Source organism: Pipistrellus kuhlii, unplaced genomic scaffold, assembly GCF_014108245.1.
Source record: "Pipistrellus kuhlii isolate mPipKuh1 unplaced genomic scaffold, mPipKuh1.p scaffold_m20_p_14, whole genome shotgun sequence".
Classification (NCBI taxonomy): domain Eukaryota; kingdom Metazoa; phylum Chordata; class Mammalia; order Chiroptera; family Vespertilionidae; genus Pipistrellus; species Pipistrellus kuhlii.
In genome coordinates, this window is record NW_023425449.1 from 34,299,886 (window position 1) to 34,371,974 (window position 72,089).

A 72,089-nucleotide genomic window follows, 5' to 3' on the forward strand; every position below is an offset into this window, starting at 1 on the left:
TGAGGTCCTCAAAGTAAGTGGAAACAATGCACATCCTGCATTAAGTTGCCATTATGGCATGGAGCAGACATTCAATAGGAAAATAAAATGCCCTAAAGAAGAAAAATATTTACTTCTGTTTACAGATGCCCTGAAGGTTGCCCAGGCCCCATCCATTTTTGCTTCCTGTCCTGTAAACCATTGACTTTCCTAGGTATTATGTTCTTGCTTCTTACATTTCCTTTAAGTTCTCCATCCTGTAGCCCATGGTGATGAGACACATCACTATCCAGTGCTCTTTCTAGACTCCATGGGAAAGGAACAGCCACAAAGCTCCCACATCACCACCACTACCACCACCACCACCACCATCATCATCATCATCATCGTTATCATCCCCTTGGTGTAACGAGGTAATTTTAAATAGTTTTCAGATAAGACATTAAATAATGTCAAACTATCCACTGATAAAGATCTTTCCTTTTCATTTGATGGCCTCCCAGATATTCCTGGGTGGTACTGGTCATACCTATTGACATTTCATCTTTAAGCAGATCTCAAGCTCAGAGCTGGCATTCAATAGCATTGTTTTGCTTTCATTGTGTTCATTTTTATGACCGCTTTCTATTTATTACAAACAATAGTGCCTTTATTAATGGTAGTGTTTAAAGTATCCTTTAAGTAATAATATTTACAGAGATAAAGGGAGTCAATTTAAAGAACATGTGAAGTTATGGACAGGACAGGTGGTATATGCAGATCAGGCACAATCCTGATGATGGAGACTTTTGTCTGAAGTTTGGGAGGGTGCTCTGGGGCATTTATTTGTTCCAAACCTCAATAATCTAAATGTTTCTGCTCAAGAAGAATGCTATGCCACCTGTAGGACTCCCCACCACTGGCTGGCAACCTGATTTGCACAGGTAGCCAGGCAAGTAATCCTTCCTGCAAAGGATGGAGAGGAGGAAGTGACACCCACTGGTGCCTACACTGCCCTGGTATCAAATGCCCTGGCTCTCTCCCTGGTCCCACAGCCCAGCTGGTCCTTGGATATACCCATTGCATCCTGTTCAACAGCCAGGAGGGGTGCCTCCCTGGGACATGCTGGTCTCCAGTGTTGAGCTGGTTAACAGCACTGGCTCTGCAGCAAGAGCTGTTTTCAATGGTCTAATACTCCCACTATGGCTGATTTTGAAATGGCTGTGTTTAAAAAGGGGCTGACACATTCCTGAGGATGGGGCAGTTGCCCCAGGATCCAGCACCACCACCACCACCACCCCCCGCCCCCTGAAGTCATCCCCACTGTAAGGATTTGATCCTGTCATTAGCCCCTCCCTCATCTGGTTTCTTCTAAACTTTAAGCTCTAGGAGAGAAGAAACCACAACTGTTTTATTCAACCCTAGGGGCCCAGTGCATGAATTTGTGCACCATGAAAGGAACTGTGGGCCGTGAGGCTGCAGTGGGCACCGGGGTGGGTCTCAGCCCATCCTCTGAGCCCCCACCTGGCCCCTCCTGCCACAGCCTGTCTGTTGGCAGCCCAGCTCCTACTGCTTACACTCCCACATCCAATGAAGATGTGGAGCAATTGGGGCTGACGCCAGCAGCAGATGTGAGCAGGGCCAGCTCTATCAGCAGGTGTAAGCAGTGGCTGCTGCCCCAATTGCCCCTAAGAAGCAGGGGGAACTGGAGAAGCCCTAAGGGGCAATTGCGGCAGCAGCCGCTTCTCACACCCACTAGTGATGCTGAGCAATCGGGCCCAGCACTGGGTGCTGGCATCAAGTCCCAGTGGTAGCTCTGGTGCTGGCAGCAAGTGTGAGCGGGGCTGGTGCCGGCAGCAGGTATGAGGGCCAGGCAGGACCTCTGTGCACAGGAGCAAAGAATTTTCAGTAACCACCAGAGGCTCACCCTAATGACAGCAGCAGGTGCACTGCCTTAGACTGGTGTCCTCACTCACTTGCTCCACCATCCCGCTGTGGCTGATGCCTGCCATGTTCTGCACTCTTGCCACCTGCTGCTAATGCCAGCCATGTTCCAAAAGCACCCCCTGGAAAGAGAGATAGAAACATGAATGACGAGAGAGAATCATTAATTGGCTGCCTCCTGCACGCCCAACACTGGGGGGTCGAGTCCGCAGCCAGGGCATATGCCCTGACTGGAAACAAACTATGACCTCCTGATTCATAGGTATATTCTCGATCACTGAGCCATGCTGGCCAGGCAGGCCAGAGGTTTTTGAATTATGTATCCAGTGGTAATAGTGTGAAGTCTTCAGGAGAGCAGTGCTGCTCAGCCTGTGATATGCATGGAAACCACCAAGCAATCTGGGTCACATGCAGGTTCTGCTTTTCTGAGATTCTGCATTCTATCAAGCCCTGGGGATGCTTGTGCTACTGGCCCACATAAAATAGCGAGGCACTAGGACATACTAGGTGGAGAGGAAATATTTGCCATCCCAATAAGAGGGCAAATGACTCCACTGAAGCACATCCTGCTCCCCGTAAGGGCCACGGGTTAAACAAGGATGCTGTCCAGAGGGGACAAGATAATGTGGGGCAAACCCACACGAAGAGCAAGTTCTGGAGGGAGCAGAGGGCAAGACAAAATATGAAGGATGAACGTATGCAGGGCAGGTCTCATTCAGCTGATGTTCAGGTGGTGAGTTTGTTGGGGAAAGGACATGGGGTGGTCAGATAACCCCTCAATTGGCATATGCACTAAGGTAGCTTCATTTTTTGTCATCAAAACCTAGGTGAGAGGGAAAGAAAGCCAAACCCAGTATTGGTTCAGGCCTAGTTACTATTATCTCTTTTTACCCACAAACTCAAGTTGCATGGGTTATGAATTGTTTTAACTATTTAATTTATTATTCAGAACGGGATATTAATGTCAGACATTCGAAGGAGGAAAGTAGGCAGGCATAAAAATAGGTCAAGCTGGGTCAGGTGAGGAAATCACAGGACAAAACAATCAGAGAGTTAAGTGTTCATAAGCCATCTCTCTCCTGCAGACAGAGCCATCTTTCTGACCAGGCCTGTTCTCGCCTGGGAACCTCGGCTTGTCCCCCAAGTTACTGCAGCTGCTGCTGCTCTCTGCTGGCTGCCTTGCCTAGGAGGCTCTTCTCTCCGGTTCCTTGGCAACTGTGTTTTAAGAAACTGTGGGTCACACAGTTCATAAACGTGGAGCTAGGATTAGCCTAATGGAGGTGTGTTAAGGTTCTCCCACAGCATCTACCAATGATTCATTTCTACCAGTTATAGCCTGACACATTTTGATAACTTATTTGAAACAAAAACTTTGGTAACTCACAACTTCCTAATAGATCAAGACCTAAATCAGGGGTAAAGCACTATTTTTGCCTAGGTTTCGTTTCCCTTAAGTTGTTTGTGTTAAGTTCATTTTGTCACTCTTGTTGTTTACATTTTAGATTTTTCTTTGCTCATCTTTCTATAATGCTAGTTTAGATTATTCTCTAGGAATTATAACTTTAAACCCAAATGGAGAGTATTTTGCCTTCAGAGATTTTTATGTTTGTGGCCAGGATTTATAGGTTTTATTTGTATAGTCTTGTTTATGCTTTTTGGATTTTTGTGGGTCTTTATGCTTTTCCTTTTTAAAGCTTTTTTTTAAAAAAAAAAATATCACTTGTTTATTTCTTTTTTTAGTGTACTGATAGATGTTTATTCTATTTAAATTGTGTTTGTGGTTACAATTTTTAAAAGGAATTATCTAACCTATGCTTCAAATGTCAGGTATGAACCAGTGTCTTTAACTTTGATTTGAATGGACTCCTTGCTCAGAAGAATGGGTGATTGAGAATATTTACCATCCCCTGCTCACCGCTGCCCCCCACCCCCAGGCTATGAAATGCAAACACTTGGTTTTTGTAGTTGTAAGAGCCTTTGTTGCTCAATGCTGAAGGCATATTCCGCACTTACACAGCTCTTGGTCTTTGCAATGTACGGGTTAGTCATCGCCCCATCAACGTGTGTGTTGTGTCATGCATGTCACGCTAGTGTTCCATCTCTGGGAACTTTTGTTAATTAGTGATAATTCATTGGGGTCTCTTCTTCCAGAGGTTAGGCTCAGGCATGATTAGTTAAAAATAAGTTTTAAAATATCACAAAACCATCCAATGCCCAGCCTTGGATGGAAACACTCACATTTCTGCCCTGCGTTTTATTGTTCTTGTCTTATCTGGTGGAATTGTCACATGTCAAATGGTGCTCCTCATTATGGTGAAAAATGAAATGAAAGGTGCTCCCCGCCTCCCCCGTTCTGCCCCCATTACCTTCTGTCCTGAAACAGCCAAAATATACACACAGGGCAGCAGCAGGACAGTTTGCCTGTCTCTGGCTTGTTTGAAAAGCACAGCACAGGCAGGCTGAGTCCAGCTGGGAATTCCCTGGGTCCCCGGTGTTATTAGTAGGGCAGGGCTGAGGCCACCCCGAGCTGACTTTTTGGAATATTTACATGGTAAGGTTAAGTTGGAGGTGTATTTTTGTTTATGTTGCCTTAAATTTTCTCCTTTTAAGGTTATGCTAGCTGCTTAGAGACTAAGTGGTTGTTTTTCTTTATCAGTGATGCATTTTTTTCTTTCATTCAAAAGCATCTGATACTTCTTGCCTTAATCAAAAATTGTAATTACACATAGAAAACTAGGTATGCTAGCATAACTGTAACGGGGGAATTGTGTGGATTTCCCTTCTTCTTTGCTAGTGGGAGTGGGGTTTTGGGATGCTGCTAGAATAAGAATTTCCAGAGGCCCTTAAGGGAAAATGAGATGTAGTAGAAAGCTTTATTTACATGGAATTACATCCCTGGGTTTCAGAAGCCCCGTTTCCCCCAAACCAGTCCTGGAAAATGTGCAGCTGGGGATCCAGCAGAGCCTAAAAGCAATTCCAGGGTCCACAGTGTCCGTTCCATGGGGGAGCTGAGCATCAGGCTAGTAGTCCATCAGTCCAGTGTGTGGGGGTCCACATGACTGTGGGCCATGTGGGCAAGTGTGAGCACAACATAGGCTAAGAGTCAGGCAAAAGCAGCAAGCGAGCAAGAAAGAGAGAGAGAGCAAGAGAGAGAGAGCGAGAGTGAGAGAGAGAGAGAGAGCACCAAGAGAAGGGAAGGCGCTCCTTTGTTCAGGAGCTTATGTGGGGTGCACACAATGACAGTGAGCAGTTGTTGGAAGCCCTGTAGTAGATGGACAGAAGGTGACATGGTCATATCTTGTAGACATAATGTCCATTGTAAAGAGGTAAGATAGAGAACAAGAACCATAGCATGATAGCACCTCTATAAATAAAAACACACCTAAACAACACTGTGCAGCATAACATAGGGATGTATACATGGCCAACGAGATTCACGAAAGTGGGTGTCCCCTGGCAAAAAAACAAAACAAAACATGAGAATTGGTGAAAAGAGGAAATAAATTAGGAGCAGCACCTTGAGTGGGATGAATGTAGGATACACCACTTCCCCATCGCCTTATTCATGGATAGAGTTCTATCAGCCTTTTGTCTAAAATCAAGTTCATACATTTTGTCCAGTTTGATGGGGAGTTAAGTTAGTCCAAAGTCCATTATTTATCATAGCCAGAGAAAGAAATGTCTTTTACCCTTTTAAAATTACTTTAATAACTGTGCATTTTTATTTTCTTCTATTTTTATTGCAATGTTTTAGTTTTATCATTTTTACACATGGCTTATAAATGGCAGGCAAGGGTCATGATCACAGAGAATGGTAAATACCTTTTTCAAACAATTTATATCTTGTCATTTACTGCAGCCAGGATGTTTGTGTTCCCCCCAAATTCATATTAAAATCCTAGCCCCCAAAGGTGATTGTATTAAGAGGTGGGGTGTTTGGGAGGTAATTAGGTCAGGAAGGCAGGGCCCTCCTGGGTGAGATTAATGCTCTTAGCCAAGAGGTTCCAGAGAGATCCTTCCTTCTTTTCACCATTTGAGAATAAAACAACAAGTCTGTGGCCCTGATAAGGGCCCTCACCCAGCCATGTTGACACCCTCATCCAGGACTCCTCACCTCCAGAACCGTTGTTTATATTTTTTTAAAAAGAGAGAAGCACCTTGAAAAGATGACTGAAGAGACCTGTGCCTGACACTGGACATCAAAAGAGAAAAGGGCGTATGTGATGGAGGCATTTTTACAAATCTCAAAAAAACTAAATGCACTGGACATCTCACAATAATCACTGAAGTGACTGTATAGGTTTTACATTTATTATGATAAGAAACAAAAATACAGAAATAACACATGGTATCTGTAGTAAAAGTCATGCATATCACAAGGCCTGTGGATCTGAGCCTCAACTCAGAGTGGCATTAGGTGTGCTGGAAGCAGAAGGGTGGGGCCGTTTAATACGATCAGAGCAGAGCACACAGGGTTCCACCCACAGGATCTCCCAACACAAAAGAGTATACTAAATGGAAGTAGCCAAGGCGACTCTTCACTGTCTAATGCATTACATATTATATAATTATCATAATTATCGAGCAAGACTCTCGTATTGACATTTGCATTCTAGCTCAGCAGTTACATTTATTACTCCTTATCATCAAAAATGCATGTTCTAGCAAATCATTTTCCACCCATTCAAATAGTGAGAGGTAAAGTCCAACTTGAACATATCAGCAAGGATATTCCCAATGCAGAGGGACTGGCAGAAAATGTGATTAGAAGGAGATAGTTTACTTCTACACAGGATGTGGTTTCAGAGGGAGGGGAACAGAATCAGCTTTCTGCTTTTTCCTCTCTCTCCACACTGGAGATCAGCGTGTATATCTGCGCGTGTGTGTTACTGTGCAGGGGACGCAGAGGCAGGAAGCCCACTGCGAAGGGTGACTCCTGCTAAGGGTTCTGCGTGCGGGCCCTCACTGCTTTCAGCACAGAATTCCACTTGCTGTTCCTTTGCTCCATCTGCTCTCTCTTATACCGGTCTTGGAAAGAACTGTGGTTATCTTCGTCCTCTGTCTCCGAGATGATTTCCATCTTCTGAATGATGAGTTTAATAAGCTCGTGCTGTTTTTCCAGAAGAGAAGTCACGTCCTTCAGCCTAAAGGGACACACAGGTTTCATGAGTTTATTTCAGCCCTCCACATGCACAAGGCCTGGGGACCAGAGTGCTAACAGGTGTTGGGTTACCTGTGCTCAGATTACAGACTCTGGACGTTCAGAATCCTGGTCAGGAACACATATTGTCAAAGTATAAGCGATTTTACTACAGTTATACTCTTGGTTCACGGATGGTTTGTTTCGGTTTCCATTTTAAAGATTAACATACTGTTGCACAGAAAGGTTAAGTGCCTTGAACTCGGGTAAATGAACCCCACAGTCCTTGCACTTAACCACTGAACACTATGCATCTGCTCCTGGGAGCCTCCCAGTCTTTCAGAGCTTTGATGTGTGATGGGAGATGGCTCATGAGGAATGCATGCACTCAGAATACTGCTGGGTGAGTAGCAGCAAATAAGTTATTGGTGCGCTCAGAAACTCATGATTCCCAATCCCCTGGCAGCATCAGTGAGCTAAAGCATGCTTTAACACAGAAAAATAAGCACAAATATACAGTGGAACCCTTTACCATGCATCATTAGTTAAGAATTCTGAGTTTCTCAAATACAGATAAAAGAAGAAATATGTACCGGTATTTCTGCTTCATTATTTCTACTTCTAATGCTGTATCCGCATTTGGTATTTCTTGTCTCACTTCTTGGGTGCAAAATATTTGATGAAATATGCACTGTGGGATAAAAGATGAATAGTTATTCACATTAAACTCAACTCGGGAACTATTTCTTGAACACGTGCCATAATTCAGCTTCTGAACCAGGGCACACTAGCACAGATATCTAACAATAGCTCACAGTCTGTTGAGAAAGATAGACATGCAAAGAGCTGTATAACAAAATTATACACATAACAAAGCAAAGTACAGGATATATAAATAATCCAAAAGAAGGGGTAAACTGGAGTGGAGGATTGATTAGGAAAAGGTTTTAAGTGAATCATTGTCAGGGGGAAATTCTCATGAAAAATGTCCACCATAAGTGGCGGTATTTCATCCTGGCCTGTGTTGCTCAGTGATTGGAGTGCTGTGTGCACTGAAGGGTCTTGGGTTCAATTCCAGGTCGAGGGTACAGCCTGGGTTGCTGGTTACATCAGAGCTACCGGGGCATGTGCAGGAGGTTACGGGGCTATGTGTCTCTCTCAAATTGGTGGTTCTCCCTACTCCTCTCTCTCTGCCTCCCACTTCCTCTGAAAAGCAATAGAGAAAATATCCTCAGGTGAGGATTAACAACAACAAAATAAGTGGTGGTATTTCACACAATATAAGCTATTTCTCTCAAACTGCTCAGCATCTTATGGGACACAACTGAATTTCACATGGGGACATTTCTGAAATGCTATTTTAGTATTTTAAAAATTTAGGATCTTTAAATGATTTGTGAACTGGAGAGGATCAAGGGCAGATGTGAAATGACCAGGAGTGAGGTAATTCTAGGAGTCCAGGCAAGAGGAGACCACCCAGGAAGTCTGATGGCCTAAACCTGTGATGGACTGAAGCTAGAGGATAGGAAGAGGGAGGAGTGATGTCAAGGCTGCCATCTGCACAGGCAAATGGTGTGGATGTCAACTGACATAAGGAACTTTGGAGAAGGATGGGCTTTTCCACCCTTTCCCTGTAGGAGATGTTGGGAGGGAGTAATTCGTGGGAAGAATGAAAGGCATGAACTTGTTTTGTAAGAGTTTGTTTTGAACATGCTGAATTTCAGGAACTTCAGACACACCAGGAAAGATGTCAAGTCAACAGCTGGATACAGGGGCCCAGAATGCACAGAAGAGCTATAGGCCAGAGAAATCAATCACTGAGCTCCTGTGTTAGGTGGTAATTGCAACCCATGGATGTGAGTGAAATCAGATAGGGCGATAGTGTAGTCAGAATAAAGCATAGGCTGACACTTAGCATAGGTTTCCTGTGTCATGTTATGACTACACAATGGCAACTTAATCTACAAAGAACTCAGAAAGAATATTCATAGAGAGGGAGCCCAGGGATGGTTAAGATTAGTATCCAGTACTTCTGACTCTTAGTATAGTCCCTTTCCCATTATAATACAACTAGAGGCCCAGTGCACGAAATTTGGACATGGGTATAGGGGGTGGTTTCTCAGGCCTGCCTGCACCCTCTCCAATCAGGGACCACCTGGGGGATGTCTAACTGCCGGTTTAGGCCGGAACCCGCAGTCGGACATCCCTTTCACAATATGGGATCACTAGCTCCTAACTGCTCATCTGCATGCCAGCCTGATTGCCTGCCAGCCTGATCACCCCCTAACAGATCCCCTGCTGGTCTGATCGCTCCTAACCGCTTCTGCCTTGACCTCCGCTACCACAGCTTTGTCTGGGAAGATATCTGGAAGGTTGTTTGGTCTAATTGGCATATTACCCTTTTATTAGTATAGATGGACTGGATTAATCTCTGTGTATTTTCTATATGTATACTCCATGGGTATGTATCTGTGAATATGTACACATGTGTTCTATATAGGCACATAGACACACACATACATAAATCTGCACATATATTTAAGTGATGTGTGGTTAGGAAAACAGCACACCTGCAATGCAAAAAGGATACTTAAAGGGTACACCCACCAAGTGTTCTCAGGGGGACTTGGCACATGTTTAACACTGAAGCTGTAGCTGAGCCACTTGGAGACAGGCCACCGCACTGCCCATCACTTTCTCATCCTGGCCTGATCGTGGCTTTTAAACAAGCTTATTTGTTTCCCACAGGCAGAGTGACTCAAGGTGTGTAAAAAGGGCCTGGTTGATGTGGCTCAGTGGTTGAGTGTAGACCTATGAATCAGGAAGTCACAGTTTGATTGCCAGCCAGGACACATGCCCAGATTGTGAGCTAGATCTCCAGTAGGGGGTGTGCAGGAGGCAGCTGATGGGTGATTCTCTCTCATCACTGACATTTCTCTCTCTCTCTTCCTCTCTGAAATAATAATAATATATATATATATATATATATATATATATATATATATATATATGTAAATAAATAAAAATGAAAAGGCACCCTTTGGGATACACAATGAAGCAGTGTCGCACAATCTATGCCATGTTTGTTCCAGGTACTTACTAGTAACCCACGGCCGTATCTGGCTCTGTTGGGATAGACGACGATGGACTTCTGATCCACTTGGCGTAGGAACCAGAGAGGCAGCTTCTTCTCTAAGTTGGTATGGAGTTCCACCTAAAGCGCATATTGGATTTATCGATAGGGATCATTCAGTAGTAGCTGGAATTTTCACACTGCACAGACCAAAGTGTTAGCATATCTACTGAACACTGACTGCTGTGTCAGTGACTGCTGGGGGGAGCGGGGGGCAGGGTCTGTTTCCTTGGCCCCTGGCAGCTGGTCACCTGCCCCTACCTTTCACCACACCCACCAGCGCGATAACGGCTAGCTACCTGGTTGACCTCAAGAGAGGCTTAGGCAATTTCTCAATTCCTCTGCTGAGATTATTGTAGGATATATATATTTTTCATTTTCATTCTCTGGGGACCACAAGAGCACCAGAGAACATGCACAGCAAGCACGGCACTCAGAAAACGCCCAGGCTCAGCAGCTTGTTCTCAGGACTCAGCTAGCCTGCATGTGAACGGTTTGCGTGGTGCTGAGGACACTCACCTGCATGGCAATCCTCTTCAGCAGGGCGTGCTTCTGGACCTCGGCAATGTCCCCGACTGCCAAACCAATCTGAAGCACAACACGGCATTGAATCACAACCAGCGTCATGGCTCATGTCAGAATGCACTTACCATCTCCCTGGATGCTGCCAGAGTGGCATGGAATTCACCAGCTGGGCCCTTGAACACTTTGCTCCCACAAACCATGGAGAGCCGTGAAGCCTGTATAACTCTTAACAGCAGTGGCCACTGTGGTGGGTCCAGTAATTGTGTTATTGTGAAAAGTTAAGACATAAAAATTAATCTGAAATTCATTTTAATTTCAAGTAAAAATATGTTCTTTTGGAGGGAGCCAGGAGTGATGTGATATCAAATGCCTGGAAACTGCAAGGAGTCTAGCATCTAGGTGGACAACATAGGAAAGTTAAAACATTAAGATGAGGGGATGAAGAGATTTACATATTATATATGTTTGGCAGGAACAGGGACACTTTAAGGGTGGTTGAGGCCTGGTAAAAACAAATCCATGGCTGGGTAGAATTAGGTGAGGGAAGTTGTCAGCTCAGTTCTACTGAGTCCAAGTTAACTCACTCTTCCACTGTGAGACACTCAGGACCTGTCTCTGCTGACGCCACCCCCTGCTTGCTGAGGCCAGAGCGGCTCACAGTCAAGTAAACTCCAGCAGAGAAGGGCTCTGTCTGTCCTTCCAGGTTACCACTCTATGCCCAGTGCTTAGAATGGCACAGGACACATAGTAGGCACACAAAAAGAGCTGCTGAATGAATGAGCAGTGAAAGCATATTCCAGGTGTACAAATACAGTCTGCCAGTAGCTTTTATCTGGCAGGATAATGTTTTCTGTTAATTTGCAAATACTGTAATGCGCAGTCTCTCTGGCTTAGATCTTACATCAGAGGTGCTTGCCTGGCTCTGAAGATATCTAAGCCTGAGTCTGCTGAGCTGTGTGTCCCATAATTTATTAATACAAGTTATAAGCTTGTAAGCCTCACAATTTACTAATTAAAATAAGCAATATATTAATATTAAATGTTAATCAAATAGTATTAAGATTTAATAGTAGCTAACATTAATTGAATGCATATATGTTTTAAATTCTTCATACTAGCTCATTTCAGTCTCACAATAACTTAGGAAGTAGGTTTTATTATTTATTGTCTTCCTCCGATTTGTCTCCTCAAAACTATGGTAACAGACTCCGGTGATTGGGTGGGGTAGCTGACTAAGAAAGTCTTCCCTACAGAGATGATGCTTGGCCTGAATGCTGAAAGCTTAGAAAGAGTTAACCAATTAGGGGGTTTTCCAGGAAAAGGAAGAGCAGAGCCCAGGAGGCAGGAGGAAAGCCTGGCACACCCAGTGACCGTGTGTGCTGCAGCGTGTCTGGGTAACACCCGCGGACAGCGGGGAGTTGGATGAAATCTGGGTCGGATCCAGATCATGAGGATCCTGTGTTCTGAGCTAAAGGACTGAAGCTTTAGAAGTCATAGAAATACAATTGAAAGAGACTGACGGGCCCACTTTTTCATGATCAGGGCATGACTGTGGTGATAATTTGCAGAAGGATTAGACAGAGAAATGAGATGAGATGGAGGAACTCTTCAGCCTTCGGCAGCAGTGAGGATGAGGCACCATGAGGGTGCGAGCTAAGAGGAAGTAGGGGGAAGGGGCAAACATGTATTTTATGGCAGGAGTGAGGAAAAGGGGGCTGGGCGGGTGGAGAATCGGAGTCAGTCTGAGGAAGGAGAACAGTGTCAGTCTTGGCCCTGTGGGTCTGATTTTGCCCTGGGACAAGCAGGCAGTGAAGCTCACTGTGCTGGCCATGCAGATCTGAGGGTGGCACCGACCTGAACTACTGCTAACCCAGGTTCTCCTCTGGAGAATGGGTTTCCAAACGGAAGTGAGTCTGAGAGACGAATGTGGGCTTCTTCATTATTCTTAGTTGCCCTCTTTTATTTTTCTATGTCACCAAAATAAAACTGGAGTTGTACCAAGTAAGTGAATCAAAACATTAAGTAGTCTATATTATTATTTTTTCTTTTTGGGAATACCGCCCAGCACAGTCCCTGGTGCATAATCAGGCTCCAAAAATGTGTGTGGACAATGTGCACATTCGAGTAAACTATAAGGGAAAAACGTGCCCTGTAATGCCTGCTAGGACTCTCCATGGACCTGGGATGCATTCCTGCCTGCACCAGCCAGGATGCTCAGGGCTGGACAGGTCCTCTGTGGAAAGGCAAGGACATATCCATATCTGCTGGGGCGGCCAGCCTCTGGCTTTAGAGCAGGGGCACCTGATTGTCGCAAATACCTTTCACCCCTCACTCCCACACTTAAATCTCTGGTCCATGAGAGATTAAAGAGATGCGTTCTTCCTCCTTCACTCCATGAAGGTCTCTGCCTAACCTTTGCCTTCCCCTGCTCCCGGAAACCCCAAAGCAGCACCCACCATTCATCTTTTATCCATATTCCGCCTTGTACTTCTTCATAGCATTTATCACCCCCAAGACATCATGCTGCATACTTATCTGTTTACTGCTTAACTTCACGACTAGTTTATAATCATGTAGGACTGGGTATTCATCTGTCTTGTTACCTCTGTGTCCCAGCACCTGGGTGAGTGTCTGGATCACTTAGAAATTTCTTGATAAGCATTTGCCAAGTGAATGCATCTTTGCATCCCCTGGGCCCCACATTGTGCCCGGCACACCCAGGCCTAAGTGAAAGGATGGATTTCACAGGTGTCCCTTTTTCCCTTCTTGGAGGGAGATGGAGGAGGATCCGAACAATTACTGCAAAATGCCTCAAATGATCAAAAAACAGGAAATTCAGGTATACATTACTTACAAGTAAATTCATGAGGACAATTGGGACAAACATTGTGAAGGTAATGAGCTGTATAAAGGACAGAAGTGGATACGCCAGTTCATTTCTCAGAAACGGCTCTAGGAAGGCATCGCGATAATTAATGTCTCCTAGCATCATGCTGAAGGTCTGGATTATGGAAAGCACTGGAGTGCTGAAAGCATCCTGAGGAGAGACGGGAAGGAAACCATGAAATGCAAAATGCATATAATGAAAAATGGTTCCTGGAGAGCAAAATGATAAAAATCCTATTTAAAATATTTTTAAAGTCATAGGACTACAGCTGCTAAAATTCAAGGATAAAAACTACCAATAAACTGGTGGCAAAGTCATCAAAATGATCTTTTCTGCACACAAATCATTGTGCATTACACATAAACATTTTGACAATGGAAAAAAAAAGTCATGTAATAAAGCAGTGAAAGTCATTTGAATGCCACTATATCAGATAAAATGAAAATATTCAAATATTGTGCTACCATTGATTTTATATACCACTGAGACTTCAGTATAAATATATACCCCCAATATTTACAGCAACAAAATGAACCACAGGCACAGCTCCTCACCTGTATACTGAGGAGAACATAAAAGCTGAGTCCAAAGGCCAAAAGGAGGAAGATAAACACGACTGTGGATCTCAACAAAGTCTTCATAATTACCTCCAACATAACGATGAAAATCCCACAGTTCTCAAATCTAGGAAGATTTGAAAAAATAAAATATTTATTCACTCCCCCCCCCCCCCCAAATGGAACTCCCATTTGACCCAGTAATCCCACTTGTAAGAATATATCCCAAGAAATCAGAAACACCGATCAGAAAGAATATATGCACCCCTATGTTCATAGCAGCACAATTCACCATAGCTAAGATCTGGAAGTAGATGAGTGGATTAAAAAACTGGTACATCTACACAATGGAATACTACACTGCTATAAAAAGAAGGAACTCCTACCATTTGCAATAACATGGATGGCCTAGAGAGCATTATGCTAAGTGAAATAAGCCAGCCAGAGAAATATAAATATCACATTATCTCACTCATTTGTGGAATATAATGAACAACATAAAATGATGAACAAAAATAGTCCAGAGACAGAGAAGCATCTAACAGACCGTCAAACCTCAGAGGGAAGGCAGGGGAGGGTTGGGGGAGGGATAGAGATCAACAAAAGGACTCGCATGCATGCATATATGCATAACCAATAGACACAGACAGTAGGGGAGTGAGGATATGTGCTGGGAGAGGGACAATGGATTATTACACAGACATAAATAATACCTTAATTGATAAAGAAAAAATTTTAGAAAATTTTTTTAAAACCTTGCAAGAAAAAAAATACATTTATCACTCTTCTGGCCCAGTGTATTTCATTCAGGGTCAATATTTATCGTGCATTAGGCAATAGTTTCCACAAATGAGATAACTGAGGCCAGTTACTTTCCAAAATGAGACAATTCATGAAGAGTCAAGTCTTACTTTCAATCCACTCACACTATCTGCCTTTTTTCTTTTCCCTTGTTAATGTTTTATCTTTTGTTGTTTTACCACTTGCCAAATTAGAAGAGAGAAATCATCGCTTCCCAGTAGCCAAGATGCTGCTATCAGCTGATGAGGGGATGAGAGAGACGAGTTGTGTGGTGCCTTGGTGGGGAGTGATAAAATGAGCTCACCCTCCTGGAGGCACCATTGCGGGCACAGACATACCCTTGCTTCACTCTCCCATCCTTGCAGCTCCCTACACTCTCCTGTGTCTCCCCAGCAACTTACATTGTGAAATGTCTGGTTAGATAATGGGTGTCTTCTGATCACTAACTAGTACTTTCCCTTTGACAAGACACCCTGTTAAAAGGGGAGTCACAAGATTTTAAAGCTGAAAGGGACAATAGAGGACGTAGAAGCTCAGTTTCCAGAGACATCCAGGAGCTTGCTCAGGTCACTAATAGTGACAAAGCCAAAGAGTGGCGCTGCCTGGACCTGTCTGGATGCCTCTTGCCTTCCAGGTCAGCGCTCTTTCCACCAGATACTGTCCTTTCCGGGGGTGGTGCGGGGCTCAGTCCTACTGCACTGTGCTCAGAACAGCAATGCAGACCTATAGTAGACCCGGGGTTGGACCGACTTTGGTAAAATGCCGACATCTGACTTACCAGCTGAGATCTTGGGCAAGTTACTGACTCAGTGCCTCAACTGCTTCTTTTGTAAACTATGAGCAATAACATTTACCTCTTGTTATTGTAAAGATGGTGTGAAATGACATTTTAAAAAATCCTCACCTGAGGATATGTTTAGAGAGAGACAGAGAGAAAGAGAGATAAACACTGATGGGAGAGAGAAACATATATAGGAGAACCAGAAACCTAGGCACGTGCCCTGACTGGGAATCAAACCAGCAACCTTTTGGTGTATAGGACGATGCTGCAAAGAACTGAGCCACCTGGCCAGGCTGAAATCACACATTTAACTCAACATTAGCAAGTGTGGGAGGTTGGGGAGCCTGGTCATTCTTTCCCTCTAGAATTAAGAGTTTCGGGGGTTGACGGTTTTCCCTCCTATCACTTTTACTCCCCATACCTAACACTTCCTTTTAATTGTTCTAATCTAAAGTAAATAATTATCAAATGATAAATAAGACAAAATAAGAATAGGCAATACTTTTATACCCATTTACTCCCACGTTTAATCTAGATTTGACTAGACTGGTAGTTCTTGATTCGAGGTGATTTCCACCCAGAGAATAACGGCAATTATCTAGAGAAATTTTTTATTGTCACACGGGTAGGGGACAGTTTACTGGTTTCTAGGAGAGAGAGGCCAGAGGTGGTACTAAACATCCTACAGTGCATAAGACAGAGCCCCACAACAAAAATTATCTGGTCCCAAATTTCAGTAGTGCCAAGGTTGAGAGATACCTGGTCTATACTCTGAACTCCAAACCTCCCTCCCCTTTTCCTTAATAATATAAAATAAATCTTCACAGTTTACAACATTGGAAAAGGAATAAGGCAACTATATAGTTATGTGACTTATAATAGCTCTCTTTTCATATTAAACATGCCTAAAGGACATTTAAAGGAAATAGAAGTCATTGAATTCAGTTTTACCTCTGAAGATACAGTAAGAAGTTCATCCAATAGCAGTAAATGGCAATTGCTCCGCATTGCCACTGCACGTGAGCTGGTATACTGATGAACAAGGGCAACACGAAAATGATGCTCGTTGTGTAGATAACCCATTCAGTTCCATTGTTATGATCCAATAAATAATTCCTTTTCTGGGGTTGGAAAGAATGAAGAATTACCCCATGTAGAGATCAAGACATGACATCTTATGGATGGGTATATATTTGTAATGAGTTATAAGAGTTTTCTGTTGCAGCTGGGAATTTAGGATCAAGGAGCCAGCTCCTGCCATCCTGGACTGAACTGTGCTCTGGGGTCCTAATCATTGTTGGAGGTGGCCCAGCCTCTTCTATTGACCAGTCCACTCCACCTTAAGGAAAACTTTGGAAGTGGAGGTATGCAGGTTGGCTTCATAATTCCTTTCTGCCTGTATATAGACATGCATATGGAATTCCTAGGATACAAAGCAACTAATTCTGATTCTAAGGTGTTTTGAGACCTGTGCTAAGACTAAATTACCATGCCGATTTGGTGTATTTTCTATTCTCAAAGATGTCATGTAGAATAGGCCATTATCAATAAGAAAATGTGGAGACCAAATCTGTACTTTTCATGTCTGAAAATGGCAAGAGATATTACATACTGTGCCCTAAATAATTTAACATACAATAGAGCAATACAGTCTAACTCTCAGAATTGTGACAATTTCCTGAAACTATGTACATACATCGTAAGGATATTCTTTACCATCAGTCCTTTTAAACATTGTACTTTAAAGGTACAATAAGACAGAAAATAATATGTATTTAGAGTGGGATGAGAAAATTGAATTGTCTTTGTAGATGACATGATCGTCTATGTAGAAAATACAAGATAATTGACAAAAACTTCTAGATCTAATAAATAATTATAGCAAAGTTGCAGGATTCAGATTACTATGCAAATGTCAATTGCTTTCCTAAATACCAGCAATGAACAAGTGGAACTGGAAATAAAAAACACAATATTATTTACATTAGCACTCCCCAAAATGAAATACTTAGGTATAAATCTAATAAAACATATATAATATCTATATGAAGAAAACTTCAAAACTCTGATAAATGAAATTTAAGAACTAAATAAATGGAGAGGCATTCCATAGTAATGAATAGGAAGACTCAATATTGTAAGACTAGAGGGGTCCCTCTGCCTGGCCTCTCCCATCTCTTAATCTGAGACCCCTTGGGGGATGTCAGACTGCTGGTTTCGGACCAATCCCCGCAAGCCAAGGTGAGAGATCCATTAGTGCACGAATCCATGCACATAAGATTTTTGGTTAATCTCTAGTATGCATATAAGATCTTTGGTTAATCTCTTCCTGCCTTACCCCTTCTCCTTTCCCTCTGAGATTCATCAGTCTGTTCCATGTTTCCATGCCTGTGCATTGATCTCTCAGTAGTCAATGTGCATCATAGCTACTAGTTACTTAGGCTTTTATATACACTGAGTGGCCAGATTATTATGATATCTGAATGCATAATAATCTGGCCACTCAGTATATATCCTATATAATAAAAGGCTAATATGCAAATTGTCCCCTCAACCAGGAATTCAATCAGCAGGCAAGCCGGCCAACCACCCATGTCCCCTCCCCTTGGCCAGGATGGCCAGACCTCACCCATGCACAAATTCATGCACCAGGCCTCCACCCCCAGAGTTTTCCTTAATAAGGAGTGGACTCTATGAGGAAAGCCCAGAAACTTATAGAGGCATTCAGAGCTCATAATAATATGGCCACTCAGTGTATATAGATAAAAGTACTCAGCAATGTATATAGAAAACAAATCCAAAGCACTATTATCATCATGCAAATACCCATGTGCTCATATTACATTTCCATAGAAAATGAGGTATTGTGTAAAAGATATAAAACACAGAAAGTAACATGCTCAAAAATTATACCCCAAAAATGAATACTAAAAGATTGATGCTGCCGAAACCGGTTTGGCTCAATGGATAGAGCGTCGGCTTGGGGACTGAAAGGTCCCGGGTTCGATTCCGGTCAAGAGCATGTACCTTGGTTGCAGGCACATCCTTAGTACGGGGTATGCAAGAGGCAGCTGATAGATGACTCTCTCTCATCGATGTTTCTAAACTCTCTATCTCTCTCCCTTCCTCTCTGTACAAAATCAATAAAATATATTTTTAAAAAAAAAGACTGATGCCATTTATCAACCCAAGTATGGGCCTACAGGGAACTTACATAATCCTTGTATCTGATTTGAACTTGGTTCATCCATTTTAAAAAGTAGACTAGAAAGTAAAAGTATGCTAGAAAGTTCCCCAATTTTATTATAATTTGAAATTTTATGCAATAAATAAAGTATTCCTTTTTTAAAAAGGAATAAAAAACACATTTGCAATAGAGTCTTGGCCCAAGAAAGCTCTTTATAAAGTTACCTTCAAAATTATTAAATTCAAATCTCACTTTTATGTCAGCAAAATATTAAGTTGCTATCAGAGAAAACACAGAAAAGTCATGTGTAGCTAGACAGACCCACATGGACTTGTCAGTTTGGACCAACTCAGCTTCAGGTATGTCAACAGCACTGTCCAGGGCCGGGAGTATATCTAACACTTCACAATTTCTACATCTGGAGAAGTTTATCTTTGATGTTTCCAATCTATACATTTGTCCAAGTATATGATTTTGTTCTGACATTGAAATATTTACTCTGCATATTAAAATATATACTAAATTTGCATTCTGCATATTAAAATATTTCCAATTTTAGAGATACAAAATGTATTGTTTACCTGTTGGAAAATTTGGACGAGTTCTTTGCAATATCCAAATAAGCTTGATAAAAAAACTAAAATCATACAAACTTTTATAGAATATGAGTCCTGAAATTAAAAAAAAGAATAATATAAGCACTTACAAGGGCATACATTAAAATAACACAGATTTCTTGTTTTAAAAATATATTTTATTGATTTTTTTACAGAGAGGCAAGGAGAGAGATAGAGTTAGAAACATTGATGAGAGAGAAACATTGATCAACTGCCTCTCGCACACACCCTACTGGGGATGTGCCTGCAACCAAGGTACATGCCCTTGAGTGGAATCGAACCTGGGACCTTTCAGTCCGCAGGCTGACGCTCTATCCACTGAGCCAAACGGGTCAGGGCGCAAATTTCTTAATAATTTCCACTATTAAATATTTACTTTGTTATCCTTTTGCTTCATTTCTATATACTGTCCATATTTGCTTTAAACAGAAAATTACTGTAATGCCAATATAAAGAAGACACGTAGTCATTTTGTAAGTCCTAAGACAGGTTCAGAAATTGCCAATGGAATTCCAAAGAAATATGAACCTATGCAAAAAATTGTTTTACTCTGATAAAATATACATAATATAAAATTAATCATTTTGAAAGTTTTACATTTCATCTGTACATTTAAATTTTAAAATGTACACTTCTGTGGTATTAAGTACAATCAGAGTGTTATACACCATCATCATCATTTAGTTCCATAACTTCATCACCCCAAATGAAAACCCTGTACCCATTAAGCATTACTCCCCTCTCCTCACAATCCCTGGTAGCCACAAATCTGCTTTCTTGGACACCAATTTTAAAGTTTTCTATTTCAGCATTCAAGCTAGCATCTAATACATGTCAATTCCTTTAAATTAAATTTGTAAACTTATTGACCCATTTATTTTTTTTTCCTAAAGTCCTTTTCACTTCACAAAGGACTTTAGGAGAAACTGTTAGCATATATTAATTCCATAGGCTATTCATATATGCTATCAGTTTCTCCTAAAGTTTCTATAATAATAAAAGTGTAATATGTTAATTAGACTGGACGACCTTCCAGATGAAGCCAAGGCTGCGAGGGAAGTCCAGGTCCCAAGTGCCAGAGGGAAGCCAGTGCAGGCAGCCAGGGGAAGGAAGTCCTACTCTTGCACAAATTTCATGCATCAGGCCTTTAGTCTTAGCTAATAATAGACAAACATGTAAATTGACCATACCCCTCTATGCCACCAGCCAATCAACAGTGGTATGCAAATTAACCCAACAAAGATGGTGGTTAATTTGATTACACAGGTGCCAAATGATGGGGTTGGGATACTTGTGTCATCACCACAGGTGTTCTGTCCCATCCCAGTGTCTTGGCATCTGGGCAGCGTGGGGAGGCAGGGCCAGAGCAGAAAGAGGTGGCTCCCAGAGGGGGAAGAGGCAGCTCCAGGGCCTGAATGGAAAGGGGCTGGGCTGGAGTGGAAAGGAGGTGCTGGCAGCCAAAGAAAGGAAAGCTCATTCTAGCCTGAATTTTCATGCATCGGGCTTCTAGTTTTAATCATAAAAGTCCTGGCATTTCAAACTTCTAATGGGGATAATATTCTTAAGAAAAAAAACACACTTTTTAATAAGTTTTTCTTTTAAAAGGTTGAAATATGAAAATAAATGAAAAAATACCTTGGTGTCTAATATTTCTAAACGATCACTAGTTTCATTGATGATTCCAGTTGAGTTGAAAGCCATACCTGGCTTTATATTGACAACAAGAAAGGTCATAGGCAGAAGACCAAGGCAATAAGATCCTAGGTTCATAAGATGGGCTCTAAACCCATAAGCCAACCTACAAAAAAAAAAATAGTAAACCGTAATTGAGGAATTTTAACAAAAGTATTTCCTTAAGATTCCATGGAAAAAGTAGTTATGATCTCTCTCAGAGATGTATTTGGTAAATCCACTGAACTTTAGAACCAAGAAGACCTTCGAATTCATTTTTTAATTTTCAAAAAAAGGAATCACAACTTCCCAGTAAGCCATGAGTTACTTAAAAATCTCTCACCAAGTAATGAAAGAGCAGCGACATTACCACATATCTAATGATTCCATGTTGACTCTTCCCAGGAAGACACCTTTCACCTCATTTAATTCTACTAAACTGCATGGCCCAGAAATGCCTCTCATTGTCTTATATAGTGACTTCTCCTCTACCCCAAAATATGTCATTTAATTAAAAAATAAATAGCATCATCATTTTATATCAAAATATGCCTTCAAAACATTTTTTTCAAACATGAAAATGCTACTTAAACATAACTATTTAGAAGACTTTTAATAAAATTAATGGAGATATTATTAAAAAGAAATACTACCTAATACCTACCATTTCATAAGTAAATATTCTTTGCACACAGGATGATTGAGAAGCTCTATGCGGTTATGGTGTACCATTGTCTGAGAAATAAGAAAAAATCCATAAAAATACAACCATATGAAGCAATCAAGTGTAAACTAAGCTTCTTGTTTGAGGTTTTATAAATTTATCTGATATTACAAAAGTAATAACTATTTGTTTTAGAAAATTTCAGAAACCAAAGTTCTGTCAAGAATTTATTTAAAACACACACACACACACACACACACACACAAAAGCTAGAGAGAAACATTTTATACAGGTACAAGTATTTGATTCAGTTTGTCTATTTCCCTTTCTCACTAGTCAAAGAAATCAGCTTTTCTTTTTTTTTCTTTTTTTTATTATTTTTTTGGAAGAACTATATTTATTAAATTATTATCTGTGTACATATTTTAACATTGCCCCTCCTCCCATAATCAGCTTTTCAATCTTATACAAGTTACAACTGCAAAGGACATTTAAAATAAATAAGCAAAAGCTACACTCTTGGTCTTACCTTGAAGAAACCCAGGCTTATCTTTCTGGAAGCATTTTAAATAGTAAAGTACACGTAACAGTGGTTAAATCAGCCTGTATTTTTCATGAGTTATTGGGACTACTAATATCTATCTCAAAATTAATTTTTAATTGTTCAGTGAATTCATAGAGGAAGTGATGTTAGCAAGAGGATGGAAGAGGAACCCCCAGAGCCTCCTTCATCCACTGAGACAGGAGCTGGCAATTTAACAACAACACACGGACCAACAGTGAGTAGCCATGTCCTTTCACACCAGGAGCTCATCACATACCTCTCACCTGCTTCCTGAGACCCTGGTTTAGACTGATGTAGATCAGCCTCATAGCTTTTATTGTGCCTCACCAGCTAGAAATGTGCAAGAACTCTCTGGACTAAGAACTGGTTTAGAACAAGTCTCTCGGGAAATTTGGGTCCACACTGAGCATTTAGGGCTTGCTCTCTGATTGCATTTACTCTTCCAGAAGGGTCTAGGAGCTTCTGAAAGCTGGAGTTTCCGGTGGGGCCATTGGTCAGCTGAACTTGGAAGCTATGGCTGTTAAATGTCATTACCCACAATTTCCTCTGATTTACACTGGAGCAAACTCTTAAATATGTGTCTGCATGTAGGTGGACAGCCCATGTTGTCCTTGGTGTATTGGATTCTGGGTTGGGACAGGTTTAACATGACCATAAGGATGAAAGTGATCAAGAGTGTGGAACTTGAAGGAGACCAAATTATAGCAATTGTGAAAAGTTATTGCTTCTTTTTTTTTTTTTTTTTTTTTTTTTTTTTTTTTTTTTTACTAAAAAATAAAGGTTGGGGCCACGTGACAGACATACATAAAACTATACATCTGGAATTCTCTCCAGGTCCCTTCCTGAACTATAGCACCAAAACATTGCAGAGCCCATGTAGAAATTACCTGGATAATGAAAAGCTGGACTTACATTGATGATTGGGAGCGGCTCATAGGTAACATCCTGTGCATTTTTCCCCACGAATTCTAATGGACATTGAAGATACCTGAAATTATACTCAATCTATAGGAGATAAAATTTTTAAAAGTTTTAGTCTAGTATAGACCCACAACTGTTCTTGACAAATCACAAGCCTACAATTCTGCTGAAAATTGATTCAAATAAAAGTTGAGTCATGTCATCTGAACAAAAGTAAATTAACTTACTGCATATTTCTTTCAAAAAATAAATATCCTAAGAAGCTGTTATTCGATTGATTTTTAACTCATAGTCATTGATTTTTAACTCATAGTCATAGTCACTTACACCCTTTAGAATTGAATTCTTCAGGCAATACTATACAAGAAAATAGAAGACTAAAAGTAACTCTAAATAATGCTATTTAAAAAATTAAAATGTAAAATATTTATATTCCTTAGACCCCCGATGAGGGTCTAAGAGGTAAATTATCTCATAAGTAGGTAATAGAGTAATCTGACAAATGAACATAATAATTACCACCTTTTGAGATTGGGGAACTCTACTAATACTTTTAATATTCTTTAAAGAATTATAATGAAATAAACTTCAAACAGTTACGGTAAAATAAGCTTACGTGGTAGTCTCGGCAGGATTTGTCTTCCGTGGAGGGCGTCATGCAGCAATCTAAAAGCACCTGTGGGAGGAAAAGTGGCTAAGATACTGGACAGAAGAGTACATAGGAGACAGGATTTGATCCCATTTCTAAAACAATACCTGATACATCCCTTCTTTTGCTTCTTGCGCCTCCAAGATAAACTATAACCCATGCCATTCAGGAGCCAATTTTAAAAAATAAAATATTAACCACTGCACAAACTCAGAAATAAAAGTGATTCAGTAAAATACCATTCACTTTGAGAAGCAAAGTACATTTACTAAAATGTAAGAAATTTCCCCCTGGTTTTGCCTAAGATTTGGCATCTTTCTGAGCTTCTAGAGAAGATGTAGATACGTAAGGATTCCTTTGCCCAGCACCTTGTAGTGATCATTTCTTCTCCTTAATCAGCTTCTAGTGGAGCCCTGGGGTCTTTCTCTGGCAAGGTCCCATCTGCATTGCTGGAGCCTGATACTGATACTGTGTTTGCTTCTGTACCTCGCTCGCTAAGCACTGGGATTGATTAGATTCTTCTAGCAATCTGGCCAGGGCAAGGGCGATAATGATACATGGAGAAATACTGCAGGCCCTCCAGATGCTTCTTTTTTACTCTTCATAGTTTGGATAGAGGTATATGCTAGTATAGAGAAATATCACTCTACCACCAGGGAAGCAATTGCACAAGGACAATACGTGGCAACTAACACAAGGCATTAGAACTGAATATACAAAAGGAGGAAGCTGGAGTGAGAGGTGGGAAGGTGCTTGCCCAAAAGAGCAGCTGCTGCACTGGCCCAGGGATTCCTGCCTTGCTTTCAGAGAGGCCCAGTCACCAGATATGATTTTTATAGGAAGCCAGATATCTAAATATTTAAGGGGGGCCTCCTAGTTTTAAATGTTATCCACTAATGCAAATTTGAAACAATAACATGCATTCCATTAAAAACATCTAGAGGATTTGTTCAGCCAGCGATTACCGTTAGTAATCTCTGCTCTAGACTTGGATTATTTGAATAAAAAATTCTGTTGCCCATATTTTCTGTGTTCCACGTAACTAATAGGATTCTTTAATTCAAATAGGTCGTAAATATTTGTTGGCCAACTTCCCTTATGCACTCTGGGAAACTAGAAACTTTTTTAAAAGATGGAAATTGCTACTATTTAGGTTGTGATTATAACAGCAAATCCTCACATTATATTTTATGCCAAGCATATACCCAGAAGGAGTTTTGTTTGGAGAGCTTACTTTCATGCATTCGGGAAGGTATTCTACCATTTCCATGACTGGACATCTGTTGCTTGGAGAATTATGACTGAAAACCCTAAGACATTCATCCCATCTGTAAAACAAAATAATAAAAAACACAAGTCTTAATTCTTTTGTTCGTCACAACCACAAAGCTAGCAATTGATACTCAAATCTGTATCTTTATGAGAAACCTGAATTGATTCCAATGGAACCAATATTTGAACCAAGATGAATCTATGAATAGGATCCTTGTCCATTAATGGAAATTAGAAATGTGGGCAAATTCCAAGATGATTGTTAACATTGCTTTTCTCTTTCTCTAAATGCCTTCTAGAGAAGGTAGGCTTTTGCCTTCTTTTCCTCCTGAGGTCATAAACTGGTCATGTTGGGTAGAGACATTCATACATTCACATACATGGGAGAGCAACAAGAGTACTGGGCTCAGGATATTTAACATCTAATCCATTTATTCATCATGTATTGAGTTAAACTACAAAGTAACATGGGTCAAGGATATTAACAAGTAGGGTCCTGCCAGAACTCTGCAGAGACTGACCCTTTCTTCCTTTCCATCCAGTTAGATGGGATAAGATATTTATGATACCAAAAAGGAAATAGATCTACGACAGGAAGTAAAGAAGAGCCAATAAGTTACCTTCCAGAGCCAATCTATGTCATAGGAGACTAGTTCTAAAAACTACTCAGATTTTCTGTTAACCTTATCAACAACTCCATCTCGAGTATCTGCACCATCAGTAGAAAAGTTCAAGTTGCACACTTGTGTTGATGGGTGCTTCAGAAGAATGATCAGCCATGGATCTCGAGGATGTCCCATGCTCATGGACGAAGGCCTTATCTGCCTGGACCGTGAGATAGTTCACCTCTGTGTCCACTACTGGGTGACACTGGCCCTTGTGATTATATAGAAAAACTTTGGCACCAGAAGTGGGACAACCACTCTCCAACTTCATTATAAAAGCTCCTGGGAATCTGGTTCAAAAATCCACTGCCACAAAAGACCAGGAGTTAAGGGAGATTAATTAGATGGCACTGGTCACAACAACTTGGAGAATATTTCACCAACATCCAGTTTTGGAGGTTCTGTTAGCAGGAGAGTGTCAGGGAAGTACCAATAGGGCAGGGCAGAGCCAGCTTGATCGTGACCAGGGTGCAGACACTGCAATGCCTGAACTCCCGAGTCTCCCAAGGCAGCCATGAAGGCGGCCCAAGCTCCAGAGGTCAAGCAAAATGTCTGCCTTCACCCAGAGCTCATTAAACGTAATGTAAGTGGCCGATGTTCTCAGTGGTTAAAGCAGAGGGTCTGCAAGGTATAAAAGGCCCACAAAATCATTTGGTCTGGCCATGTCAAGATGTTAGCAGCGAATTAATTAAATGTTGGATACTTTTGTATGGCCTGAGAATATGATAAACATCTAAATGACGATTAGCAGAAAAAAGGTTCCCCATCCCTGGGTTAGAGCAACAACCTGAGCACCAAAGAGGCATGAGTTCAATTTCTGATCAAGGGCACGTACCTGGGTTGCAGGTTTGATACCCGGCCCAGTCAGGGCTCTCATGTGCTAGGAAACCAATCAATGAATCTCTCTCACATCTATGTTTCTTTCTCTCTTTTCCCCCTCCCTCCCTTCCACTCTGTCTAAAAATCAATGGGAAAATATCCTCAGGTAAGGATTAACAACAAAAATGTTGATTAACAGCTGAAACTTATTCTCTTTGTTTCCTCTGAGCTGTGAACTATCCCTCATGCTGGGGACACTCAGGCCATGGGCAGGAAGACAGCACACCTTCGGTTCCTGATGGTCATCAGAACCACCTCCTTCCTCTTGTTGTGAATGGCCAGGTGCAGAAAGGAGGCCTGCTGCCGGTTCAGCAGGATGTCCGCGCCATAGCTCAGGAGGATGGCGGCAGCCTTGGCGTGGCCTTCCCTTGCAGCCAAGTGCAGCGCTGTGTTCTTTTAGAGGAAATAGAACAGAAATAGGACGATGACAATGGCTCATCGCCCCTTGGCTATTTTACTGCCATGTTTCACTGTTGAACTGCTTAAAAGAAATTAGTAACAAAACTAACCATTCAATACCAAAAATGCATACAATTTAAAACTGGTGTTCAGAATCGATCCTTAAAATATCGAGTTTATAGTTCAAGCATGGCACGTGTGTGGGGAGAAGGGGTGGAGTGTATGCGAATTCCAAGTGGTGGTTTTGCCTTGTTTTTTGCAGTGGAATAACTCCAGGAGGATCAAGGACAAGCTATCGGGGTGAGGATGCTTCAATGAACACAGAAGAAAATACCTCTGAGAGATTTATCATTTCGTAGAGCAGTGGTTCCCAGATTTTGGGCTTTCACAGGCTTGTAAATTTATTTTTAAGTCAGAGCTTCTATGAGAATACCAATCTTTTGTTATGCCACATAAAGACATTTTTAGAAAGTAATGGCAATTTTCCATCATTTCATGAAAGAATTTAGATCCAATACTTGCCCTCACACAAAGGAGGAAGAACATCGTAGTAGAATAAAGTATAGTCCTTCAAATCAAATACACTTAGTTTTATGAAGACTTAACCCTTGCCTCTTCATTTTTCTCAGTTTTACCAGAGTGGTGGAAATTTTATCATCAGTCCACACAGACCCTTGAGCCAGTTTCTGCGAGACTGAAGAAGTGTCCTCCACACACACACACCCCTTAGCATTCTCCATATTCTGTGCCCCTTTCACCCGTTCCTCTCTAAGGGTCAGCATAGTAAGAGCCCAATAAAAGGCTGTGAACAGGGCAAGGAAAGGAAGAGGGTGGTTAAGAAGACTTCCTTACAATTTTTGAAGTTTCTTACATGCCAAGATTTTGGGTAGGTATGAAGAACACAGTACATACCCCATCTTCATCAACCTGATCAGTTGTGCACCTCAAATTAGTGTCAAGAATGACCTTCATGGTCTGAGTGTACCCGCCCAAGGAAGCATGATGCAAAGCAGTCCAGCCACTGTGGTCACTGTTTAAAGAGAGAAGAAAAGACGTGTGCCTTCCTCTTACAGCTGAAACATGGGCGGCACACTACCCCTTTGAAAGGTAGGTCTTATCACACACAAAAAGCAATCTAAGTTCTAGGAACTAAATATTTATTACATCTTTATAACAAATGAGCTCATTTCAAGCCTAATGAATGGTATTAAATGATCTACCTATCATGTGATTCACACATTTTTTAATTTAGCAGATTAAAGTATAAAAGTATATAAACATAATATCAGAAACTTGGGGGCCCATGAAACTCGAGTTAGTATGTCTGTATCATACTTATTTTTCCTAAGGCTGTAATGTACTTATGCACATGGTTTTAAATCTTGTTTCTTCTTTTATTGAGCGTTATATCAAATGTCTCCATGATGGTGTTATTAGTCTTCATGACCACTAGCTATTACTACTACTAATGATAATAATATCATCATCTTATAAAACATGACTATAAGATACTTAACTTAGTGCCACTTAGTTTACTAAGCATTCTGGTTCAAATGGATCTTTTCTCTGTGCTCTTAAAGATGCTTACTTAATCCCTTTGTTGTTGTTTTTTTTTGTGTGTGTGTGTGTGTGTGTGTGTATGTGTGTGTGTGTGTGTGTGTGTGTTTAAATTTATTTTTATTGATTACAGAGAGAGGAATGGAGAGGGAGAGAGAGATAGACATCAATGTTAAGAGAAAATTATGGATTGGCTGCCTCCTGCACGACCCCCACTGGGGAGTGAGCCCACAACCCAGGCATGTGCCCTGACCAGGAATTGCACCGTGACCTCCAGGTTCATAGGTCGACACTCAACCACTGAGCCATGCTGGCTGGGCCTTCCTTAATCCCTTTGGAAAATGTTTGTCTTTTCTCACAGAAATTTAGTATTAAATACAATGAAGGCTTGACATTTTCCCAAATTATATATATTAAAAAAGTGTTAGATCCTGACACAATTTAATTTCAATGCCAGTGAGCAATTTAATTACAATGTGTGAGGGTGCAAGAGCCACTTCGCTATTTCAGTGATGATGTAATTGAGTAACCAGTCTCTGGTGGGGCCCACTGGGGTCCCCTCTGCAGATCGCTGCCTGGTGTTTCCATGGAAGCAGGAAGGAACTGAGCAGAGCATGCAATTCCCAGCTGCATCATGACGATGCTGGGATTGACAGCCTGATCAAGAAATGGAGTTTTGCCGAAACTGGTTTGGCTCAGTGGTAGAGCGTTGGTCTGCAGACTGAAAGGTCCCAGGTTCGATTCCGGTTAGGGGCATGTAGGTTGGTTGCGGGCACATCCCCGGTAGGGGGTGTGCAAGAGGCAGCTGGTCGGTGTTTCTCTCTCATCGACGTTTCTAGCTCTCTATCTCTCTCCCTTCCTCTCTGTAAAAAATCAATAAAAAAATATATATTTAAAAAAGAAAAAAAAAAGAAATGGAGTTTTGAACATTAGCTTAATGAGCTCTTTGCTCAGTCACCTGGGTAACATCAGCTAGCTCATCAGATGTCTATAAAACTTTTCTGCTTTGTTTTTCCTTTTACAAAGATGTCATTTAATTATGGTACTCTTTATTATGCATAATTATTTTAATTTGGTTTTGCTCCTTGTGTGAGAGTTAAGTATAATGAAATTCAGGGGTATTTTATATCTCATGTTGTGGTTTAAAGGGCACTTTTAAAAAATATATATTTTATTGATATTTTACAGAGAAGAAGGGAGAGAGAAAGAGTTAGAAACATTGATGAGAGAGAAACACCGATCAGCTGCATCCTGCACATCCCCCAATGGGGATATGCCCGCAACGAAGGTATATACCCTTGACCGAAATCAAACCTGGGACCCTTCAGTCCTCAGGCCAACACTCTCCCCACTGAGCCAAACCGGTTTTGGCTAAAGAGCACTTTTTATGTGTACCATTCATCAGATGGAACGAAAAGTAGAGTCTCTGCATTTGTATGGGGTGTGCATACATGTACACACACAGTCTTGTACCTGCATTAAAAGATGGTAGCATGATGATGAAGTGAAATACGAGGAACTGTATTAAAAAGCTCCTGGAGCCACTCTGCACAAAGCCATTTGTCCTGTGACCCTGAACTTCAAACTCTGTAAATCTCAGTAACTTGATTCATCAGTTGACAATACCATTGACTTCTCTTTCAATATCTCAGAGGTTGCATAGGTTTCAAGGAGTAAATTAGATAAAAGTACATAGAGAGATAGAAAGTTAGGTACCATCATTAAAAATAAAATAGAGAAACAGCCTGGAAATGGCTAACTTGTTTAAAAGAATACTATGTAAATATTCTAATCACATATCCTCACCTGAGAAATAAGGCGCCTTTTTTCAGAAGAAGTTGGACAACTTTGTCATGCCCATTTTTCGCAGCCAGGTGGAGAGGAGTCATTCCATGAAGGTCACCTTCATTCAAAAGCCTTGTATCGCTCATGTCTCGCAGGAGCCTCTGACAGGTATTGATACGCCCATAACTTGAAAAAATTAGGTTTCATATGTTCAAAGTAAATATCACACAGAAAGATGACAGGCTCATATGTCATATCAACAGACCCTTACCTGGCTGCAAAATGTAGGGGTGATTGTTTATCTTTGCTTTTGGAATGAATGGACACATTAAAGCCAAGTAGGTTATTTACAGAGACAGGGACCCCCTGTCTACATGCGTAATGTAGAGGAGTACACCCATCGTTGTCTTCATCCATTACCAGCTCTTTAATGTGTTGCATCTATAGGAAAAAAATTAATATTCTAAACATAACTCTGCTATCATGCTAATTATAGTGTTTTTCAAACTATCTATAGCATAATATTTTCCAACAAGGGTCAATATGTATCCCTTGAGGACAAAAAATATTGATAACCTGAAGGGTGATAGAGTAAGATAAATGTGGATGACAGTGCATGCTGTCTCCCTACAGTGCACATTACTGTGAAGTGGTAAGGCCCTGGAAATCCTGAGAGTGAGAAATGTACTTAACATTTTTGATCTAACATATTTTAAACTCATTAGGCCACAGACCATCCTCCACACCCTCCCTTGCCTCTCCCTACCCCCCAAATAACAATTTAAGAACTTAATATTAAAGTGCTCTTTTAGGAGAAAGGGATGAAATATTAAAATAAGGTTTAGTTTATCATTTGTATGGATGTTAAATTTAAAATGGATGCCCAATGAGCAACTTAAACCAATCAATAACAAACTTTTTTATTTAGAATATTCAAATACGTACATTTTTATTCATTAAAGATACTGGCAATGCTGAAAAATATAATGTATTTCAGAAACACCTAATAGTCACTCAGTAAATATTAGTCAGTGAATATAAATATGGAGATAATGCTTTCAACATGTCAACAATTCAGGTATGATGAGCAATTTTTCTTAATTGATGATAGCATACTGCTAACCCACACTAGAACTTGGCCTTTACATGATACCAATATCATAATGGTCAAAGAGTGAAGGAAAGCTTATTCAATATAGATAGATGGGGATATATAGAAACCCTCTGTAACTTAGAAAATTCAGTCCCAGTGTAATTTATTATCATCATCATAATTATCACCACTATGTTGTAAATAAATATTTAAATACAGAATTTTTATTTTAAAGTAATTTTTAAATTTCAGAATCAGCCTTCATAATAATAAAAATCATAATAAGCAAAACCACTTTACTCTCTGCTGAACCCAACTCAATTTCTGGGAATCCATACATAAATTATATATTACCTGCATAAACTCGGGTTGCACATTTCTTAATCCATAAGGTTGCTGTACAGTCAAATGCAAGAAATTACGTCCAAGATGATCTTTTATGTCTACTTGGGCACCTGAAAAAGTACAATATAAATATTACTTTGTTCATTTATTTATATCATGGCCTATGGTGGAGTTTTAATTTAAGAAAACAAAAAGAATGTTTACTTAAATCTCTTCCAACCTTGAACTTAAACTAAATATAGTTAAAAATGGGTTTAGGCCGAAACCGGTTTGGCTCAGTGGATAGAGCTTCGATCTGCGGACTGAAAGGTCCCCGGTTCAATTCCGGTCAAGGGCATGTACCTTGGTTGCGAGCATATCCCTAGTAGGGGCTGTGCAAGAGGCAGCTGGTCAATGTTTCTCTTTCATCAACGTTTCTAACTCTCTATCCCTCTCCCTTCCTCTCTGTAAAAAATCAATAAAATATATATTTTTTTAATTAATTTTTTAAAGGGTTTACCTGACTGTGAGTACTGTATGAAAAGGAGGAGAGAATATGTGATTTATTACATTAATTAATAGATGAGGTCTTACCTTTGAAAGCATAAACTATAAAGATGAAGAGATTAGAGATCAAGAAAGGCCAGGGGAAGATACCTCTGTTCTTTATTATCATCACATCAGATTAGTATCTAAAATGGGAATAGTTACAGTACTTCTACTGCATAAAAGTTAACCATTGAGAGAATATAGATAAAATGTTCAGCAAAATGCCTGGGACATGATAATTGCTGTATAACTATTATCTATGAGTGTTCCTAAATAATCTAAGTATTGATCCTTGACTGCACTGAATATTATTCTAGTCATGGGAAATATTCTATTTATCTTTGTATTCAAGCATCTGACCCGATGCCTGGCCCATACTAAACATTTAACCAAACTGAGTGGCAGTTCCAAAGGTTTGGCCTTGTCCCTCGTGATACCTTTAGAGAGAAGCAGATTTACAATGTTCCAAGATGCAGAAGCCGTTGCTAGTAACAGGGGAGAGCGTCCTTCAGAATCAGTGCTATTAATATCTGCTCCCTAAAATAAGACAGTCATTCAACAAAAACCTCATGCACCAACAAGTCAGCTTATATTACAGCCTGTAATATTCATCCATCAGGTTAGAGTGTCCACAACATGGCAAGGACCGAACTGTTTGAAATTTCTCTTTAATTCATATGTTGCAACATTGGAAATCAAGGCATTCTTTTATCATTTCAGCAACAAAAATTACACTCACATGTTAATCTAATAACTGATACCTGTGTTAGATCTATGTTACTACTTACACAGCAAAAATAAAATCCTTTGACAATAGTTGAGTTCTCACTTTAAGATTTTTAAATGTCCATATAACAAAGACAATCTTCCACATTTATTCCATACATGACTTAAAAATACAAGTGTTCACTTTTTTAAAAGTCTCCTTCATCTGAAATAGATGTAACTATCACCATAACTAGAGTTGCTATTGACAACTAATACATGTTAAACACTACAAAGGAAACTATATTTGTTGCTGATATGGTAGGACTTAAATAAATACATCGTATATTCATCTGTTAAAATTTAACCCACAGTTAATTCCCCGGTTTTTCATTACCTGAGAGGCAGCACTGAGGCAGCTGGGGTGGAAGCTTACAGCGAGTGGTGAAGTGGCCAGTGCTGCCCTTTCCCGCCTTCCCCCCCAAAAAAAAAAGCCTCCCAACATGAAGAAGGGTCAGCAGAGTGGCCAAGCTTGCCACTCAGAAGCTTTTCTCTCCATGTATCCACCCACTCCCCACACTAAACACACTGACACTGGCATCAGAATACTCTTGGGTTCTTCTAACTTCATGGTGGTGACATTTGGCTGTTATGTATTCATGGGTAATAAATACACTCTACCTGCACATGTGTCAAACATCTTTTTGTAAACTTTTTGCTAATAAGCAAGAAATTAAAATTTGGTTTATTTTTTAAAACTCATACTATGTGATTATATGATTTTCAACTGTAAATACTAATACAAACAACTGAGTACTTACCACTGAAATTAAGTACTCTGCTAGTTCATAGTGATCAAATAATGAGGCCCTGCAAAAGGAGAATTATAAGCATATCCCATTACTATCGATACAAAATAAAGCTACTATACTCAGAAAGTCATTGTAAGTGATCATTTTATAACATGACAAAATGCTAGAAAATTTAAGAAACTTTCAAAATCTATAATTGGTTCTGATTAGGATACTATTTTCAATGTAATAATAATAGAGCAACATCAAATACATTGCATGATTTTCTTCCCCATTTTTTCATAAACCTGTGTTCTCCGTGTAAAACCATCATGAAGGTGTTCTGAAGTGAGTGGTGACATCTGCCCTAAGAGCTTAAAGTAAAAACTGGTTGTTACCACTGTTGACTCTGGAGAATAACAAGAGTTCACCTAAAATTCATCTGCAGGATTCAAACTGCCCCCTCTTTGGCAAAAGTTAACAAGGCAGGGTTAGCTGTCCTGAGGTTTCATGAAGCCAAAATAATTACGGTGAGAATTGAAATCATTTTGGTATTGTAAGGATAATATTAATAAAGCAAATAAAAGTTTTCAATCTATATCAAAGCACCATAACAAATGTCAATGACTTAAAACTTTATTTCCTATGGCAAAGCTTACTTCCTTGTTCCTGTTCAAGATTACCATAGCTAGACTTAGTCCGTTGTATATAAGTCTCAGAATCTGCTAGTTTTAACCCAAAATTTACAAGAGGTTGTATTTTATCTAAATTATATCAAATGTATTTAGTAATTTTAAGAATTAATGACATCAAGACCTTATTTTGTTTGTTTTTCTCTCTCCCCAGTCCACAGCATTGCTATTCCAAGTGTGGGCAGCAGACCAGCAATATTGGGTGCATCCGAGAGTCCATTAGAAACAAAAATTCTCACTAGTTCTGGATGCTGAGGCTGGGAGAGGTCAGATGACTTGCCAAAGGTTACATAGCCAGGTGACCCCAAAGCTCACTCTTTCAGCCAGAACAAGCCACTGCCTTTGCACCATAGAAGTAATAAAATGCTAAATAAATGTTAGGAACCTTTCAAAATCTGTAATTGGTTCTGATGAGGGAATTTTCTGTTATTTTAATCTGCTTATTTTAACATAACTGATTAGTCCTTTAAATTTCTGAAAATCTTAAATAACATTATTTTCAGATTACCATATAATTCCTATTTCCTTGGAAATAGTCTTCAAAAGTTTTCTTTTATGCTGGGGAATTTTAGATAATAAACTCATCCAAAGTGAGAGTCCCTTGGAGTTCCTTTCTATTCAGACAGACCCCACTGTGCCTGGTGGTTTTGCTAATGTACGTACATCCATTCCCCATGCGCAGTTTAGAACCAAAACTTATTTTGGTAGGTAAAGTTTCTATTTCCCTGAGAAGCATTATAGATTTACAATATGTGTATCTCAGCTCTCTTCTGCCATTCCAGGCTTCCAGCATGCTCACGTGTGTGTGTGTGTGTGTGTGTGTGTGTGTGTGTGTGTGTGAGAGAGAGAGAGAGAGAGAGAGAGAGAGAGAGAGAGAGAGAGAGAGAGAGAGAGAGAGAGAGACAGACAAGGCTCATCTCAACCACCTTTTGCACTTACTAGGAAGCATGAAATCCTTGTCTTCCTGAAGGAATTGAACTCTCAGCCTACATGTCTGTTCCCTGTCCTAGCATCTAATACTCCTATAGCTTTAGATGCTTTTCTCTGATGTGTATTTCTGTTAAACTCTACAAAAACATTTATCTTGTTTGGAGCTTAGTTATTATTTCCTAAAATGATGTTTTGAAACTTTATCATTTTGGGGGTGGGAGGAAAGGGGAACAGGGAGAAAAAACAAAATACCTGTATGTATCTGTTCCATTATTTTCACTAAAAATGAGGATAAGACATTGGTGGAACCAGAACAGATTATAAAGCATGTGGAAAGCCACATATGTTGACCTTCTGAGCATATCGAAAATTAGTCTTGAATCTATATCCACTAGATTAAGAATTGATATAGACTACACCACTGGTGATTTTTTATTCTTCCAAAATCTATTTAAGGTTCTACTTTGATTCCAGAGGAGCGTGTAGTTTCCATTGAAGCCCAGAATTTTTGAGCCATGGACTCTCTGATGTGGGAGTACTGACATCTCCGTGCAGGGGATAACTTTGCACCTGAAGACTGAGAGTCTGTACACAGAATATGAGTAGAAAACTTGCCTGTGCAGCGGCGTCTCATGGTTTCCATCCACTGCGTTGACAATATCGTTGCTACCAGAGTAGGAGCTTATCATCAGTTTTACAATCTCAGTGGCCCCCTGGGTGGCAGCAAAATGAAGGGCTGTGCACTTCCCGTTCTGTAAGTTGTGACACCAGAATCAATGTCTAAGTCCCAATTGAAGGGTATATCCTAAATTCAGCAGGGAGATTGTTTACTTTTTTCCCCAGGTCAACAAAATCATGGAAATGGAATTTAAGAGGGTGAGTAATAATCAGTTTCATCTTTTGAAAAACATAGTATAAAAATCATAGCTGGCAATTTTGCTTCCTTGCAACTTGACAGCTGGGACAGTATTTCCATCAATAGTATCATTGTCATCACTGATCCATATTTGTGTTTGCAGTTGTTTGGTAGCTCTCAAAATTCATTACATAGATTGAAATTTGGGAGATTCTCTTGTGCTGCTTCTACACAAACAGCAGGAAATACCTGTATCAATCTAGTCAACTGTCAAAGAGTTAGGAAGCATTTTGGAAAATAATATATGACAGTTCTAAAAGAAGAGTCTCGTGTAGAATATGAACAGTTACCTCCATCAGCTCTACCTGGGCACCATTGTCTAAGCACATTTTAATCATGCTCAAGTCACCACTCTGAACGGCCATGTGGAGAGGGCTGGCTTTCCCGTTATTCACAAAGTTAATATGCGACACTCTGTCATATCCATTTTCTTCGCCTTTAGAAGAAAATAAAATTCAAGATAACAAACCTTATATAATAAAAGGATAATATGCAAATTGACCAAATGGTCAAATGACCGGTGGCTATGATAAGCACTGACCACCAGGGGGCAGAGGCTCAATGCAGTAGTTTCCCCCGGTGGTCAGTGCACTCCCACAGAGGGAGCAATGCTCAGACAGAAGCCCAGAAGCTGGGCTCATGGTTGGTGAACGCAGTGGTGGAGGCAGAAGCCTCTCCCACCTTTGTGCTAAGGATGTCCAACCCCGAGGGCTCCCCTGTGGGAGCACACTGACCACCAGGGGGCAGCTTTTGTGTTGAGCATCTGTCCCCTGGTGGTCATTGCGTGCCATAGCGACCGGTCATTCCGCCATTTGGTCAATTTGCATATTAGGTTTTTATTATGTAGGATAAAAGCAATTTTTAAAAAGAAAAGACATTAAGTACTTAGATTCTATTAAATATTTTTCAAATTATTAGCAACCAACAATATAGCTTCTTTGTAATAGTATATAATGTAGGAAAGCTTCTACTCACCAAACTTTAATATTATTTCCATGCATTTTTTGGATCCTGAAAAGGCAGCCTGGTGAATAGGAAAACATCCCAATTTATTTGATTTACATGGTTTAGCTCCATTTTTTAACTGGAGGAAAAGAAAGAACAACAGCAAAAAAAGTCAAATGACACAACTTAGACCCCATGTGGCAAGGATAAACAAGGAATTACATCACTTTCCAAAACTATTTCATTATTCTGTAACTATGTAAAACTACAGAAGAGCTTCAAATGATATGAAATCTAGATAAGAAGATAACTTTGGAACCAGGCTAAGATTCTGAAATAGAGACACTATATTTCCCAAAGATAAGGTGACAATGTAGACACAAACCATCAATCTCGATAGCCCAGAAAACTAAAGTGAACACATTTTTCAATGGGATTAATGAGGTATTTTTAAACATTAACATAACTCTTCCTACACCCATTCTCAATTCCTTATACAAATAGGGTTATAATGTTTTCCAGATTCTTCCCCTATGTTTTTGATATAGAATTAAATAACTAGGCCAGCATTCTTGTTCACTATAAAAATCAGGTATTTTCACTAATGTAAATTCTCCACCAAAAAATATTAGAAGTTCTGAATCATATATTACTTTGACATCAGAGTCAATAATTTCCAATGGTCATTTTCTATAGATCATTGGATTTTGGTTGCATTGTAAGTATCTTTTATTTTCATAAAAGAAAATATTTTGAAAAAGCAGTAAAGTGTTACGAGGCAAATATTGATCTGTAATCTCATCTTCTAGGGACAGCATTGGGTTACATTTTAGAGACAATATATTTTTTGTCTTATTTGCAAAGGTAATTTTTATGTATATAGTTTGTAGTTATACTGTTCAGAAAAGCATTTGCTTACTAGTATTCATACCTACAGCGAATAAAATTCCCCAATTCATGAAAATTTCTCTAGCATTGTATTGATATATCAACAAAGTTTTTTTCATCTTTTTTTTTAAAATATATTTTATTGATTTTTTACAGAGAGGAAGGGAGAGAGATAGAGAGCTAGAAACATCGAAGAGAAACATCGACCAGCTGCCTCTTGCACACCCCCTACTGGGGATGTGCCCGCAACCAAGGTACATGCCCTTGACCGGAATCGAACCTTTCAGTCCACAGACCAACGCTCTATCACTGAGCCAAACCGGTTTAGGCACTTTTTTTCATCTTTGATTATTAGAGAAATTAATTAAATGTGATGTGACCCCTTGTCAGTTTCCCATGGAGTAGTGTTGTTGTTGTTTTTTAATTGATTTGTAAGAATACTTTATAGGATAATGTATGTCCATTTAAAATTAAATATACAGATCTAATCATATGCTTTGTCTGTTCAGGCCAATTGATGTGTTATAATCCAGCAGTGAACTATCTGTACATGCTCTGCATAAAGCCAACATGTATTTCCTGTTACTCTTAAATATTTTGATGAATTAATTGCTAGTACTTTTAAGATTTTACATCTACATTTACTTTTATGGTGCAATTCATAAAAGCCTTATCTGGCATTGGCCTACCAGAGGACTTTTCTCTTGCATTAAGACGATGTGGTAAAACTAGAATGTACTTTAAATTAAGTTATTTAAAAATAATTTATTAAAACCAGCTGTTTCCTAAATACCTTGACTCTTTTTAAAAAGCACACAACCTCCTACCAGACCCCCCTGTTAACAGAATGTGTGCTGATGTGTCAGCAAATGAATTAAGCTTACTAAATTGTTCCCCAAAGCAAATGAAACAGATTTTAGTTCCTAATAACACATAGAGAAATTACTGATGGATGAAGAGAACACAAGCTTCACTCAATGGACTTAGGCACTTTCCTAGCAAATGCTAGAGCAAATGTAATTTTAGCTCGCTCCAGAGGTTTGTAATGCATTTTTTTAAAAATGGTTAATGGTTCCCTACAGGTCTTTACTTTTTTTAGTTATTTTTTAAAAATTAATTATTTTCAGCTATTAATCCATTAAAGGGGGATTTATAATTTTTTTAGAATTATGCATACTGATCTTTTGTCACTTAAAAATTACCATCAGATCCAGGTAAAACCCTTATTTCTAATTTTATTTACTCATTTGTGCCTTATCTTCTCTTGTTTAAGTTAGACTTGTCAGTCTTTATTTGGTTATTTTTTTCAAAGAAATGACTCTTGATTTATCAAACAATTTCAAAATCATTATTATTTGTGTTCAAATTTACTATTTAGTCCAATTTCATTTTGGTTTATTTGAGGCTCTTTTCTAAAGTCTTGGTTTGAGTGTTATGTAATTTACTTTTATTCTCTTTTTGGTCTAATCATGACAGCTTAAAAGAATATGAATTTTTCTCCATGACATACAGTAAATGTGTTACAACATATTTGTGGAATTAAATATTAGGAAGATATTTTTAAGTTATATTTTTAATAATGATTAAGGAATCTTAGGAAGAAAGCTCTTTACTGGAATTCTAGCGCCACACTGGAAGGGGCACTGAGGAAAGCAGGAGCCCATCAGATGGTGTGCCCAGTTTCCATGGACCCCATAGAGAAGCAGCTCCCTTCAGGGCTGTGGCCACGGGTTAGCCATTCCTGTCACGCAGGGCTCCCTTTGTGAGAACCCAGAGCAGCAATTTTTCTCGTCTTGGTAACATGAAGGGCTATGTGTCTCTTGGCTTTTATTTCATGGACCCAACAATAAGTCTGCAGTGACTATATTCACCTTTCCTTTGACTATTCAGAAAGTTTAGAATCAATAGTATGAGCCACGGTAATTAACACTCAGGCCTGACCACCAGATTCATCTTAATTTTCCCTGTCTATACTTTCCTTCACTTTGATCTTCTCACAATTTCTTTAATGCTTTCCTGTTAGTCTTCGGAATCCGTTTAAGATGTAAGGTGGATGTTCATAGATAAAAACCCACAGAACTATTTTTATGACATATTTTCTGAACTTCATAGTTTTGCCTCAAAAGAGAAACTGGGAGCTGTTGTAAATAACAATAATTCATAATGTACTAATGAAAAGGGAAAGAAAACTGAAAAAAGTAAGGTTCAAATACAAACCAACATCTGCAGAGCCTCACTGTTATCTTTGGCGCATGCAATTATCACAGCTGTGTTTCCATTTTCTCCTTCCAAATTAACATTTGTGCCACTGTGCTCCATCAAGACCTGTGAGAGAGGGGACAACTGTCAAGATTTAACCTGCAGGTTTCCAAACAGGGTGTCCATAATAATAAAAGGGTAATATGCTAATTAAACGAGACGTCTTCCGGATGTCATTCCAGACATCCTTCCTGACCAAGCTGGGGCCAGAGGGGAGCCAGCCCGAGTCCCTGGTGCCTGCCTGCAGCCGGAGGAAGGTAGGCCCACTCTTGCATGAATTTTCGTGCATCGGGCATCTGGTTAGAGTATAAACTCTCTGATGCCTGGGACCATGTCCTTATTCACTGTTTTTCATCCCTCTCCCACACAATCTGGCATAAAACCTTGCACATAGTGGGTGCTACATAGATTTCTTTTAAAAAATTTTTTTAAATGTTTTTATTGATTTCAGAGAAGGGAGAGAGAAATATCAATGATGAGAGACAATCATTGATTGGCTGTCTTCTGCAAGCCCTTTACTCGGGATCAAACTCGCAACCCAGACATGGGCCCTTGACTTGAATTGAACCCAGGACCCTTCAGTCTGCAGGTTGTCACTCTACCCACTGATCCAAACTGGCTAGGGCTTAAATTTAATTTTTCCATCACCATTTATCCCATATAAGCCCTCTTCCACCTTCACCCATCCCTCTCTGGCCCTGCAATAACCATACTGTTGTCTATGTCTATGAGTTCTCTCTTTTTTTTTCTTTTTTGCTTAATTCCTTAAAGCTCCCAAATCCACCCCCACCCAGAGCTCTCTGCCTATTCTCTATCTATGAGTCTGTCTCTGTTCTGCTTCATAGTTCAGTTTGTTCATTAGCTACATAGATTTCTCAATCAGATGACTGGTGGCAATCTCTATATCATATCCACTGAAGCAATTGTGGAACTGTACATAGAGTAAAAATTGGAGTTATTAGTTAATACGATTCACTTCATAATTCTCCCTTGTATTAAGTTAACCAAAGTCTTCAAGAATGTAAATCTGTTGGAATGTATGAATTGGGGAGAAGAAAAAGATGCAGAAAGTGATGGCAGAAGAGTGAAGGAGAAGAAATGTGTGTTTTTTTCCCTCTAGTCTTATTTCTTTTACAGAAATTACAAGTATTTTGGGAAATGTCAATTAAAACTCCATTGTCTTCAATAGATAAAGTTTCATGTAACTATCGTATATTATAGCTAACTCAATTAATTCAGATTTAGCCTGGAATAGAAACTTTCACTAAGATGTAAGAAAGTAGCATTCCTGACAAAATGGTTAAGCAATTTTTCTATTGTAATTTGTCTGAAGACCTGTTACCCCCTCACCTGGTTGGCTTCCGATGGTCACTGGCCAAGCATCTACAGATATTTAACCAGTCTTTATATTACATTAAACCTAACAATACTTACCTCACATAAATGAGTCTCTCAAGAAAGAAGTCTGGGATTGGCCTACTAGAGGACATTTCTCTTGTGGCGAGACTATAAAACTAGAATGTACTTCAAATTAAATTGTTTAAAAAGAATGTATTAAAACAAGCTGTTTCCTAAATACCTTGACTCTTTTTAAAAAGCACACAACCTCCTACCAGACCCCCCTGTTAACAGAATGTGTGCTGATGTGTCAGCAAATTAATTAAGCTTACTAAATTGTTCCCAAATCAAATGAAACAGATTTTAGTTCCTAAATATAGAGAAATTACTGATGGATGAAGGAAAATGAGAACATAAGCTAGACTTAGGCACTTTCCTAGTAAATGGCAAAGTCACATGCAAACCTACCCACTTTTAAGAGGAGATTCCCCCCCTTCACTGTCTTAGACCCATAGCCATAGACCTGCGGCAGGTATTAGGGTGTTCTTGTGTTGCCATAAGCACAATCTTTCATAAAGCTGTGTCTGATTATAGGTGACGGGGCCCAGGGAGAGCAACTGAACTGTGCACCCACTTGAGAGTCATGTCCAGGCACGTCTGGAGGTTCTCAGGTGAGGCCTCCAGGTGTCCCTTCCATGAGAAAACAAGAAGCCTCCTGAGAGGGTCAAGCCACTGGATACTTTGAAGTTAAGCCCCAAGGACTAAGGCCTGCAATCAGCTGGGAAACAAGGCCCCCAGGCACACTATGCACTGGGCCAGTGCCCCGGAAACACTATGCATGCCAACAGAGCCTGCAAGAACTAGAGGTAACCGTGGGTAACAATTTTTCAGTTTACAACCCTATGGGCCATGGTGGCAGGTTTGGGGAAAGGTGGGCAGACCAGACAATGGAAGAGCATTCTAAACTGGCCAGAATCGGTGGGGTCCAGGCCTGCCCCGGGGAGTAAGAGGGGGCCATTTGCCAGCACATAAGACACTTTAAAGTTCTTCCTCCTTTTATTCTCTTCATCTTGGGTGAAACACGGGTGTTTGAAGATAGTATTTAGAGGAAGTTATGGCTGGTAAGGGCAAATGAAAGAGTTTATGTCTTTCTCTTATGACCCCACTTCTCTTCTCATCCTGGTGTATCCCAGGAAAATTTGTTACAGCAGCCATTCTAATTTATAAATCACTTATGGGCTTATTTATAAACGCATGTTGGAGAGGGCAAGGGAAGAAATTCTTTTCCATTTCTGTGTGGTACCCACCTTTCTGTATTTGTTGGCCAGAAGAGTTCTCATTTCTACATCAGCCTTTGAACTGTTACTGCCTCTGAATTCCCAACTCACACTTTCAGAGCCCAGACTAATTAAGCCAATGGGCATTTGCTTCTGACAAGAGCCTTCAGAGGAAGCCCAGGAGATCCTTGGGGAAACACTATGAGACATCTCTGGGGTGACAGGTGGGGTCCCTGCAGTCATTAGCAGCCCAATTCAGATGCTTCATGGATGATGCAGACATTTAAAGAACAAACCTGCCACTGGCAGAGGCCTTTCCAATAACTTCCTCAAGGGGCCGCCCTGACTCCTCTTCTTAGGTGCTGATACCTAAACTCTCCCTGTTTTGCTTCAGCCAGAACCCCTGATTTACTCATTCATCCATCCATGCACTCATTTAAGAGTCATCCTTATCAGCAGTGCCAGTGCCGACAACTATTAAGATGAGTCACACACAGCCCCTCCTTCAAGAATAACCAGCCATCCAGGGAGAGAACGCCATAACCTGTGATTACAATACCCTGTGCTAAGCATCACGACAGACAACGGGAAAGTGGAAAGGGGGCTCCCCTCACGCCCTCTCTGCCTGGAGTACAGAGACTTGGGACTCAGGGGGCTGAGAGGACAGTGTTTGGGCTAAAGGGAGCATAGAGCTCAGAGACACCCATGTTTTCTGTCTTCCCTGAGTTGTCTTTGGTGATTTATAGACAGTAAGTTGTGGTGTGGTGTGATGGGCCAAATGTTTCTGTCCCTCAGAATTGAAATCCTATTGATGGTCTTAGGAGGTGGGGCCTTTGGTAGCTAATTAAGTCCTGGGAGCAGAGCTCCCTTGAAGGGAATTCGTGACCTTATAAAGAGATCCAGAGAGCTCCCTTGCCCCGTCTGACATGCAAGGACACAGCAAGACAACAGCCATCTATGTACCAGGAAGTGGGTCTTCACCAGCCTGCCCCTGGCTCTTGGGACTTCCAGCCTCAGTAACTGTGAGAGATGTCTGTTTGCTGTGTAAGCCACCCAGCCCATGGTACTGTCACAGCAGCCCAGCACTGACCGAGTTGGCTTAGCACAATAGCCAAGACAAAAGAAATATTGCTTCTACAGGGAAATTTATTACAAATTCCAAATTGCCTACCTTAGAAACAAATTTCTGGAATATGTTCCACTTGTAAATTGCATTCCTCTTTAAGTAAGCACGTGAGCTTCCCAGCATATCTGTGAGACTCAGATGTGAATGAAAGCCAGGCCTACACTTTTCCTTTAGGCACTTACCAGGGTTTCTTCTATTTGACCTAACTTACTCTCAAAAAAGAAAGAAAGCCTTAAAAATGTTAATTTCCCTATAGTATCGAATGTCTTCTGTTGAGATGATCACATGCTGTCCACTTGAACCAAAATAGCAAATTATCATCATGTTTTGTCTTCACTGAGGCACTTGTCACCTTCTGCCTTTAATGAGCAAGTGCGATAAGGAAGCTTTGTAGTCGAAGGAACCGCTGAGCTAAAGCCAGCCCGCACTTTCTGCCTTTGAATCAGTAAATCAATCAAGAAAAGCGGTAAAGAATTAACTTACCAACATCAAAATCAGAACAGAATTCCTAATTCTTGTTTTCGCCAGTTATCTGACATTAGGCAAGTGATTTAATTCTCCTTGCCTCAGTCTCCTCAGCTGTGAAATGCGAGTAATAATAGCCTTACTTCATAGTTTGTTAAAATAAGAATTTAAAGAACTAAAACATATAAAGTCCTTAGAAAAATGCTTGGTAAATGTTTTGTTTGATAAAGACCATATCATCATTATCGTCGTCATCATCATCATCACCACTAGCAAGGTCATTAGTTGGTCAGAAGTAAAGCCAACCCTGTAATAGGTACATGTACCCTGGCAGCTGAGGTTGGCCATTCTGCCCAGGCAGAGACACCTGGCCAAGGTCCCAGCCCAGGCTTACCTGCGCCACCTCGTTGTGCATGCCCTGCACCGCCAGGTGGAGGGGTGCCATCATGCTGTGGTTTTGGAGGTTTGGATTGGCTCCTTTGCTGAGAAGAAATCTAACACTTTCAACCTGGTTTTTCTCTGTAGCCCGGTGCAGAGGGGTGTTCCCGTCACTGTCCATCACGTTGAGCACTAGGAAAAGAAAGCAATACATGGGTTAGGTTTTGCTTGGACAGGATTGAATGCCTCCTGCATCCCTATTTACTTCAAAGCTCAGTGCCAGGTGCTACTGTGACAAGCTTCACCTTCATCACACAAATAAAAATACAGCTTCTGGTTTCAAGAAACAGCTGATGGACACCTGGAGGGATGCATAGAATTAGGACACTGACTTTGTCAAATGAGTGAGATGTCCATCTGTGACATCGGTAAGAAAATAGATCTTCCGATTGCTACATGCGTTTATCTGTGGTATGAATTTGGGGACTGTTACTAGTATAACATATTGTAATCAAAAAAAGCAATAATTACCATATATTCCAGGCACTATACTAGGTTCCATATAACCATTTATTTCATTGAACCCTCCAACAGCCCGCAAGGAACCATGGCCTTTTTTCATAAAGATGAAGATGCTGAGACCTCGAGTGACTCAATATCTTAACAACATTACACCGCTAGTAAAAAGAGTTAAGTAAGTTGTCTTACTTCCTTTAACCTGTTTTCTCATATTCAAATTTGATTACAAAAAAAGAAATATATATATAGTCTTCAGGCTCATAGCAAGGCTGAGAGACCAGAGGACTGGAATTAGAGCTTGAGTCTCCGTTGACACACATGGCTACAATATGACATACCACGCTGTTTATTCTGTGAGCTCAGCACAGCAATGGGCAACATCTTATATCTGTTCTAAAATAGACATGACTATCTGCTTTATCAACTATTTTAATTGGTGGCAGCATATCTTTATGTCTGAGGAGGGAAAAATACTCACTTTTGAAAATGATTTGGAAACCGTCTACAATGCCTAGAGCCATGTTGCAGCCATGTCTGTTTTTTGTTTTTAAATTATCTCTGCACTATTTCCTTTCATTCATCCAAAAGTCTCATTCTTTTTTTTAAATAATATATTTCATTGATTTTTTTTTTTTTTTTTAGAGAGAGTGAGAAACATCAATGAGAGAGAAACATAGATCAGCCACCTTCTGCACACCTCCTACCAGGGATGTGCCTGCAATCAAGGTATATGCCCCTGACCGAAATTGAACCTGGGACCCTTCAGTCCACAGGCCGATGCTCTATCCACTGAGCCAAACCAGTTAGGGCCAAAGCTTCATTCTTAAATATACTCATATGCACAGAGATTCACATAACCCTTCTCACCACACACACACACACACACACACACACACACACACACACCTCTTAACTATTCTGTGTGATCATGACTGAGCACTTTATTGAACACTTCAATCAGCACTAAACTTGGTTAAACCAGGGCCTAAACTTACATACTTCCAATCACTAATTAAATAATTTGAATTTGGATTTTGTCTCCGCCACTTTTCAGAATCATTTCTACAAAGTTCCCAAGTCCTTCTAATGTGAGGGTGTGCTGTGAGCACATCCCTTGTTGGGTGCATCTTCACTCCTTTTCCCATCACTCTCTTCACCATCCTGCTCCTGGCTTTTCCTCTGCCATCTGACCCTTAATGTCAGTGCTCTCTCCTTCGCTGCCTTTATGGGCAAGTCTCTGGTCTCCTAAAGCATCTCCAGGCATTCCCACAGTCCCGGTTACTTCCTTTACAACAGTGGCTTTGTAGGGCTGTCGCCTTTACTTCTATATTTCTAGTTGTCTACTGGATATTTCAAAGTGCATATCCCCTGGGCCTTTTAAACTCAGTAGGACCAAACCCAAATTATTATCCCATAATATATCAAAAACACTGTTCTTGGATTTTCTTCTTCTATGCCTCCTTTTCTTTGTGGTTATACTATCAGCCTCATCTCTTTTCAGAGTCACTTCTTGCCACTTCCTCCTTACATCCAATCTTTTATCACACACTGTTGACTCCATGTACAAAATAATCTCTTCCTTTCTCCTATTCCAACTTCAAAATCCTGGTTGACGCATTACACTAAAATAGCTTTCCAATTGGTGTTCCACTTCCAATGCCTCTTCCACAACACTGACAGAATTATTTCAACTTATAAAAGCCTTATCCTTCCACCTGACTTCTCTATGGCATCCACCTTCCTTGACTGCAGCTGAGATTCTAAAATGAAGCTGGTGTACATGGTAGAGTGTGCCAGTTTTATTCACTGATGAGCAATGTAAGTGTAGAATAACCTCAACAGAAATAGTATAGAAGGATACATACAATGTATATGCATTTTTATGGCCTATCAAAGATTTGAAGTGCTTGCCACGCAGTGTCCCAGGTCTCTGCACTGTCCATGGCAGTATTTCAGTGGGGAAAATTGAGGACCACTGGCCTATAGGGAAATTCACACTCTTGAGTGAGTTAGTCAGGCCCTTTAAACCAATCTACCTTCAGAGTAGCTTCTCAGCACTTTTTTCAGTGAACCTAATGGGATAAAGGATAGGGAGCAATCACTGTAACGTTTTGTTACCGTCACAAGAGGAGTCACTGATGATCGTCTCCATCAGCCCAATGTCACCTTCTTCTGCAGCATAATGCAAGGGGGAGGCGTTCACGCCATCATATTTGGGTAGCTTCTTTCGTTTCTTCAGACAGCTTTGTAATTCATTTGCGTTTCCTTCACAAACCACCTAGAAGTATATTAAGAATTTTTCACTACAAAAAAGCATATGTAAAATTTATTCATAAGTTCATTGTTAAAAGTTATTATCACCCAAAACTATTTATCATACTTACAATACAAAATGTTCACGGACATAAAGAAAGTGCAAGCAAATGCCTAAACATTGATAAGTACCTTAAGAGACTGATTTTATTTTCAGACTATAAATGTGTATATACTATAAAAATAAAGATCTCAAGAAAAGTTTTAAAGAAAATGTAAGGGGTGTGATCTGAGAAATAAGAAGGATAGTGACATTATAGAGGAATTCTCCTTGCCAGGTGAAAATGTAAACTATAGCACAAGGGATTTTGGTGAGATAAGAAAAAAAAAATTTTTCGTGGATGCAAGAATTAAGTCCAGGAATCTAAATTGCTATCCTGACATTGGCCTTCATGCCTATAGTCAATTCCCACCCAATGTTTCCCTTCTTCTATACCAGAGCTAGAGTCCTGCAGCATTGTCATGTCATTTACGTGGTCAGTAGTCTAGAATGGCTTCCACTCACCCCTGGGAACAAGCAGTCCTATCATTGGGGTCCTGTTGCCGCCAAATCATGTCAGGCTCACCTCCTGGGTGCTCTTTGCACCCAGGAAGAGCTAGTGTTATTTGCACTTACTTAGGACCCTGTATCAGGGCATTTCGAGGTTATGTCACTTGCCCAAAGGCACAAATTCTTTATTAACTGTATTAAAAAATACATTAAGCACATAAGACTTTATTTTAGTTCATGATAGTTTTTAATTTGAATAGTGGGAAATGTTCTGGTCATCTGTAAGATAACGAATCATGGGTTTTGACATATATATTGCCATGTGTTAAATGTGACCTATCAGTCAAAAGTTGTCAGTGTCCATTGATTTGGCTTATATGTATGCATATAAGTCCTTTGGTTGATCTTAAGTCAGATGGTTTTATCCACATTTCTCATCTTCTGAGGTTTCTGCCATCCTTCAGTTATATTAGTATTTCTGAGACAATATGTGTATTGAAGAAAATATTGTACACAGTATCTTTTTAATCAGGAAATCCTTAGAGTTCAGAACTATGAGGAGTGTTATATGTATTGATCTTTAATTCTTCTCAACATTGAGATTTCTATAGAATGATCTGGAATTGCTGCAGGTCATAAAATAAAATATATAAAGCCCTCCCTCACTCTGTAAATTTTAACATGGCTTCTAAAACAACACAAATGGCTCTACTGCACTTAAGTATGCAAAGGAAGTATTTCCAGTGTGATTTTCCAAAATTTTATAATTTTTTTCCTGACCCATAAAATTAATTCCAGAGACACTATTATAATGCTGGAGTTTCACTCATGACCTTGGTAGTAGGGATGAAGCCAAAAGGCCATGAAGCAAAAATCAAAGATCAAAATTTTAAGAGATTTTGTTTTACTTATTTCAACCTAACGTTTATTATATGAATCCTAAATGCTCAGTTCTGCATTAACTATATTAAATACATTAAGACCTGTTAACATTGAGGAGGAAAATAGTATTCCGTGTGGATGTGCCAACAGACTCACTCAGCTTGGGATGCCTGGTTTGTGGGGTTGTGATTTACTCCCTGTGTCTGTCTCACACACGTGAGTATCAATTGGTAAGTATCAATTCCTGCCTCCTGTTTAGAGGTCTTTTTGCTAATTTAATTTATACCAAAATGAAAGTTATATATACCTCTTTATCCTGCTAGAACTTTAACATACAAACATGCCCACTAAGACACCAGTGGACACACACAAGGCCAAGTCTCCCTTCGCAGATACATTCAATCATATGAAATAACAAAACAAACCAGACACAGCCCAAGTGTCTATGGATGCAGAACTGGCTAGATACATGGTGATGCCCTCAGAGAAGGGAATACTATAAACCTGCTAAACATTCTGAGGTACCTCTCCAGGTGCTGATTTGAAAAGCATTCTGAAATATATTTTTGTAAGAAAATAGAAGTGCAAACCTCTGTGACATCCCACTTTTGTAATGTGTATCTGAATAATCCCCACACACCCTCCCCCCCAAAAAAAACGCATAGGACCTGTTAATTCCGTTGTGGAAAGGGATTTGTGGTGAGGGTTTGAGAGGCATTTGTAAAGCTCTATTAACGTCTGAAAAGAGACCCTTCCACTGCTGACAACCTGAGGAGCCCTGGGGTGGGTTTCTGAGCGCTTAGATCCTGGGCCCTCAGACTGCGCCATCAGAGGGTGGCAGTGGCTCCTGCTGCCTTCAGAGCAGAAGCCAGGGACAGCCCCACCTAGTCCTTGGGACCTCATGGACCACCTACCCATCTTCACGGAGCCTTCCTCTCCGCTGAACTTGTCCCAACCACCCCCCACCCCCACCCCCTGCCCCAGGATTCTCTCCTCTAAGATTCCAGTAATGCTTCTTCCTTCAGGCGCAGGTTTCCGTTTTACTCCACGGGACAAGAATGCCTCCCACCGCAAAGGCACTTCCCGGAAACCCGACTTCCAGGTATAGCCATTTAGCCCTTTAGTTGAAATAAACCTACAAAAAAAAAAAAAGGACTGGCGACACGGCACACGCTCCCGCCCGCCGACCGCCCAGGGTACCTTAAAGGAGTCCTTGGAGTCGTCCATGTCGTCCTCCACGCCCTGGTAGACCACGCCCTGGGGCTCCTTCTCCCCCACGGTGCGCAGCATCCTCTTCAGGCTGCACCGCATGGTCCCCACCCCGGGCGCCACCTGCTGCAGCTGCTGCGCGCGGGCACCTGGGGCGACAGAGCGCCGTGAGCGCGGGGCACAGGGAGGCGGGTCCGCCCGGCAGTCCGGACCGCGGAAAACTTGCTCTGCTGGAGGCCAGGAACTTCTGCGAGGAGCTCTGGGCCTCAGCTACTTGCAGTGCAGGAAGGAGCTGGGGTGTGGGGTGGGTGCAGGACGCAGACCGCGTGGCCCCGCGTGCAGGGATGGGAGGGAGGGGCGCACCGAGTGTCCCCGGGGCTCACTCACCACTTAGGGCAGAAAGCGCCTATTTCCTGTCCCTCCCCTCCCCACCTCCACCCCCACCCTAGTCTAGGTGTCAGATAGGAGTGGATCTAGCTAATAAAAACACTAAGCCCTCCACCCTCACACATGCCCTACCCAACAACCTTGGGAGGGTGGGCGTGGAGAATGAGATAATAACTGGGTACATTGGGAAGATTTCTATTTTTTAGGATGTATTGTTTCAAAAGCCACTGCGCCTGTTTTCCCCTTGTCCATTTCATTTTAAAAGCTTCTTTGGAGATACAGATTTTAAAAAGCTCTTATTTTCTAATAGAAGGCCCCACTTCCTCTGGGCACATTTCCTGTGGATAACAATACTAAGCCAAATTAAGGTTTGTTTTTTCAGAATGGCTAATAAAATGACTGTATAGGTCAAGTTGACTCCTGTTTTCCATCAGCGCTGTTTGAAAAGCCCATCTCCATGGGCCTGCACTGCCTGCGTGATCAACCGCGTAGGTGCCGGTTGCAGAGTGGAAGGTATGTCCTCTCCGTGGCAGAGCTAGTTCTGCATTTAGGTGCGGACAGCGGGACCTCTGAAACTGCTGCCTCTATGGTAGGGGTGTCGAACTTAATCAGAGAAGGGGCCAAAATCTAAAATCCAGCCTAAATCGCGGGCCGAATGGTTTACTGAACAGTCATAAACTGTCATTGTGATGGAAACGCAGCGGAGTGCAGTGATGACAGCGCGGTGCGGGCCACATTGCAAGGCCTGGCAGGACGGATTTGGCCCGCGGGCCTTGTGTTTGACACATGTGCTATGGTTTAGGTCACAAGGTTAGGAAGCAACAGACTTCCAAAGCTGGTTGCACTTTGCACAGGAGAAAACTCGGCCAGTCTTTTATTTGGACACACTGCACCCCTTTGAGACCCTGGGTTGCCTAATTCAGGTGGTGGTCTCCAGCACCTGACGCAAGTCTGCCTGGATGCAGGCTCTGACATAGAGCCAGCACTAAATATTGTACAAGCACGTAGACTGCCTGACTTAGGGGCTACCCCAAGCTGAACTCAAGGGTAGTAGTGAGGCCATGATGTTACTGAGGCACTATGGGAAGGTGCCCTCAATTCTTGCAATTAGGTATGACAGGTTGCCATCAGTTCCACCCCCTGGCCTGGAATTCCTTAGAAGGTGAATACTGAGGTTATCTCCAGTCATCAACCCAAGTGGCCTGGTGGAAGATGGGTGGAAGATAACGCATTCAGCTTTGCCACCTGCAGTTTTCCATCAGCCTCTGTACCCAGGGAGTACAGGCCAGGCATCAGCTGCATGCCTAGCTGTTATCAGGCTGGAATGGGTAATGTATTCAGGGGGGGAGGGGGAATCCAAAAAGATTCAGAGGGATGGGGAAAGAATAACTTGGAGTCACTGTTGTCTGCTGGCATTTTACATCTATTAGTTCCTCATTTTAAAAAGGAAATGCCTCAGAGGAATATTAAGGTTTTCTATTCGTTATCATCAATTTACTTTGATCAATCTCTTTTCTCCTAACACCGTATTTTTCGGACCATAAGACGCACTTCTGGGGGGGGAAAGTCCCTGCGTCTTATGGTCCAAATATAGCCTACACATATACTTTAAAAAAAAAGTTTTTTTACTTGCCCGGCTCTGTGTGGTCTCTGTGTGCTTGCCCGGCTCTAAAATGGTTCTAAATGCTGCTGTTTACTTTACAGGGTTGATTACATGTGTTTATGATATTGGGTTTTAATGCACATAAATATTTCAGGACACTATTTGTTTCAGAATTTTTTTTCCTTCATTTCCCTTCTCTAAAAACTGGTGCGTCTTATGGTCCGGTGCGCCTTATGGTCCGAAAAATACGGTAGCTGAAAAGGCTCACCAGGGCAAAAAGAGAATAAAGGAGGTTCTGAAAAGGTCATTCTGGAAGCCTGGCAGAGGGTGTGTCCTAGTGGCAAGCATCATTTGGCTTTGAGAGAGGACCTTGGGGGCCAGGGAACTTCAGACTTAGAGGGGTGCAGGCAGGAGGGTCCCGGGACACCTACTCCCTCCTTTCCTCCAGCCTCTCTGTGGCTGCTCCTCAGTTAAAACCTGTTAACTGAGCGGGACCTATAAATATGTCAAACGTAAACAATATCGGGAAAGGGTAGGACGTATGAATACGTCCTTGAAATATATGTTGTGCCCGGAGAAGGACGGTATATATTTTTTGTAATCTTTTTAAAAAATATTTTATTGATTTTTTACAGAAAGGAAAGAAAGGGGAGGGATAGAGAGTTAGAAATATTGATGAGATGAGAGAGAAACATCGACCAGCTGCCTCTTGCACACACCCCACTGGGGATGTGCCCTCAACCAAGGTACATGCCCTTGACCGGAATCGATCCCGGGACCTGAGCCAAACCGGTTTCGGCTATTTTTTGTAATCTTTATCATTGTTTGTAAAATTTATAATTTTTTGATTCGACGTGTCCATTTTTTTTTTTGTCGGTATTCTTTTCTATTTTTTTTGTAATTTTGTATTTTCCTTTGTGCTTTATATATATATATAAATAAACGAAATATATATATATATATATATATATATATATATTTCATTTATTTTCATTAAGTATAAATAAATAAAAATATGAAATTACATCTTCCGGGCGTGACGTACTGACACGTCCTAGTGAAAGAGTACGTGCCCGTTACAGGTTGCGTCATTAAAAAGGGAACTCCCCGGTAAACAGGCTAACACTTGCAGACCATCTCTGTATCCTGTGGTCACTGGTTCCCCCATCATCCTTCCCATCTCAGTATTGCTTTGCCTATATTTAACTGGAGTTTTCCTTTATTTGTATATCTCTGTAGATCTGGTCCTGTCTGCCTTCCATTTTTCCAGAAGTCTTTAACATTTCTAGACTGCTGGTGCATTATTATGTTTACCCACCTTCGTTTGACTTAACTCTATAATACAAAAACTTATATTTTTGCCATTTCACATGATTGCAGATGGGAAGGAAAATAGGTGTGTGTACTCAGACAATGATCTTAATCATATCGCTTTATTTCCTAGATGATTTTTATTTTTTTTTTATTTTCTTGTTTTTCTTTTTTTCTTTTTCTTTTTTCTTTTTAATTTTTTTCCTAGATGATTTTTAAAACTTATACCCTGTTTCTGCCAAATTGCATATATATATATAAGGGATTTATATATATATATATATATATATATATATATATATATACACACAGCACATCTTAACATACTTAAGTTACATTACAAAAGGATTGATTGAGTCAGGAGGAAAGAGGACACTGAAGTTCATGAAGCTCTACTGCTCACCAGGCCACGGTGCCAGTTTGGTGACACGCAGTCCCAGATGGAACATTCTGGTTAATATGGACAAATTGTGAGATGATTACACGCACACACATTTTACTGTGAAATGCTTTTTCCTACCAGGGAACCAGAGAAACTGGAGTACTTTGTTACAGAGAAATCTGAAGCAGATTCTGTCCTGTCTGCCTCCCACAAGACTGGCTGATACACAGTACCATTCCCAGGGCCCTTGGCAACCATGGTCTAAACTCTAGAGATTATGAGAGTCATTAATAAGTGCAAATCTGATAAGGTTATTTAAAATGTCAGATATTTTAAAAGCTAATTAAGTTGGCCTCCTACATAAGGAAAGCCTGCTAAGAGTTCACTGTGTCATGGCGAATAGATTCCAAGTTTTAGGATAAAGTAAGGTATTTGTATTATGTGCTTATAAACCAGTACATATTTTATGCCTCAACTGAATCAGATGATGGAATTAACCTTTATGTTGTAAATATCTATTTCTAACTATTTTACCTGAAGCAACAGCCAAAATGTTATGGTAGAATTAATCTTTTCATTGTGAATTTTTTATTTCTAATTATGGCCAAATTTTAAATTTGTTTCTATGCTATCTGCCAAGCTTCTCAGCGAACTCTGAACAACCATAGCTCAAATAGTTCAAACAGAATTAGAGGTAAAATAAAGTTTTGTTTCATCCAATTCATGATGAGATCCAAGTTGTACTAAAACTCAATCACATCAAATATAAAATGACAAACTGCATTCTTTACAGTGGTAACCCAAACTGGCATTTCAGATATATAATTTTTATTATAATTAAACTAATTCCTTATGTCAGAAACCTTGACTCATCTAATATCTGAAATAAATGTATTATTCCTTAAAATGTGAAAGTTATAAAGTATTGAATAAAAATTATGCTTACCTTCATTCTTGAAATTTGACATCTTGTTTCTGAAGTTACACAGGCAAAAATACCCAAGCAGAGAGCTGTTCCTTTTCTCACAGTCAGTAGGTGGCACCCACTTTTGTAGTCCCATATAATTACATAAGAGGCGGGTCATTCTAAGAGTCAATATTATGCCTTTTTATTAGATTACTTAATATAAATGATTGATGAGCATTAATTTTTCATAACTCAAGCTTTCAAATTTGATTACTGGTTACTGAAAAAGAATCACCTAATTTAATTACTGCTTATAAGTTTATCTCAGCTGTATGGCCTCTTGATAATCCAGTGCCACAAATCAAAATAGTTAATAGATAACCTTCAGAGAATTATCTAGCTTTTGCAGAAAACTAAGTACTGTACCATCCTTCTACTGATTAAAAGGCAGAATACCAAGAATAGTAAATGAAGGATTGAAACATTGTCATTTACTTGTTTAAATCTGTTATATACCAGTAAATTGGAGACAAAATTGAGTTACCCAGTATAAAATTATCATGACAAATATCTCATACCATAAGTATGTATCTGTGTCTACCACAGATAAGATGGAAGAGGAAAAAGCCCGGAGCAGCTGGAGGGGTATTGTTTGGGGCCAGCAAGGGGGGCCGGGAAATGTAGTGTTTGGGAGGAAGAGGAGGAGTGTTTATTGATAGTCCCTTCTGCAGGTGCTGTGGAACCACAACTATGGGTCTGGGAGGCTCCCTGAAGGAAGGCAAGCTCATCTAATTTTTTGAGTAGTAGCTAACCAGGAGAGAATTGGGGTGGTGAAGGTGGTAAAAAAAAAAAAAAAAAAAAAAAAGATGAATGCAAATAAATCATCACAGACAGAAGAAAGAGCATGGGCAACTCATGGAAGTGAGAGAGGATGGTGATGTTAGGAATTGCAACAACATGGGTTCTCCTGAGGGAGCAGAGGGAAGAACTGTGGATGCTTTTATAATTGGGTAGTCCGTATTATAGGATTTTAAACTTTTTTTTTTTTTTTTTTTAGCTCCCTCCAACAGTGCTGTAGGGGATGAACCAGGTAGGCCAAGAGTGGGGTCAATAAAATCAATAAAGATGGCATAATGATGATGAAGTCAGAAAGGATAAAGTCCTGAACCAGGACAGTGGAAATCAAGAGGGAGGGAGGATTTAGTGGACCTCCAACACATAGGCACCACAGAAGTTGGATGACAACTGGAAGGGTGAGATGAGTAAAAGTAGAGTCTAGAATGACTTCCAGGCTTCTGATTTCTTGGGGAGGAGAGAAGAGGCTGATAAAGGTGGGGTGTGTTCAGATAGGAAGGAAGAAGAAAAGATTCCATCACCCAGAAAGCCATGAAATGAGAGTTTCAAAATGGTAAAAATTGAACTTTTCTGAAAAATCTACAAAAATGGGGACCAAAAATATCCTTTCAATAGTGACCTTGCTAAGAGCAGTGTGAGAAATTAAATCTATAATAATAAGCATTTCAATATAAATATAATGTTTATTATGATACATAATAGAAGTTTAGTGTTTAAGTGATTTAATTATAGATAGAAGGGACTTTGATCGTTGTCATAATTATATTGGGCAAAATTTAAATTCTGACTGCATTCTGATACAAAAAAAAAAAAAAGATCTCTAGTTCATGATTACTGAAGCTCCAACCTTGATATTTCTCTATGTGAAGACTTTCATCTCTGACTAAATTTGTTGAGAAATTTGTTGATGATAATGCACATGATTAGTATTTGTTGCAGTTTGCCATGTTTTCAATAATTCAATATTAAAATGATAGAAAACAATGCTATAAGTGAGAGTGATTACGTGGAATTTATAATAACAAAGTTTTACGGTTTGCTGAATATGAAATTATTTTTCAAACCCTCATCCTGAGTAATAACATGGTTATTATTTGGTTGTCAAAAAATGAACATTTTAATATTTCCTGTGCAGAACAATATCCCTGAAGGAAAAGGAGCAGCTTATAGAAAATTAGCAAAACTGGAATTGGTAGAATAGAAAATTGTGGTTTTACTAAGAAAATAAATTCTCAAAAATTAAAATGTAATACTATATTATCTGCAATAACAAAATTCCAAAAAAAAAATTAAAAGTGATTCAAAATTCAACTAAGAAAGATATTTGGTTATTCTATCATTTATATACTTAAAAACTGAAAGGGCGTTCTTTTTTTTCACAAAACATCCTATGAGAAGCTCAAAAGCTTAAGTGGAGAATGACCTGCATTTATTTTAAATGTATACTATGGTGGGTTATTACAAAGAAAAAAGAAGTAACCTGTCTTTTACCTTTGTTTGTTTGTTTTTGTGTGTTTTCTGGGTTCGCCAGGAATGAAGTAAGTATAATAGTCCCCTATTACAAAACAAACATAGAGAACACTCCAAAAGCTGGTCTACTCCCCCAATAAGAACTCCGCAAAACCACTTCCAAATTACCATCTGGCCCCTGAAGACTTCACAAATGCTCTGCTGAGCCAGATTTTTCCAAACTAAGAGACCAGAAAGTCAGACTGTGACATGGAACTTGAAATAAGAGGAACAACGTTTGAATCCCTACCTGCCATCTGGCAATTTTGTAACCTTAGGCTGGTCATTTAATTACTCTAACTTCCTGATCTCTTGGACACTAAGTAGGAATAATAAGCCAGCCGCATTAGGGCGATACTAGGAACAAATTAGACAATGTAAGAAAAAAAAATAAAGCTAATAAACTGTAAAGCTCAATCATGTGGGTTTTACCAGCAGCGTTACAAAATGCTTCTTTATTGTGCGGATGACCATTTTGGAGAAAGCATTAGGAGCGCAGAACAAAACAGAACCTTCAGGGACCTCTCAGGTGGCCAAACAGCGACACTCGGGCTCTTCTAAAGTCAAAGGTGCTTCATTGTGGTTCTCGGTAAAAAGACAAGCCTTTGGGGAAAAGAACTATGGAGTAATTTTTTAATTGAGTCACTGTAATAAAAGACAAATAGTGCTTTCTGCTTCCTCTTCATTCCAGAGTCACGATGCTTACAGTAATTACTGGACATTGTTTATTATATTGATGGCTAACACACTTGCTAATAATCACAAGGGCCAGCTTTCGTTCTTATCTCATTTAAGTGCTTTACATTTATTGTCTCACTGAATTTATTTTTATTTATTTTTTATTTTTTTAAAAAATATATTTTATTGATTGTTTTTTACCGAGGAAGGGAGAGAGATAGAGAGTTAGAAACATCCATCAGCTGCCTCTTGCACACCCACTACTGGGGATGTGCCCGCAACCAAGGTACAGGCCCTTGACCGGAATCGAACCTGGGACCTTTCAGTCCGCAGGACGACGCTCTATCCACCGAGCAAGACCCGTTCCAGTGAGGAATTTACATGGTAACTTAGGACGTAGGCCCTTTATTTCCCTCATTTGTAACATGAGGACATTGTGAAAACACGAGATGGAAATTTCCAGAAATAAACAATGATGTTTTCATTTGCAGGCCCCTCGGAGGAGGGCGATGAAGTCTCCGGTTATCTTGCTTCCCCGCCCCGCCCCCCACGTGACACACCCCTTTCACCCGCGTGGCCACGCCGCAGGCGCTCCGCCATCTTGGTCACAGCAGGGCCGTGGGGATCGGGTTCCAAGTGCTCGTGTTAGAGTCACCCCCACGGGACCCGGAGGCTATGTCACCCGCCTACGTCACCCGCCTACCCGCCTACGTCACCCGCCTACGTCACCCGCCTACGTCACCCGCATCACTCCGTCTCATCATGCCGGCATTTGGTCACCTAGCATCTCGTCCCAAAAAGGGTGAGTACGGGATAAGGAGGCACTTTGAGGGTGAGAGGACATGCTCCTAACTTTTCTTACAGTATATTGCTATCTTGTTTGATTAGCTATCATTCTTGATCTCTTATTGTGCCTAATTTGGCAATTACTAAGGTGACCAGATTTTAACATTGGTAAAGCGGGACACCACTGACGGCGGGGCGTGGGGGTGGGGTTCTTAATTAAAAATGTCGTCTATATGGAGCAACAAAAATTCTCATAAAACACAAAAATAGTATTGTAATATATTTTTTAAAATTTCAACATAAGTACAATTTACGAATATAATAAATAAATAAAAATTATGTATAGTCGTGTCACGTTCAAGGCCGGCGCTAGACTTTTTGCCACCGCTATAAAATATAAATAATACGAGTACTGTCTGCTAAATTCAAGAAAATTTATGTATTTATGAAATAAATAAATTACTTACCTAAATTATCTGAATAGCTGATTTATAACGACATCACTTGTTTAGCTAGCTTACTAGCACGCTGTACGATGTGTAGCGTCTGAGATATAGTTACAAAATGTTTTCGTCGTTGCCAGTCCCAAAATTTGCCTTTGTTCCTTAAGTCCAAACAATGGTGGTCGAATTCTAACAACTGATCAGCAATGCGAACTTTGATAAGCAGTTCTCGATAATCAGTTCTCAACAATTATTTGTTATTTGTAAAGTTTAACATTATAAAATTAACAAAAATAATATAAAACATATCCCGGCTAAATAGCCACATGGCCGCCGAAAACCGTATATTCCCTTCCCGTTCTCCCGCCCTTCCCTAGCTTGTCCTGCATTCTTTCCAAAAGTTGGGACTTTTTTTAGAACGCTGTGGGATGCGGGACAAATTGTTAAAAAGCGGGACGTGTGGTCACTTTACAATTACACCTTATCAGAGGTGGGTAGGTGAAGTGAACCTGGTGTCTGTGGGGTTCAGTACTAGCTGTGGTCTCGGGCCTCCATGGGGCATCCATGAGGGTAAGGGGTGAGGACTGTGTGGCTTTCAAGGACTGAGAAGAGATCCAGGAGCATTTCGTTGTCAGCTCTCACATTTCCTAATCTCCGTGCATCAGCAAGTTGCTCACCTCCGCCTGTCATTGCTCTGCCCATGTAAATATTCTACTCTTCTGCAAACACTGAGGCCTTCTCAGTCTGATTCATTCTGACTGTGCTCCACAGATACTTCAGAGGAATCCTTCAGATATAAATATCCTGTGTTGTAGTTAAAGAAAACAAAAACAAATGTTAATTGCTCGATTGCTCAGTAAAGTACGAAATTAATCCAGGTTAAGGTTACTATTTGACAGATCGGTTATCATCCCCATTGGGAGGTAACCCAAACAAAGGGAGACAACCAGTTAATCTTTAATAAAGGTCAAATTGAGAGCCAGTGTGAACATAATCATCCTTTTTTTTTTCCTTTATATAGTAAAAGGTGGCAATTTATTTAGAAACAAGCACAGACTCCCATGTGGTGAGGGGGAAAGAGTCGCCATAATCACCCTTTCTTTAAAATTTGTTTCACTACTACTGAAAATATCAAGGGAAATATCAGGTGTTGTGTGTGTGTGTGTGTGTGTTAATGCACATATTGAAATAAAATTAAATATTTGACCAAGTATATCAGGCTAATATTTAAGTTTATAAATTTGTGTGGTGTGTGAACGATGTTATGTGAATATCCAAATGGCCCTTGGCAGGAAAAAGGTTCCTTACCCCTATTTTACAGGGAAAAGCCCTTAAAGTGTAATTTCAGGAGTTGAGAGATATAGAGAAGGCATTTGAGGCAGAAAAAAAAAAGTAGAAAGGGCTTAAGGGCCTGAAAATCTGATGGAACTTTTTGATGCCCTCTTGGGACATCAAACTGTTTAGGTGAGTGGCTGCATAGTAGGGAAGTGAGATTGTCAAAGGCTTTATGTCTCATCATGTAGGTTTTGTGAGAAACCAAAAAAGGGGAGCAATATTCAGTTTGCTGCTTAGAAAAACTAGTCTGGTGCTAGTGTGAGGAAGGGGTTGAAGGCACAAAACCTAAAAACAAGGAGACGATTAGGCTGGTGATGATAAGGGTCTGAGTGGGGGTGGTCCCTTAAGCAGAAAAAGGCCTGGAGAAAGGAGTCAGAAACAGCAGGAATTGGGAGGGATTCATGAATGGGGAATTCTGTCTGAGGTTACTATTTCTTAGTGCTGGGTAGTTCAAGAGAGAGGTTTGAACTTTAATTCCTGTTGAGATCCCTGGAGTAAGTGAAATAAACCAAAATGAATAAGCAGAGCAAAGATTGCAAGGCAGACTACAGTCATAAAAGACGAGGGCTGGTGGAGAAAGAAAAATATTGCACACATAACACAATGAGTGGCTCACCTGGGAGTCTATTTCCTGTCCAAAGCTTACTCAAAGTGTGGCCCGTGGACTGTCAACATTGACCTTCCCTGAAAGCTTGTTAGAAATGCAGGATTTCAGGCCCCGCTGCTGTAGCCAAATAGTTATTTTAACACTAGCGTTTGTGAAGCACTGGTCTAAAAGATGTAATTGATTTTCGGTTCTAGGTAATTGTTTTGATGTGGGAATATGGGCCTGGTATTGTCAAGTCTTCGGATTTTTCCCAATTTTAGGAATCTCCCACTATGATCAACATACTACTATTAGGTGTCTATATTGCCAAATATCTGATTTTCTATCAAGTTGCCTCATCACTATTTGAGTGTTGTTTCCTAGTCACAAGGGTGGGTAGCTGTATGAAAAATTTAAAGCATCAGGAAAACTGTCTTAGCAAATGCAATAAATATTTGGGGAGAAAATAAACCCTTTGTTCTGGAATAGTAATCACCATATAATCTCCATCTTCATCTGTTGATTTTATGTTCTTTTGGTGGACTTTTGTGCTATCTTTTGGGATGCTTTGATACATTTTACAGTGTTATTTGGTTTGAGGAAGATCACTTGGTGATCTGGTATTTAAAGATGAAATATTAATAGCATCAGAAGTGCATATGCTTTTAATGATTTTTGTGTCGTGGCTATGAACTTGCATTCAATTATTCGCAGTCCTTTCTATTGATTCCTTATGGAGTTATTGTAGGATTGAAAATACCTGCTCAAATATTATCCTCATTTCAATTTATTAATTTAGCTAGAGCAAGTTTAGTAAAGTGACCTGACTTATGAGTCTTCTGTTAAAAATAGATATTTAACATACATGTATATATGTATATAGGACATGTCTATGCTCCAGAAGTATTAAGAAATAAATTATTTTTCTTGCTTTTCATGTTGATATCTGTTAACATATATCTGGCCAGCTTCCATATAACACATTAGAGAATGCAGTGTTGGAAAACTCATGTGAGAACTTTTATTGAAAATGGTGGGTAGCAGACAACCACTGTGAAAAGCAGGACAGTTGTTGTTCCTTACCTATGTGACACCTGTTCCATTATTTTCTTGGATAACAACTCAGTTTTGCCTGATAAGCCCCAGGAACTAAGCCATAGTAGGTAAACTAGTCATGGTTATCCTATTCCACTTTGTCAGGGATTGGTTTGGGTATGAATACTTAGAATTTTAGGCATTGGGGACTTTAGCTGGGGAGCAGAGGGCTTCTGGGAATAATTTTTCTCCTTAATTGAAGGAAAAAACCATCTGATGAAAGGCCCTTTTCTACATGTATACCTGCTTTATATATATATTTTTAACTTCAATCTCTATTGTTGAAAGTATTATATATGTCCCCCTTTCCCCCATTGATCCCTTCTAGCCTGCCCCCACTGCTCGCCTCAGGCCTCCCCCACTCCATTGTCATGTCCATGTGAGAAATATATATATATATATATATATATATATATATATATATATATGCACACACACACACATTTTTTTTTTCTTTGATCTCTTCCCACAACATCTACCCCTCCCCTCCCTTCCCTCTGAGATTTGGTAGTCTGTTCTCTGCTTCTGTCTCTGGATCTATTTTGTTCATCAGTTTATTTTGTTTTGAATTAGATTCCACATATGAGTGAGATCATGTGATACTGTTTTATTTTGCTTAGCATAATACTCAATTAATTTTTTTAACTTATTGATTCAATAGAGTGAGAGAAATTGATTTATTTTACCTTTTTATTTATTTGGTTGCTTCTTGTATATGCTGACTGCAAATGGGACCTGCAGCCTTGGTGTGTTGGGATGATGCTCTAACCAGCTGAGCTACCAGCCAGGGCTCTGCATTCTTCCTTTTTTTTCATTTCTGGACATTGTCAAGTGAAGATTTAATGCCTGGTTCCGCAGCAACTATTTTGTGACAAGAGGCAAGCAGCATGAGAATGGGAGCTGGTATGCTAAGAGTGGCACAGAAAGAGGAGCAGAATCTGTCTGTGACACTGCTGTTGAGACTTTGAACCATCTCTGGAACTACTTTACTCTGTACTTTTTGTTAATAAAATAATTAAGGCTTTTCCCCCCCCCCCCCCCTTTGCAGTTAAAAACATCACTTCTCTTTAGGGGCTGGGACACAATAGTAATAATGTGTGTTGAAGGAGGTTTCCCACTACCAACAAACAAGTCTTCTCATTTCTGACTGAGAGATAGCATCATATTCCACCCATTAAGGGCTTAATCCCACAAGACTGCCCCCTCCCTCCTCAGGCATCAGTAGAAAGTCCAAGCTGTACCCATACTTCAGACCAATTGGCTATAAATCAGAGGTGTCTAGCACCTCCTCCTTGGGTTTAATTAATTTGCTAGAGTGGCTCAGATCTCAGGGAAACATTCTCCTTACTAGATTACCAGTTCATTATAAAAGGATAGGGCTGAGGGACATAGGGCAAAGTATGGGGGGAGGGCAGGGAGCTTCCATGCACAGGCTCATCAATCTCTAAATTTCCCTGTGTTCACCAACCTAGAAGCTCTCTGAACAGAGTCCTTTTTTTTTTTTTTTTTTTTTTTTTTAATGGAGGCTTTATTACAGAGGCATGACTGATCAAATCATTGGCCATTGGGAATTGAACTCAATCACTGAGCCTTCAGCCCCTCTGCCCTCCCAGGAGGTCAGAGAGTGAGACTGAAATTTCCAACCCTCTAATTACAAGGTTGGCTCCACCGGCAAAGAGCCTCCATCTTTAAGTGAACCTGACATTAACATTTCATTAATATAGCATTATTGTTATGATAACAATAGGAACATTATGTTAAATCAATATAAACAAAGAGAGCTTTAAAGCTCTCTCCACTTAAGAAATTCCAATGGTTTTAGGAGCTCTGTGCCAGAAAGGGGATGAGGACCATACACATGTTTCTTATTGTAAATCTCAACATCACACCTTCTGATACATAGCCTCTCTCAATTTCTCATTGAAATGCCAGTGATGACACAGGGAAAGTACTAGTAACTCATTCTAAAAATGAAACAACTGCAACAAAAAGCCTTTACCTCTATCTTTTTTCCTTTACTAAAAATGGCACAATTTTGGCTTTATTGGCCACAGTATCATTCATTAACCATATTTTCAAGCCTAAACAATTATCTAAAGTTTCTTCCATGACCTGCTTATCTGTTGCTAAGACCACTTAAAGTGCAGGAAGGATCAGTATTGGTAGCTTTGCCATCACTATAAATGTTTATTCATTGAAATTTTTCCAGAAAAACACCATCCTACTGCAAGTGCTTAGGCCAACTTCCTCAGTGATGACTCAAGGCTCCTAACATCAACACAAGTTGAGTAAATATAGGTCAGAATGATATAAATTCCTTTTGCCATCATAAAAGAGCATATCCTGGGTTTAAACATCCTGTGCTCAAGAAGCACCATAATTCCTTCATATAAATATCCAAACCGCAATGATAAACATGGCCAGTGTATTATTATATGTCACTGGAATTCACAAAGCTATATTTATTGCCGAAAGCTAAATTTCCATTTACTGCCACTTGAATTATCTTAAGAGCCTTCTTATAATTGTAAATTAAAATATCAAATTTTAAAAGCAATTTTATCAACTGTCTTTACTCATATGTATCATTTCAAAAATAGAATATTGTAAAATTTTTTTAACAAAACTAGAAAACTTGATTATAAACATTCATAAGAAAGGAGGACATTTTATACAAAGATTTAAGAGTGTGACTGTGTATGTGTGGGCATGTGTAATATTCAGGGATTATTGTCATTTATTTATTAAACAAATCATTAGTAACTAAGTAAACTTGCTTATAGATGTTAAACAGTTGAAAAAATAAATCAGGAAAACAATAAAGACAATACAGGAATTAGATCCCATATTGAATGACCTTATCTTGTATTAAAAAACTGTGTAGATGCTCTGTTTGGAAACTTGAATGCTAACTGCATTTTTAAAATATAATATGAAGGGATTGTTACCAATTTTTAGGATAATGTTATTGTGGCTATGTTCTTAAAAGAGTCTTTATCATTTAGAGATTCTGACTAAAATATTTACACATGAAATGAGTGAGATGATGTCTGGAATTTGCTTCAAAACAATATGGAAAGTGTAGTCATAAACTGATCATTGTAGCTGAGTATTGTTACATATGGATACATGATGGTTCATTTTAGTATTTTGTGTACATTTTAAACAACTTTGTAAGGGAAATCTCAACTACTTTTTACAAATAGAACACACATGAGTAATAGGTACCCAGATGAAAACAAAATATTACTGGAACCTCAGAAGACCCACTTTTGCTTCTTGTAATGCTTCTACTTTCCTGAGGATGATCACCATCCTGCCTTCTCACATCAGATCTTTGCCTATTTATGTAATTTATATAAATTTAATACTCGTTTGTAGCTTGGGCTTTTATTTATTATTAGAATGAGATGTTTTGGAATTGTTTTATGTAATTGTAAATCATTCATTCTCACTGATGCATATATTCCAATGTGTGAATCTACCACCATTCACCTGTCCGTTCCACTATTGATTGGCATTTGGAATTCTCAGGTTTTTTGCTTTACAAACAGTACCAGTGTGAAAATTCTATTTCATGTCCATTGGCAAATGTATGTTTGTGGGTTTTTGTTGTTGCTGTTATTGCTGTTGTTTACTGTATAACTAGAATTATTGGGTCATGGGGTATGTATATATGCAGTTACAATAAATGCTACTAAACTAATTTCTAAATGGGTTATACCAATTTATATTCACACCTGCATTGTGTTAAGTGTTCCAGTTTATCCATATCTTGGCCAACACTTGACATTTTCCATCTTTTTTTTATTTTTTATTTATGGCAGGAGTATTGGGGTATCTTATTGTGATTTAAATGTACAATTCCCTGATAACAATAAACACTTACTACAGATTTACTGACTATTTGACTACTTGCTTTGGTGATGTATGTTAAAATATTTTATCAAAGTATTTCAGATGTTGATGTTTTTCAATGGATTGGTGAAAGTTCTTTCTATCTTCCAGAGAAGAGTCTTTTTTCAGTATATGTAAGAAAATGTCTTTTATCCTGAGTTGTTTTTATTCTCTCTTAGTGGCATCTTTTTAAAAAATCTTTATTGTTGAAAGTATTACATATGTCCCTTATTTCCCCCATTAACCCCTCTAGCTTACCCCCATCTCCCACCCCAGGCTTTCACCACTAATTGCCCTTGTCCATGAGTTATGCATACATTATTTAGTGGCATCTTTTGATATACAGATGCTCTTAATTTTAACATACTCTTCTTTGTCAACCACTTTATTTATTTTCAGTGCATCCTGTGTTAAGTATTTTAAATAATCTCTGCCTATTTCATGTCACAAAGATGACTTCTTACATTTCTTACTAATAGCTTTGATGTGTGGTGTGAAGTGGGGAGTTAAAGTACACTTGGCCCTCATACAAACATGTAATTAAAAACCCAGCACCATTATTAAAAAGCTGTTTTCATCTAGTGTACTTCCCAGGTTAGCTTGGTCATAATGCAGGTGTCTAAATATCTGTAGGTTTGTTTCTGGAGTATTGATTCAATCCCTAGGCTCAGTTTGCTTACTGTTGCACTAGTGAAACAATATCTTATTGCTGTTGATGGATTTTTAATAAATTTGTCTATTAACTGTAATATCTAGATCATTCATGATTCTGTTCTCAGTCTAGAAATTGTTGATTATGTGTGGGACAAAAATACTGTAAAGAATCATACAGACTCTAATTGAAAGAACCATAAAGGCTGTAGTTGATATAATTTCTCACCAGAGAGATTTTCATATTTCCTTTCTTAGGAAGAGAGGGAGAAAAAAATGAACAATTCAGTTCATTATGCTGAGTCAGGGGCTGAGTTGACGTTTTAATGGGATTTATTTTAGGTCTGATTCAGATGTATTTTAATGGGAACTTTCATTGAGATATTCTGATGCTTGCCTGCTTAGTCTTGAAACAGTGTAGATTTTTAAAAAAAAATTTTTGTCTTTGGAGTTTCTCAGGTGATCTTTTTAGACCCTTACCCCAGCATATGCATAGCTTTATATCCTGGCTAGGATCTTGAGGAATATTGGCTGTGCTTTTAGGCAATGAAACTTCCCAGGATCCCACTCTGCCTTTTAGAAGTGTTTTATATTATTTCTCAGCTTCCTCTGCAGACCTGGGACTCAGAAAATGGCCCATGGGGAAACTTATCATGCACTGAAACCCCTTAAGTCTCCAATTTATTATTCTAGCCCCATATAACCACTAAAAGCTTTGCCTGTGTATCCTTTCTCATGTAAAATCCCTCTGTGTCTTCTAAAGTCTATCCTCAGTTATGTTAAAAAATTTCAGATACTCCCAGAGGAAAAACATCTGACTATCATTAGTTTACTTTGGAAAGGTGTCACTCTCTATAACTTCCTATCCTATTGCCTCCGTTATTATGCAGTTTGAAGAGTTAATGCTCCAGTGGATTTATGGGACCAAAATAGAAGTCAGGGAGTCTGAAAATCAATAATTTATTTATGTATATATAATTTTTCCCTTGGGAAATATAAATTTTATCAGGTTCTCAGAGGAGTTCATGACTCAAGTGAAATTCAAAATTACCACTTAAGCCATTGTTCAATAAATGTCTTTGTATATTTTGAGGTGGACATTTGTGATTATCTTTCTAACCATCCATCCTCCCTCTTTTCAGGAATAGCCACATTTTTATTTGAGGATCCATTTCCCACTATTCTTCATGCCTGTAATTGTTTCCCCTTTGGTGAGAGACAGTATATTGCCTTTTGCTTAAAAGAATTTAGTTTGGAATTTCTGCAACCTGCAACCAAAACCCTGCAATGCCTAACTCACTCTATCATACATTCTTTATTTTCAATTACTTGACTTTGCTTTTTGCAGACAAGACCAAAAGTTGCCTGTAGACAAAACCCAAGGTTGGCCACTAGAAGTTGCTGTCATTCACTGGAACAGATTATGATATGGGGAAACACCAACCTTATGCTAGTTTTGAGTCTCTTTCAGTCTATTTTGTTATAAGCACTTCCTTTATTTTTGCTGTTATCATAACTTACCTTTCCTGCCACTGCTTCCTGCCCTCAATTGTCATCCTGGCTTCCATGCTATTGCAGACTTACCATTCCTCCTTCCTGGAGAGTAGGAGAGGTAACTTTTTGTCTTCTTTAATAGCACATTCTTCTTGGTACCATCATTCTTTTATTTTCTGGCTTGCCCTAGGAAGGGGAGATTCTTAAATTAAACTTTTGCTCTACAGACTGTTGTGTTTTTCCCGATTACTGCTAACATACAATATTAATTTTAGGTGTACAGCATAGTAATTAGATATCCTAAAATATAAAAACCCAGGGTCCATAACATCCAAAACAACTGAAGGCTCCACTAACCAGAAGTCAGTGCTGGGTTGCTGTGGCACTGACTGCTGAGGGGGCTGTGGATCAGGCTCGGAGAGAGGCCCAGGAGAGAGAAGCCTCTGTGGCAGCTGTTGATCAGCACTTGCCTCTCTCTTTTGCTCCGCCCTGGCCAATAGCTATGCCTCTTTCTCTGGGCCTCCACTGGGGCTGCTGGACAGCTCTGCCTCTCTGATCAGGCCCAGAGACACTGACTAGCATAGAAACCAACAATCAGACCAAATCACGGTGAACTGTGAGGAGCCAGTGGCTGCCTAAGAGGCAGAGCTTTTGACACTGACTGGCATAGAAACCAACCAGTCAGAACTCAATCTGTGTGAACTGTGAAGGCAGACCTTAAGGTGGGGGCTGAGGAGGGGTTTTAAGGGCAACAGCTGTTTGGTGTAAGATGTAAGAAAGTGGTTCAATTTTTTAATGACTGGTTTGGCAGTGTAGTGCATATGGCTGGGTATCAGTCCAGATATGTATTTTTGTCTGCCAAGAGTATCTCTTCTTGCTGAAAAAGACATTTCTCCCCAATTTAAGCAATCCTATCCTACACAATTTATCTATACTACTAAAAGGGTAATATGCTAAGTAGACTGGATCGACCGGCCATCTTCTGGATGTCCGACTTCCTTCCAGACAAAACCATGGTGGTGGGGCTGAAGCAGAGGCCATTAGGGGGCGAGATTAGGCTGACAGGGGCAGGTAGTTGGGGGTGAGATCAGGCTGGCAGGGGAGGGCAGTTAGGGGCGATCAGGCAGGCAGAGGCAGTTAGGGGCAACCAGGAAGGCAGGAAGAGGGGTTAGGGGCAAATAGGCAGGCAGGCAGAGGCAGTTAGGGGCAACCAGTCAGGAAGCCAGGTGAGTGGTAAGGAGCCAGCGGTTCCAGATTTCAAGAGGGATATCCAATTGGAGAGGGTGCAGGTTAGGCTGAGGGAAACTCCCACTACCTCCCATGAACAAATGTCATGCACCCAGCCACTAGTTTATATATACCTCATGAAGCAGACTGGTTCTTCATTAATGCTTCTTGAGAGATGCAGAGAAGGCCGTAATTATATACTGAAGCACATTATTTAAACCTCCACTGTGAGAATTGTGAGAATTCTCCTAACCTAGATGAAATCAGTCCAACTCTTCTGTAGATACTTTCTTTCTTTTTTACTTTATTATGGGAAGTAGTACACACCGAAAAGGAGATGGACAAAGTATGTGGTTATATAACATAACAGCACTTACCCTCCTACCAAAGCAGCTAGAAAAAGTCAGACAAATTATGCAAACTAGATTTTTAAAGGTAGCAATGAGGATGTTTCTTTTAACTTTTCAATGCTCATATTTCTTTTAGGCAGTGCTGGATTTGAGTTACAGATTGATAGCTAAACATAGTTGAAATGAAGATTTCTAATTATGTTGAGCTGGTTATTTAACTTCCTTAGAACTGCAAATGAAGAGATATAACACCAGTGGTCTTGATCTAGTATCTAGAAGGGTTTAGCAATCTGGGAAACATAAATTTGAAAGGCATTTAGGGAGTCAGAAGTACTCAGCTAAAGGAACCTCTCCTTGCCTCAGGACTCCTTGCTTTTTTATTAACACAATTTGCCCTAAGGCAAGGTGGAGATATACACTTCAAAGGCCAGGGTTAGGTACAGAATCCATTGTCAGAATGGGGAAATTTGCCTGTGGCTATTGAAGTGTTTGGCCAGTAGAAGGCAATAACTTGTAGATTGAATGCTCTGAGCTGTGTGACAGCAAACAATCATTTTATGCATTCTTTTTGGTTTGGGGAAATGCCTTGTAGCCATTCTCAGATGATCCAGCCCTGCTGACACTGCTGGAATTGACTTCTGGCAGAGGTAGAGTGAAATGTTATAAATAGGTTGAAGCCAGTTTAGTATTGCATAAATCTTAGGTCCTCTTTGGTGGATAACAGCAGTCATAGAAAAGACAGCAAAGGTTTGGCCACTCCTCCATGACTTTTTTATTTTTATTTTTTATTTTTACCAGGTATAATACAAACAAGTGTCAGATCAAATTCTGTCTACAGACACTCATCATCGAATTCCTTAATCTCTGTAAAATCTAGCTGTCACCATCATCCTATGAATGGTTGGTCATGGGGACATTTGCGGTTCAGTCCTTGAAAATTCTCACTTAGAGCGCAGGGCACAGGCCTTGCTAGAGTCTCATCTCCTGTTCATGCAAGGATAGAAAATGCTTCTCAAACACGTTAGCCTAACCACATACTTTGGATACTTTTTACCAATGAGATGTTACTTATAATACACAAGCCACAAATTTCACCAGTAAAAACTGTTTCTTGTGTTTCATAAATTACCTAATACAGCCTCAGATGTTGTTCAACAGGCAGGCAATTAGAAGTGCTTATTGAAGCCACTTGTGTGGTAGCTTTTTTTTTAATATGACCCAGTTTAACTCTGATAAGATGTCTTTTCAGTGCAGAGAGAAGTGATGCCGCTCTCTCCCTTGTTCTGAAAACAAGGAAAATCACCTGCACTGCCTTTAATGTGGCAAATGTGTCCTTATGCATTTGATGTTCGACAGATGTAAAGGTAAGAACAAAACTGAAGTTATTTATTGGGGATTCCCCTGCCCCTCCTTCCACTAAGCCCGTGTAGCAGTCACGTGTGCATCTATGACACTTAGAGAGATAACATAACAACCTAACACCCTGAAACACATGCCTTCTGCTTAAATTAGGTTGAATGAATTCTGTTGTCTGCAACTGAGAAGATGTACAGATACAAGGTCCAAGGGCAGTATTTTGCAGAATTATGCTAAGATCTCCCTCAGCCCATCTATGTGCCTTCACAGGGCACATGTCACAAATCAGTTCCTAGTGCACTTAAGCAATAAAATATGTAATATTATAATATACTAATATCACACTGATCTTGTATTTTGGGGATACCATAGTCTGGGGAGGAAGGATTAACCCCAATGAACTATCATAGAGTTCCCAGGATGTGCCTTGAGTTGGTGATGGGCTGGGTCATTCCCTGAGGCTCCAAGGTGTCAACCTTGACCTGCAACTAGAAACGTAGGAATCTGGAACTGGGTGGCAGGGACCTGAGGGTGTCTTAGAAGTTTGGAACCAGGGGAGTTTGATTATTTTATTTTATTGGATTTGAGCTC

The 72,089-nt window shown here is 40.0% G+C and overlaps 1 protein-coding gene across 1 annotated transcript; it reads right to left on the minus strand.

Annotated features, from left to right (window-relative positions):
• Nucleotides 1-6,113: 6,113 nt before the first annotated feature.
• TRPA1 (transient receptor potential cation channel subfamily A member 1) lies at nt 6,114-50,879 on the minus strand. Its single transcript, XM_036437140.2, has 27 exons — nt 50,638-50,879; nt 47,871-48,030; nt 45,250-45,425; nt 40,608-40,715; nt 37,533-37,641; nt 36,848-36,993; nt 36,257-36,393; nt 34,050-34,098; nt 32,961-33,060; nt 32,005-32,105; nt 30,829-30,998; nt 30,579-30,743; nt 28,128-28,245; nt 27,043-27,209; nt 25,235-25,328; nt 23,968-24,027; nt 23,343-23,435; nt 21,866-21,936; nt 21,166-21,328; nt 19,495-19,584; nt 16,678-16,847; nt 14,142-14,271; nt 13,555-13,737; nt 10,695-10,763; nt 10,143-10,256; nt 7,636-7,733; nt 6,114-7,046 (listed from the first exon to the last, which is right to left on the minus strand). The coding sequence occupies exons 1-27, from the start codon at nt 50,746-50,748 to the stop codon at nt 6,842-6,844; spliced, it is 3,357 nt and encodes a 1,118-aa protein (XP_036293033.2). The 5' UTR covers nt 50,749-50,879; the 3' UTR covers nt 6,114-6,841.
• Nucleotides 50,880-72,089: the final 21,210 nt, after the last annotated feature.

Excerpts from the sequence above, each read along its gene's own strand:
- TRPA1 (XM_036437140.2), bottom strand. The coding sequence starts at position 50,748 with ATGCGGTGCAGCCTGAAGAGGATGCTGCGCACCGTGGGGGAGAAGGAG. Across the intron at positions 45,426-47,870 it reads CAGTGACTCCTCTTGTGACG|TGCTCAACGTGATGGACAGT; the intron begins GTAACAAAACGT and ends TTCTTTTCCTAG. Across the intron at positions 36,994-37,532 it reads GGAAATAATATTAAAGTTTG|GCGAAGAAAATGGATATGAC; the intron begins GTGAGTAGAAGC and ends TTTCTTCTAAAG.